The sequence below is a fragment of the Ambystoma mexicanum genome, chromosome 3p (assembly GCF_040938575.1).
Source record: "Ambystoma mexicanum isolate Mex_15411 chromosome 3p, UKY_AmexF1_1, whole genome shotgun sequence".
NCBI classification, from domain to species: Eukaryota; Metazoa; Chordata; class Amphibia; order Caudata; family Ambystomatidae; genus Ambystoma; species Ambystoma mexicanum.
This window is the reverse complement of record NC_090925.1, coordinates 491,819,628-491,891,716: the sequence shown is the minus strand read 5'-3', so window position 1 is coordinate 491,891,716 and position 72,089 is coordinate 491,819,628.

Genomic DNA, 72,089 nt, shown 5'->3' with positions numbered 1-72,089 from the left:
TTTGGGTTATGGAGAGGGTTTGGGGATAATTGACTGGGATATGGCCCATGTGGCCTAGATATGTCAGCAAAAGAAAAAAGAGTGAGCCAGACATGTGATGTCATCAGTGATGTCATCAATGACATTTGTGATGTCATCTTTGATGTTGTGGGTGTTAGTCTTAGCAATGCACGGTGGTGGCGCGAGTTATGGTTGCCTAGCTTACCATAACTGGCGAATTTCAAGGGTTTTTCGGTTTTACTTGGAACCATAACGTCCCTTTAACAAAGTTTTTTCACTGAATATATACATGTATACATTGCACATTGCACATTGAATTTAAGAATGTAAGAAACTGTTTCATGGGCAGTGTGTTCTATTTTGATGACATGCTCTTTATGTCAATAACATAATTATTTGAACCCCAATAATGTACTGTGCATGAATTGCCTCTACACACAGTCATGTACCTGTTTGTTCATGGTTTAAGGGATCATGTCCATAGTGCTCCATTCACCATTTGGAAAAAGACACATGGAAGTATCACATTCACATTGTACGTTGACATGTTGTGGACTTATCAGTCCCTTTGCTGGCAGCCACCCACTTTGAACGTATGATCCAAACGCAGGACTTTGCCACAGTTTTGCCAGACCATGCTCGGGAGTGGTTGAAACAAGCGTGGGCATGGCTGACATTCAGAACATATGCGACTTCCCACCATGTGACTTGCTAATTCATTTGTTTTTTGCATTACTCATGTTGTATAGCGAACATCTGTTTGGGGTGACCTACACAGACATGTTCACATAGAAAGGGAATTCAGAAGTGCACGTGCCCAAATATGTGTGTTGTAACTTACATATTCCCGTTCATGTTCACATATGAGATCAATTTATAAGCGCAGTCGAATGATCAACACCATTTTGTGTGGATCCTGGGGGATTTCGAGATGTGTGTGGTTGCATCAATGTTTCTAAAGTATAAACAGGGATGAACTGTTGGAGTGGCATAAAGTGATGAGATATAGGTAATTTGTTGCTATAAACCTTTCCTATTTGTTTCATGCTGGCTCTCCCCCGATGTCATTGTTGTGTGCAATGAACTTGAATATGTTAAACGCGTTGAACTGATGACAAACATCAGAATGAACCTGGGAGAAGCACTTCACCACTCTCCAGCCCAGGGGTGTTGCTAGGTCTGGAAAAGATCCGTAGCTGTGCTAATTGTGGGGCTGTCGAGACTGGGGACTAGCTAGCCTTTTTGGTTGTAACCCCAGAGCTTCAATCCGGGGCTACAACCAAAAGACCCGGGGCTATAGCCCCTTAGCCCCCACCCCAGCAACGCCTCTGCTCCAGCCTCTGAAGCCATTGTCCACCGCATTGCTCTGTGTGTCACATTGGTGTGTGGCCTGGTACCACACCATAAGATTGACATGGGCAGATATAATATCAGCGCCTATTTGACGAAACATAGAATAGTTAGTATTCCCCATTTCAACATCTGTGGTTATGACACCGTAATGTTTCATAATGATGGAGTTCCTTTAGCGAATTACAGGAACTCAGTGTTCCCAGAGAACTTATCCAAAACTGAAAAATAAATGTTTAAATGGTTTCTTCCAACAAATACACATTTTGCTTTGCTTAAAAATGTCTTTGTGTGGTCTTCTTTTTCAACGTTTTGCACTTGGTCACTGTGCACTTCTGTACATTGTTCATATGTTTGCTCTGTATTCATTTATGCAAAGTGCATTGCAATGATGTCCCTGCTTAAGGATATGTGGTTGTTGTGCACGTGTTTATTAATGGCTTCGATCGTTGTAGGAAGGACTGCTCTGACTGTTCCGTGTTTGTTGTGCGTCATAGTGTGCACACGTGTATTAATAGCTTCGAATGTGCGTAGGAATTACGTTTGGAATATATATGATTGTATCGTTTTTGGGCATGCGTCAATAATCAAATTAATTATTAGTCATACTACACTGTGCACATGAACACATACGCAGGTAGCTTTTGGGAGATGAAAACGTATCGCTCGCAAAACACGAAGGTGAGATTAGGTGTGAGAGTAAAATATGGAAAGTCAGAGTGGCCAATATCGAGATGTGAGAGCCAAAAAATGTGTTTATTCAGGACTTTTGGAAATCACACTAAAATAAATAGCCGTTTTGAACAATATTTTTTGTACATGTAAAGTTTCAAATTAGGCAGGCGTATTTTGGAATGCGCCAGATAACTTACATGCCAACTTTGGTCAATTTTCATGAGCAATAACAAAAGGTACAGAGAAACATCTTTTTTTCCATTTTCCAATGTAAAGTGCCATGTAACCTTAAGTATATCATTACTACCATATGTACCGCAAGTCACTAAGCCGGTAAAGGAAGAAATAAAGCACAGAACATGAGGAAGTTAGGTGAAAACATATGTAAGTGGTTTATATTATTTTAATTTGACTAAAAGAGGGTCTTGACTTTGGCAGCCAAGAGAAGAATAAATGGAGGATACCATGAAGTGTCAGAACTAACATGAAGATATTGCACAAAGAGCAAAAGAGCAACAAGATGTGCATCACCAGCAATCGGTAAATCACAATCTAATCATCCTTTATTACACCTGACACAAGGACGCTGTCATGCACAGCACATTTCGCCCGCACACAAGTGTGTTTAACCAGTAACACACATTATAACTGCATATATTGTTCCTTTCTGTCCGGCTTAACAAGCTTAGTCAATTATTATTAAAACATTCTTATCATGGGCAGCACGACCATGGCCCTCAGTGCGCACATATAGACAAAACAAACAATACACAGACGTTGAGGAGAACAAGAGGCCTTAAAGGATAGCCTTGTCCTTCGAGTTAACGAGAAGGGTCTTAAAGGCCCTTTTAAAGCTAGAAAGGCATGAGGAATTTACAAGTCGGGCGGATAGGAATTCCAAGGACCAGGCGCGCAGGTATCAAAGCTAGTGCCTCCAAAGTTCATGAACTTGTGTTTGGGCGGAAGCAGTTTATTAAGTCCATTAGAAAAGAAAAGACATCTGGTCTGGCCCTTCTGTGGCCTCTGCATCAAATAAACACGTGCTTTCCCTGCAAGACATTAATGTGTAAGAGATAACATTTTGTGAGAGGTTCGGTGGTGGACAGGCAAGCAGTGCAAAGATCTCATAGCCTGGGTGACGTGAGCTGTTCTGGACAGTCCAAACACAGCTCTCAAGGCCCTTTGGAGCTGCCTGTAAAGTTGTTATATTGCCTTTGGTGGTGCCCACAAGGAGATTGTTGCAGTAGTTGATTTTTGAGTTTGTAAGTGCTGTGGCTAGCTGTTAGATTCCACGTGCTGCTTCAGTGGACGCGGTGCACTTGATGGCTGCATACCAGCCCATTCCAATATGGCCACCATGTCCAGACACAATGACGTCATCAGTGGAACCGAGGACCCAGAAACATAAGCAGATGCGGGTCTCTGTGTTCTCGTGTCTCAACGCTCCATTATCTTGAGTGGACACTTTCAGGTACTGTCTACTCTGTTCGTGAAGGTTTTCCAGCCTTCATTCTTCCTCCAGTGTTCCTGCCAAGTTGAATCTCAGTGCACCATATGTCGCTTGTGACCAGTACTTTTGTTTCCTTGAGCTCTCTGAGGATAGAGAACAAATCCCTTTGAATGGATTTGGCCTTGGATATTCTGCGTTAAAAATGGTCTCTTTTGGCTATGAGAATATCATGTTTATATTTAGCCGCAGCAGTGCAGTAAGTGCCAAGAGTTTCCTGACAAGGCTGTTTCCGCCACAACCTTTTACAGAGCCTTTTAGTTCTCCTACACTCTATTAGGTCCTCAGAGAACCAGGTTTTACCCAAGGATTGCGGCTTTACCTTTTTGATAGTGATGGGTGCCAGTGTGTTCATTGCTCAGGTAGTGATCTCAGAGTTGTTTCACAAGGACACACATCTCGTTGGACTGGACTGTTATTAATCATTGGGCAAGTCAATTCCACCAAGGTTACAGGAGAGACCATGCAGATGTTTTTTTTTTTTACTTTAGATTCTAATCTCAGCTGAAAATTGGCATTTTGCACACCATCAGGAGAAGGAGTGCAAAGGAAATAAAACAATAAAACAATGGTCATTCCAGGGACCAGCAGAAATGACGGGAGGTATAGTTAGAAGGTTGTAAGATAACCAATATAAGATGTGTCCCTCTATGTGTGTGGTGTCCTTAACTAGTTGGGCGAACCCAATCACTTGAAGGGCCGTGAGAAAAGACTCTGACTCAAAATCATTGTTCTTATATGCCCAAAGGTAAAGTCACCAAGAATAACCGTGAGAATAACCGTGTATGTGGAGGCCTTAATAAAGTCACCTATTATAGTGAGGAGTTTTTCTTTGAATAAAGGGGTGGCAATAGGTGGTCAGTAAACAACAAGAATACACATGGTGGTATTGTAGTCAACACTTATATTTTCACAGTTGTCTAGTGCAGAAAGGGTGTGCATATGTACATTAAAAGTATCTCTAAGGTTGATGGAAATACCGCCACCTCTACCCTGTAGATGATCAGTACTGAAAATCTGTAACCTGATGGAGTAGCCAGGAGGGCAGCATGGTTTGTAGTGTCAGTAAGCCGGTTTCTGTCAAGCAAATGATGTCAAAATCTTGATTGACGATCAGATCTGCCACCTCTGTGGGATGCTTAATAATGGAACAAGTATTTAATATGGCTATTTTTAATCCATCACTAATAGCTGTGTCCATAATGCCAACGTGGACCGTTTTATTAACTTCAAGACCCAGGTCCTTAAGAAGGTTAATGGTAATCGGAGTGACATGCTCCAGAATTTCTTTATCACCGCTGTCTACATCCTGCGTTGGTGGTAAAGTTTCAAATATAGATGGGTAAATAGTTTGACAGTGTTCTAACAAATCAACTGCTGAGGCCTCTATAATACTATTGTTTTTAGTTTTAATATGAGCTGGGATGTCATTTCACCAAAGTGCGAGGGGTAGCGGAAGTGACATCACATGACCCTTGACCTCTGATGACATCACTGGAACTGAAGTCATTTGACCCCACCCCAAAGTGACATCACGGGAAGCGATGGAGCACAACCTTTCATCCCTTGACAAAACTGGAAGTGGCATCGCATAGCATTGTTCCTAAGTACACTACGAAAAATATGGTTACGATATCACTGTAATGTGATATACATTAAATACAAGAATAGATCACCATATGTAGAGTTATTATCAGTGTGTATAGGCCCATATTAGCACATTACTGTGAATGAAAGGCTGAGTTGGCCTCGCCGGGATACAAATCTGCAATCTGCAGATCACACACACATCGCAGCAATGAGCACTCAACCCATTGAGCTATTTTACCGGCAATAGCTATTTTAGCAGCTATAGTAAAATGAGCAATTACATGTCTGAATGTTCTCAAAGTCAGAATGCAAATTACACTCTGTAGTGGATACCATTCAACTGGTAACAGAAATGTAACAGCAGGCCAGTTCATCTGCAGGTCTGGTGCAAAGTTGGCGACATGTTAAGGCTGCATGGATCTATTTTACAGGCTTTAGAGGTTGGCAAAATACATACCATTGGGAGCGTTCATAACTGTGTATTAAAGAATTTAGAGTAGCACAGGAAAAGCAGCACACTCACAAGACACCCCATACTCAGGGCACTCGTTACCTCACATGCAAACAAACATCCTGAATAGCACGCCAGGGACATAGGAAAGATAGACACATTACAACAAAGCATGAATTGTGGCACAATGAAATTAAGGGCCACTTTATGTGCTATGGTCAAACATGTCTACACTGTACACAAGATTTGAGGCACATGGATTTTGTCAAGTGACCGATGACGCCGCGATAGAATGTCTTGTGGGGATCGTAATAGACACAGAAAAAAAAAATGCTAAAATTGCAACTTGAGAAAAGCAAAATACATAGTTCGAAATGGATGCTTATTCTACTCTAAATGCTTTTAGGAAGTTTTTGTCTGCATTGTGAATTTGAGGTGTTTAGGAACAGACTCACCCCCTGAAGTGTGCCTGAAATAAACCTGTAATGAGTATAGCAATTATTGTATAGAATTCCAGAAAGACAAATTATGTGTTATCCCAATTCTTTCTTATTTAGGGTCACTGCTCAGTGTTACCCTTGCGAAGCCCCCAGTTTTTTTTGTTTTTGTTTTTTTTTAAAGAGAACTGAACATGAAAGCCAGCCACTCCACTATGTGTGTAAAATACATATTAGCGTTTAAAGAGCCTTTAGCCAGGTGGTTGCTCTTAGCGACCTGAATGGCTTCTAACGGATGCATGTTTATGTCAATAGAAAATGTACACAGTAAATTGGAATAGATAATGCCAACGTCACAGGAAGTACATTATTAGTGAGGCTGCTCTCCTGCACGGACACCACGGACCAGCACATACTGGCTTGTCCCTAACGAGCCTGTGGAAACGCGCCTGAGGACTAACAAGGTGTCACTCAAATGTACTGTGTCACCCATTCATGTGTCAACACGTTATTCGGCACATAGACAATATCAAAATCTAAATTCCTCTACGCACTTCATTTCAGTACAACTCACACTGGGAGGACAGTCTTGTGCCAGCGAGATGGCTGTCTTCTTCATAAGACTTGTCTACCGACAGGTACATTGTAAGTCCAGGGTGATCTTAAGCAGCGAAACATTGTCTAGTACAATTCTGACGAAGTAAACCGAACAATAGTTTCAAAACAAGTTTTTGCCCGTCATGCAGTCGAACCACTGAAAGTAAAGAAAAAAGCGTTAAACCACACATGATCTGCTATTCTTAAAAGAAAACAGAAATCTTACCCCTCATGCAAGTGCAGCAAGCTAACAATGGGGCACGTGTAGGAGGACTGATTACAACTTTAATTAGCAAATGTACACCCATTTTAGGCGAAAACATGAAGATTGTTTTAATTTTCGATCTGCTTTACCAAACAATTTTCGGCTATTACTAAATACCACGAACGCGTGCTTAAGTCCGTTGCTGTCTGCCAGGCTTTTGACAGATATGGCCTGATTTGCAAAGCGTTTTTCAGTGGGATGTTCCAATTGAAGGACGCTTTTGTAAATCAGGCCCGTACTCACATGGAGTTAGAAGAAAGGGAGGGAGAGGAAGATGTAAACACGGCTGTGCTTTTAGCACAGATGAAGGATATCCTTAGGGCAGGGACCTTGGATGTTCTCGGATGGGGATTTTGCCATTCATCAACCACACATTCTCGGACATAATTACATGATTAACATTCATTGCTAAGTGACTGGTTGGCATTCTGCATGCTGACAAGCTTGTTCAGATGACTTGCCGGCTGCACGATGCCAATCCATTTTAGAAACTATTAAACAAGATCATAATGCAGACCAGATCAATTTTAGAGAGCCAGCTGCTTGGCAGAATGCCTCTAGGGCAGGGGTCACTCCTGACATGCTGGCTGGTAAATTCGTCTGGCATAGAAAAACATATGAATATTACTGTGGAGTGAAGCCATGAACGATGCAATCTTTTGAGCCATTTAGACTAAGGCACACCTTTATGATATGATATGATATGTCATTTATAACGGACCTGTACACAAGCCCCCGTGCGAGCCATGCTGAAGGCCGCCCGAGAGACATGCTGTGGCTTCCCCTGACCCATCCTCAAGTTCTTCGCCAAAGCATGGGACGTGCCACACTCAGGGCCGGCCAGGACCACCATTCATGCGCAATGTCTATGATGATCATGATCTGGCAGGGGCACGCATGCACTTTGTAGGTGACAGATGTCTGTTTATTAACCAAAGCTTTAATCTTTCACCTAGTGTAGAAACAAGAACAAGGGGGCGGTTCTTGGCCTCTGGCACCCAAATGTACTAGCCACCAGTGGTGGCTGGTGAATTTCTTTATTGGTGGTGCGTAAATATTTGTCACAAGTACGCGAGAGAGACAGGGGAAGACAGAACCACTGACGGAGTTCGGGAAGGTTTCCGCCGAGAAAATCTTTGGAATAATGGGTTAAAATGGTGCATTATGCAGCACACTTTTATTTGTTTATTTTTTGTCAAAAATTGGGTAAAAAGCCAGACAGTGTGCAATTGAATTTGTTAGGTAACTGATAAAAAAATACATTTTTTTTAAAAATCCAATAGATGCAAGTCACCAGCAATGCAGCAGAACATTTCTCAATGCAGTTTCATGCTTTTTTCACAGTATATGTCAGTATAAAAAACATTTTCATGCATTCTGTTCCCATACAAATCCATGTTGGCTGCACCAATATATCGCATTATTCTCGCATAAAAACATACACATGTTTTTGCTGTACGCAATCCCAGTAATAATACTACAAGAAGGGGGCGTGGACTGGCGGCGTGGAAGATGGCCACCTGATACCGTCGCTCCATCTCACCTGCTAATATTTAAGGCATTTAGATAATCCACCGGCTATTTTTCTGGCCATGTCCCTGCCTCTTCGTCACAGAGGAGCCTAATTTGTTTGGACCGTGAATCCTGATTCCAACCCGACATCTCTCGAGTTTGAGCGCAGAGCTGTTTGTTCGAGCGCCTGCAGTTCCTCACAGCGGCCGCTCTGCGTGAGGAGACCTTCGGTGTCTCTGCCTACTTCAGCATGCTGATTCGGGCCTGGTCAGCTCCTCCCCTAGAGAAACACCACCACCAGCTGACTCTGCATACTACGCGTCTGCACGTAGTTCAACTTAAATAAGCTAAGTTCTGTGCCGGATATACTGTTGCTGAACTTTGAACACTCTTGATTATAACTTTTAATATTCACATATACGTAGGAGCACGGAACGGAACACAAGCCTGCAACTGGTTTTGATTCTGCTGATAATTATGGCAACCTAATTGGTCTTTTGACATGCCGCTTTATAATCTGAACATAATTTAAGCAGGAGGAAGGAGCATAGCAAAAAGATTAATTAGAAAAGTGAGCAGTTAATCTGTTAAACAGAAAACAAGCTTTGCTCAAAGAAATACGTTGCTAATAGCATACTTTCTGAATGCTTTTAGTACGTGTATACACTTCAGGGTATATTATTTGTCCAATACCTTTTTTACCACAGTACCTGCATCTCTCGAAACCACCACATCTTCTTCTGGAGTCACCTTCTGGTCATTGTACAGCTCCCAAAGCCACCCTCCATCTCACCAAATTCACTGCTCAGTTTGGAATCCACTGCTTAGCTTTGTGGCCACGACATCTTTAAAATTGGTGGTTTTACTCTGAGTATTTCCTATTTGGAATTCTTAACCATAATGGCAACAAACAAAAACAATAAAAAAACAGAGCCTATCAACAATGATCCTAATCTTTCTTCAGCTAATTTGAAAAGGCCTAAACACGACTCACCACCTCCCTTAAAAGACCCAGCTTTTGATACCATACTACAAGAAATCAGAGCACTAAAACCCTTTATCGATACAACTAACCTCAAACTTCAGCAGTTAGATGACAGATGGAAGGGTTTTGAAGACAGAATAGAGGAAGTGGAGCGGAGGGTCGATCATGTGGAAGATAAATCTCCAAAGGTGGCACAGCTTGAAAAAACTGTCAGAGATCTCCAGAAACATAATGAGGATTTGGAAAATCGAAGCAGACGTAACAACCTATGTATTTCTGGATTACCCGAAGGATGTGAAAGTATTGACCTTATTGCTTTCATACAGAAACTCTTACCTACCTTACTTCATCTACCAATGGAAACCTCTTTCAACATACAGCGCGCTCATCACATTGGTCCATTAAAGAATTCTACATCCTCACATCTTCCTCCTCGAACTCTTATCTTTTACCTGCTTGAATATACCCAGCTCCAACTAGTGATTTCAGCATTTAGGGAGAGAAAATCTCTCATTTGGCATGGAAATAAGCTGCACATATCACAAGATGTGGCTCGAAACACAGCCCTGTGCAGGAAAGAATTTCTATCTTTTCATCCTGCATTAAAACAACTCAATATTAGATATGGGTTATATTATCCATGCTCCTTCAAAGTTACCCATGAGGGTTGTACTGCCATGTTTGATGATCCTTCTGACCTGAAAGCTTTCCTACACTCATCAAAACTGAAAGCATGGACGTTTCCTCACCAGCAAATTCTTCTAGCACCTCCAGAACATGAAGTTGTTGTCATCTTGCCTACTTTGGACATCACGTAATGCCTTTTTTGCCCTAATTTCATAACATTGGTGAGATGGGCACTGTTATGGCGTCCCTCTTCTGTTGAGAGTTGTCTTTTTCCTTTTGATGGCTCAGTAGGTGTCACCCACCTTTTTTTTACATTTTTCTTCCTATTTTTTTCCACTTCCCAGCCTGATCTTGTTTCTTTTTGTGTTTTCTTTTTGCACACATGCACCTGCTTTGGTTCTTTCTAAATTTTAATCTTTCTCATCATGTTTTATCTCTAAGCAGGCAGTTCTTGATCAGACTTCCCTTCCCTATCACCTTCTCCTTATATGGTCTCCATTTTTGTTCTCTCCCTGCTATTGGAGGTTTCATCTGTATCTTGATCATATTGATTTTTGTTACCCATGCATTGCATTTTTCTTTCAGGTTCACCCATATTTTCTACTCCCAACTGATATATATTATGTTCTTACAAATGGTTTTAATGTTATTTAAATGTGTCACTTGGAACATTATAGGCTGTAATAATCCTGTAAAAAGGTGCAAGTTTGTATCCCACCTCAACAAACTCACTGTCTTGCATACAGGAAATTCACTTATCTAGTATTGGAACAGGAAAGCTCAAATCCCTGTGGGTCAAGGAGGTCATTGCCAGCCCTGCTGTGGGCAAGAAAAAAGGAATTGCTATACTACTTAGCAAGAAACTATCTTTCAAGGTTTGAGGCCAAGATGCTGACGGCAATGGGTGTGGGTTAAGCTTCTAATTGGATCCGTTAATGTCTCCATTTTGAACATCTACAGACTCACCCTACCTGACCCTGGCTTCTGGATCTCCATCAAACAAATGATACTTAAGAAACGTTCACCAATCTCATTATGTGTGGAGATGTCAATCAGGTCCTTGACCCGTTCCTGGACCGGAAATCTAATTGTGTATTTAAAACTTCCAAATCTCACATGTGTTTTACTAGATGCCTGGCTGAGACGGGCCTAATTGTCTCTTGGAGGCTTTCTGGCCCGACACAACTAGACTAAACATTTCACTCCTCTCCACATAATACACTTTCCTGCCTACATTACATTTTCTCTTCCAAATCTCTCACTGGTGCTATCACTGATTCTTTTATTTCTAATATCATTATTTCTGATCATGCCCCCTCTGCACTTCCTTCAATTTCGATGACATCAAGAGGACTTCATCCCGATGGAAACTCAATAATTATCTGTTACAAGATCCGCAGTTTATTCAGTCTGTTCAGGTATTCATACATCAGTTCTTTGAAGTTAATCTCGATTGTTCCACATCTGTTGTGAACAATTGCGACACATTTAAAGCTGCACCCAGAGGCCATATTATGATTCAGGGGGAAAAAAAGCAGCGTTAAAAACATCTTGAAGATCTTTATGCCCTGTAAGAGGATTCAATTCAACACTACAGCTAAGTCAATGCCTAGTCTGGGATACTGAATGGAAACCCTTATTGATATATCTTTATGTCCAGTTCATGAGTTCTGGATGACTACCCCTATATAACACCCCTCTCTTAGAATCCCCCTGACCCCACTGAGCCAAGAAGTAGTTCCGTTTTGCAAGTTTAAAAGGTTTATTTGAGAATGTAAACAATATATATATATCACACTTTTATAATGAATTAATAATTAATATCACACTTAAAACATGAGCAGTGATCAACAGTGAATAATGTCCAACTAGTAAACTGATTTGGTTACCCAGGAGTAGTATAAGGAGTATAAGTAGTAGTAGTAGTAGTAGTAGTATAAGGATGAGGTAGCACACTTGTGAATAGGAACAGAAGAGTAAGGTGGTAGAGAATGCTTTATATAAGTTCAGATGGATGCAATGTTGAATGAAAATGCAGTACAGAAAATACTCAATGTGATTTCAATAAAACAATGTAATCACTTTTCTCTGGCAATCCACTCCCCCCCCTTATGCAATGTAAGGAAATGTAAGGAAATGAAGAGTAGCACACAGTTCTCAGACATGCAATCAAATGTAATTCAGTTCACCCCAGCAAGCTTAGACTACGGATAGAAGTTGAAACACAGGCCCAAAATGCTTTTATATGTGCTGGCACTGAAGTGAGGAATATGCTGAAAATGGTTTTAATTCCCTTTAGGAGGTTCAGGGTGAGTAAAAGATACTTGGGATGAGCTCAGGCTCCCTTTAACAATGCTCTAGGAGTAACTAGCAGGTTAAACGAATTTTTGGCAAAGGAAAGAAATGACTGCTGATGGTTACACGTGGCTGGATTTTTAACCAAATCGCAAATCGCGGTAAAATTTGCAAGTGCGTGAATCACGATTATGGCAAAAGTATGAGGAGTAGATTGAATTATATCACTGGAAACTAAGAGATTTGGTTTCACACCGTCCTAGCTGTACTCACAATGTATTTGGAAGGTCTAGGTCTCACGGATCAGGTCAAGATGGCTTCGGTTCTGGTTTCGCCCCAGACGGTCTCTGCGCACAGTGTCTGGTCTCTGCTCTGCTGGTCTGGTCTGACACTGCTCCTGGCCTGGCTCCTGGATCTCTGGGTACAGCATCTGTGCACAGCTCCTGGATCTTTCTGCACAGCTTTCTCTGGACACAGCGCTGATCTGCACGGCTCCTGGATGCTGCTACCGCTGTTAGGTTTGCTCGATGCTGAGGCCTTCTGAGAAGAGTTCTCAGTTTGTGGGTTTAGGCCCTTGCTTTGAGTTCTGAATCAAGTTCTTTGGAGTTTTAAAGTCTAAGTGTTGGATCTGGTATCTTCTGGATGTTGTGTGGTCCGGCAGAGCGCGTTGCAGCAACTGGATTTGAAGGTCTCTACCTGTCCCAGCAGTCTCTTTCTATGTGTTTTGAAAATGGGTGTGTGCCTGGGCCTAGCTAAGCCTGCCCCTCTCTACTTGTCATTGGCCCAATTCTCCCCTCTCCCATGATTGGGGGAAGGAAATGTGAGGCAGAGTGATGCTGTAGGTTTTATGGGTCAGAGGATCCTCCCCTGGTCAGTTTGCCCACAAACCTATATTTGATTCAAATACATATTGCACAGATACACAGTTGTTTAAAATTACATGCACCCATCACATATCACAGGAGGTATACTCTGTTCAAACTCTGCTCTTCCTGGGGGCTTGCATTCAGAAATGGCAACATTTTGCACTTTTTAACTGGTTTTGCAATATCGGACATTTACCCAAATTTACACACATGTGCGCAAGGAGTGTGGACATTAATTGATGAAGTGTCAGATTTTTAACATGCAGACATTTGGAGTGAAACCCTATTTTCCGCCAGCAACCCCCCAGATCATACCACCAGGTCCTAAAACCTCTTAAAATGTGGGCAGAAAAATCACAAGAATTATGGTATCATTTAGATAATTTTGACAAGTCCGCACCATGAGTTATACATCTTTCTTAAAATCATATTCTGGCCAACAGGGGTGTGTCTTCCCAGGTCACATGGTGGAGAAACCAGTCTATCCACTTTCTTTAAGCTCAGCCTGTCCTCAGAGGGGCTGCCCCTCCCCGTTTCTGCCAAGAGGAAGCCACTTTTATGACGCCCCCAATATAACTTCTGCCTGAGTCAAGGATGGGCTTTGTTCAAAAGGAAGCCATTTACGATCCCCCCAATAAACCATCTGCCTGGGCCCAGGACAGGACTTTGTTCAACTCCCTGTAGCTGCTCCACCCCTAATCTAATCAGAGAGGTGACAACTCCTTTTGGCAAGGGGAAGAGTGGCTGAGCAGGTTTTAACTCCTGTGGGGGTAGATGTCAGGCAGAATTCAGTTTCATTAAGCCAGGTTTCAGCTAAATGTCACTTTTTGTCCCCCAGTTTAAGTCTATTACGATTTTTACATACACATTAAATAATTACTTCCTTCAAGTCATTTCAGAGTATAGTTTTACATTGTATCCACCTCTTAGCAAGTCTTTCCTTGGTCTGGTTTTGTTTCATTTGTTCAGTTTTACACAAAAGTCTGGTGGTTTTAAAACGCCGGCTTTCTGATAGTGGTGAGTACTGGTAATGCAACCATTTTTGGGATTTAAGAAAATGAATTCCCCACAGTTCTAGGTTGCTTTTGGCAATCAGCATTGCCATTCCCAATGGTTTCAGGCTACTGTGTGAGTAGCCCAATGGTGGTTTTAGGCAGTGCCCTCCTGTGCTCACAACCTAGGCAAAAATGGGTGGCAGCCTATTCTTCATGCATTTCCCTGTGCATTTTCTGGGAAGTTCTGGCCATCATGATGTTTTCCATGCCAGTACTGCAGTTTTACTATTCTGGCGCACATGTGGGCTTTTTGGCCATCTTGAATTTTCTAAGCCCACAGCACCAAATGTTGCAGCTTGATAGCTCAAACGTGGGTCAGGACACCCAACAAAGCCCCCCCACGCAACTGCACTTTGAATTTGAGTCGATGGGGAGTCGGGTGCACAGAATGTTTTGACCCACGCACTGGTATGTCCACATGATCTTCTTCCAATCCTGCAAATGTCACAGTTCAGCATCTTTTCCTCCATCCGGTACTGATCGATCGGTTCTCCTCGCCGGTCCTGATGGGAATATTGGGCGGTACCCAGGGCCCCTTGGGTCTCTGCTCCGGGTCTCCGGATCGTCCTCCTTGGCCAGTCTCCAGGTTTTCTTTTTCCTAGGACAACAAAGGAAAAGCGGCAATACCTATTCATGGACATTTCTCCCCCACCATTGATATAGTGGGGTGACATATATATTTTAGAACTCAACAGATATGAACATGCACATTTTTTTAAATTAAGCGACAGGAACACATAAACTTGAGAAACACAGAATTTGATAGGCTATATGTAGGATATTTTAGGGTTGGAATTGAATTACTCTGGAGCGGTACCCTCTGGGATTACAGAGGACTCCTCCAGTTGCTGCAAAGTGTGCCTGGGATGGCAACACTTCAACTGGTTTATGTGGACCCACTTGTCTTCCCCCTCTGCCAAACCGTCTTTGGGGATGCGGATCTTGTAGGCCACAGGGGAGATCTTGTCTATAATCTCAAAGGGTCCCTTCCATGTAGGCAAGAATTTTCGCTGTTTTGCCTGGTTTCTTTGGAAGTTGTATAAATAGACCCGATCCACCACCTGATATTCCTTCCTGAATGTTTTCAGGTCATAGTGGGTCTTCATGCTCTCGGCTGATCTTTCTAGATTCCGCTGAGCATAGGCAAAAGCATGCTGAAGGTGTTTCCTTAAATTCTCCACATACTCATGAGTTGTGGAGGCATTTATCAACGTTTGCTCTTGGGTTCTGTAGAGCAAATGCTGGGGAAGCACCATCTTGCGTCCAGTCATCAACTCAAATGGTGACATTTTGGTTGCAGATGAAGGGGTAGATCTGATGCCCATTAGGACCAGAGGTAATCGGATATCCCAACTTGGCCCAGAATCTGCCACAAACTTCTTTAATATTCTCACAATGGTTCGGTTATATCTCTCTACTGCCGCAGAAGAAGCTGGCCGGTAAGCAATATGTAGCTTCCTTTTAACCCCTAGTATCTCCCACATCTTTGTCATTACTTCACTGGTGAAGTGGCTACCTCTGTCTGACTCAATCCTTTGAGGTAGACCAAAACGGGAAAAGATGTGGTTAATCATCAGGGCAGCTGCTGTTTCTGCCTTGCAGTTTGGGGCTGGGAGACATTCCACCTACTTGGTAAACAAGCATGTAACGGTCAACATGTACTTGTTTCCTCTAGACGAGCGAATCACAGGGCCTACAAAGTCGATTTGCAAATCTGACCATGGCAGTGTCATCCCCCTCTTTTTGAGGGGTGCACGGTGCGTGAGGGATGATGGCTGAAATTGTGCATACACAAGACACCCCTTCAAGTATTGGTCGAGGTCCTGCTCCATGTGTGGCCAGTATGCAACCTCTCTTAAGATTTCCAATGTTGTGTGAAACCCGCTATGACCGGCGGTGGCCGCATCATGGGCGTGACTTAACATCAGGCTTCAGAATGAGGTAGGAACCACCCACTGATCGTGGCCAGCTTTGGATTTCCTTACCAACAAACCGTCTTGGATCCGGAACATTTTTGGACATTTCATCAACACTCTTAGTTCCTCTTTCCCAATGTAATCGGTATCCGTCAGGAGAAAGTTCTCAGGGTCCTCAAGGTGTTGGTAAAACTTACCAATAATTGGATCCCCCTTCTGAGCTGTAATCAAATCAGCATCAGGGGTCTCCTTGCTCCATTGGGCAGTTGAAAGATCATTGTGAGCATTTGTCTGGGACCTAGTGATAGCAGTGACCAGGATTTCCCCCAACAGGGACTCTATTTCGGTTAGATCCCCTTGGATGGCCCCGGTTTTGGCCAGCTGATCAGCTAAGTAATTTCCAGTTTTGTCTGGTCCCTCTACTTTGGAATGACCCTTGATCTTTTTCCAGTAGATGGTCATCCCATTCGAGGTGACCAGATCATCAATGTTTTGGATTAACTTCCCATGTTTCAGGGGTTTGTTATTAGCGCATAACATGCCTCTGGTTTTCCAATTAACCAGGTGCTCCACGATCCCGTTCCGTACATAATCCGAATCTGTGATTATGACCAGTTCGTGGAGTTGATGCTGGACAGCAGTGAGGATGGCCTGATGCACAGCCATCAATTCTGCCACCTGACTACTTCGGGGACCAATTTTGTGTCCAGCAGAGGGTTCTGGGAACTCCTTCACCCATGCATTCCCTACGCCAGCCACCAGTTCTTTCCCCCCGTCATTGTCAACATGGTAAGAGCATCCATCCACATAGACAGTGGGCATTCCCTCACACTTGTCTTCTTCAAAGACTTTGTGTGGGGAATTAAGGTATGCCTCCATGTTGTCCTTGATTTTTAGACTTTCATCCTCGAGACAGTTTTCTCTGGCACAATCATGCAAGTCAGCCAGACCTTGCGTGAGGGGACTCTTCTTGTTTTGGCCATATCTGACCTCCACAGGAAAGCCTTGCAGTAACAGAATCCAGGAAGTAATTTGGGAATTACTCACATTTCCGGCCCGGATTCTGTCACTTTGGAGATATTGCAGAGGCTGGTGTGGAGTCTCCACGATGATGTGTTCCCCCTGGATAAACGGGCGGTAATTCTTCAATGCTCACACCGTTGCCAGGAGTGCCTTCTCACAATCGTTGAATTTTTCCTCCACAGAGGATAAAGTTTTGCTCGCATAGGAGATTACTTTATTGACCTTGTCATGCTTTTGGTATAATACTGCCGTCAAGCACGTATTAGAGAACCCCGTCTCCAGGAAGAACTCCTTGTTTCTGAAAGGGTAAGCTAGGCAAGGCGCTTGTGAGAGGCTTCTTTTGAGTTGTCTTACCGCCTCGGCTTGTTCTGGACCCCATTCCCACTTGACCCCCCCTTCAGGAGATGAATCAGGGGTCTGGTGATCTCTGCATAGCCCTCAATGAACTTTCTGCTGTAATTAGTCAGTCCAAGGAGGCTACTTAGTTCCCGCAGAGTTGTGGGGTCTTTCAGTTTCTGAAGTGCTTCCACTTTCTTTTCCTGGGGACAGAGACCCTGAGGAGTAATCTCATGCCCCAAGAAATTAACACTGGTTCTACACCACTGTGCTTTCTGAAAGGAAAGTTTTGCTCCGGTGGCCCTCAACTGGGTCAGAACATAACGGATCTCCGCTATGTGTTCCTCCACAGATGAACTTTTGATGAGGACATCATCTACATAAGCCAGGTTACCCCTTGCACCCAGGTTGGGCATGGCCTTGTGTAGGAAAATGTTGAATTCATTGCCGGAGTTGAGGTATCCGAGGGAGTACGGGTCCAGGTGTACTGCTGGCCCCCAAAGGTAAAAGCCAGTTTGTATTGGTCCTCCCTACTGACAGGCACGGTCCAGTATCCATTGGTCAGGTCTATTGCTGTGAATACCTGTGACCCCTGAATCTGGGCCAGCCCTTGGTCAATGTAGGGCAGAGGCCATCGGGAAGTATGGACCCGTTTGTTGAGCTCCCTAAGGTCGGCACAGAGTCTCCACTGGCCGTTTGGCTTCAATATTCCCAGCACCGGATTATTGAAAGTGCTGTGGACTGGACGGATTATTACCCGGGACTCAAGGTTCTTAATTATTTCAGTAAGGGACTCCATGGATGCGAGAGGCAAACGATATTGCTTCACAAACACTGGAGTCATTCCAGGGTCCGTGGGAATTGTTGTGTGGATGTCGGTGCAACCACAGTCATATGAGTCTACCGCAAAGAGATCTTGGAAATCCAAGAAAACTTGTTTCAACTTCTGATTCTGTTCCAGAGTCACACAGGCATCAGCTAGGTTGACTCTATCTTCCACCATCTGCCTGAAGCCTGGAAAGACTTCCGGTTTGGCTATCTCAGCGGCCTCCTCCAGCTGGGTGGAGAAGTCCCTGGTCAGAGTGCTGATTTGGACTGGAGGATTCAGGTGGGAAAGGCAGCCCTCATGGACCTGGAAAATCACCCCATCCCTCCTGAAGTCACAAGTCACATCTTCCTTACCATAAGGGCAAGAGGTGTACACCAAGAAGTTCCCCCCATGCCGGGTGAAAATCCTGTCTGGTGTTGTATTGTCCTCACTGTCACTGTCAAAACAGTCCTTGGGGATTGGTCCTAACAGTTCATTTCCTAAATCAATGGAGAAATGTCGATCATCAACCGCCATTCCAATAGTGGTGCCTGCGGCTAGAGTAATACTCTGTAAGTCGCTGTTATCCACCTCTATTGGAATGGTGTCATGTTCTATGTTGACTAATGGAGTTGGGTTTACCCCCAACCCTTGCTGTTGGAGAGAAGCATTTAGATGTATATAAGCATCAGGGTTTTGCAAATGTTGTCCTCTTTTAACTTTCACTTCCAGGGAGAATTGTCGGGTCCTTTCTGGGATGGTGACTTCCTCTTTGATCTGAATTTCAACTGTATATGGTAGCAATTGAGCTGACCTAAATGCTTTTTCTGGATCATCAAAGCCCATGGGATTATCCGCTAATCGGGACCAAGCTTTGAGGTTTATTAGGTCCAAACTAATGGCAAAGCGATTGAGAATGTCACTGCCTAAGTAAAAGGCGGCAGTGACGTCTCGCACGACCCAACAATTATGGACTATGCTCTTGTTGCCAATGGAGATTTTGAGCATACACCTGCTTGGCAGGAGATGTTTGGAATTAGGTGCTTCCAGGTCCATTTCCCTTTTGTCTATCAGTTTGAATGTGGGAATGGCTGGATCTTTTGGGAGTTGGCGGAACATGGCTTCGCTGATGAAGCTCTTACCGTTGTTCACGCACACTCGAGCGAGAACAGAGTCCTTCCCATCATTTAACTGAACAGGGATGAACAACTGCTCTCCAATTTGCTGAATATCAGCCAGGCTCTGAGCTGATTTCACATCTTTCTGGACTATAGGAGTGGGAGTTTCTGATTGTGGATTAGTGAAGAATTTCAGGGTGTTTCCTTCCAGTGTGGAATACCACCTTAAACTGGAAGGAAGGTTGATTTTCATAAATAGAGAGGACCCCCCATCACCAGTCTGTTGTCCTACTGCTATTACTGTCACGTCTGGAGTTTGGTTGTTCTGGAAGTGAAATTCTACTTGGTCAGATTTTTGTTCAACCATGTGGCAGGTGCCGTTTAAACTAACATGGTTGACACTCTGTTTTAATTTTATTGGTCGGCTAGTCTGGGTCCAGAGGACCTTGTTTACACTATCTATTAGGGGTGACAACCTTCTCAGGAGGTCATTCCCTAGTAAACAAGGGGTATCTTCTGGAGTCACTACTATGACCGGGTGTTTCACCTTGTGTCGCCCAATTTTAATGTCCAAGTCTGCAGTCCCCTCAACGGGAATCTCCTTCCCGTCAAAGTTCTGCAGTTGTCCAAGAAGAGAGGTGAGAGGAATACGGTAATTCACCCCCCTTCCTGCATTTAGTTCCTCAAAGGCCCTTTTGGACAGAAGGGTAGCTTGGGATCCAGTGTCCACCAGTGCCAGAATTGTACCCTGCCCCTGTACTTGTACCCGGGCATAGTATCTTCCCTCCTTCTCCTCAAGGGGGCACAGATAATGCACATTTTTGGACAACTGGTGGGCTAACTTTCTGGTTTTGGACATTGCTAGAGAAGAGATTTGGGCAGAATTCTGTGGAGAGTCTTGGGAATCTGAAAAAAAAAGTTGGCAACTGGAAATCAGAGCCATTGTGGGTTCCCCTGGTTCCGGTTCTGGGCCGCCCCCCCCCCTTTTTGGAGGCAGTCACCAGGATGGGTTTGAACCAGGGGATTTCGGTATTGTCGATTCTGGGATGAGATGATGGGCGGCGGTAGCTCAGTCTCCACATCTCCCCAGTCTGAATTGACATCCCTTGGGACCCATTTTTCCTTGGGAGGAGTTCCCCCATCTCTGAAGGAGAAGATCCTTTTCCCAGGATCTTCTGAGAATCCCTCTCCCTCAAATTGTAAGACATGAACCTCCTCCACAAAGTGGGTCTGTTTGGGTCCTTTGTTTCTCCTACCTCCTCTCTGCTCCTTGGGTGGCAGACTTTCAGGGGTAGGAGATTTTGTTTCCGGTTCCTGGTTTTCCAGGGTCTGTTTACAAGTTGGGAAGGAAGCTTCCTCCAAGGCTTTACACATACCTTCCCCTTGTGCCTCCTCCCTGGGAACCGGTGGGTTATCGGGGTGCTGCCCCCGTCATTGTTCTGGAGCACCAGGTCCAGAGTTTGGGGCATTCTGTGGTGGCATGCTCATCTGAGGGTTCTGTTGAGCCCTCAGTATGTGACCCAGATCCCGTGCCATATTTTGGACCTGGCGCTCAAGTTGTGAAACCCGCTCAGGCTGATACGGGGCTCTATTTTCTCCCCTGCGCTGATTCCTGGAAGGGTAGCTATCCCTTCTCTGGTAGTACCCCTGGTTGGGAAGATTTTGGTACCCCTCCACCCTTGGCCTCCCCTCTCCCGGATTAAGTTGTCTGGGCTCAGGGAATTGGGGAAAGAAGGATGGATGATTTTGGGGCGGGAAATTGGGTGGATACCTGGGGAAAAAGTTCTGCCCAGGATTTGGAGAATTTCTGCCCTCCTGTGGGAAGTTGGGAGGGAAGTTCCCTGGGTTAGGTGCTTGGCTGGATCCCCCCCTTGTGCTGGAGGAGTCCACACATAACCCAGGATTGGTCGGTTTCCCTTATAACGGGGACTTACATAGTCAGGGGAGCGGGGGACCCCATTTGTGGGACTACCTCCTCGACTCCTTGTCTGTGACTGGCCCGAGGGCCTTCTGGGCTGTGAATTATTTGGTGCAGGCAGGTTTTTAGGCCCCCCCATCTCCAAATCTAAAACGGGGGCAACCTTTACCTCTGCCACCTTGGCAGCAGCAGGGGTGCTGTTGGTTTTGGGGTTTTTCAGCGCGTTATTTTTATTTTCGATAGGCTTCTGCACCTCATAGATCCGGGTAGCCTGTTCAATGACCCAGTCTAAAGATCTTTTCTCATGAAAATCTCTCATGAGCTGGGTCATTATATATTTAGGGAGAGCATGGAAAAATGTATTGACAAACTCTTTGCTGTCTGTGCGCACCCTTCTGGTGGTCTGCGCAAAAGCACGCTTTAATTCTTGCACAAACTCTTGTGGGGCCTGATCCTCCCCACATTGCAAATTGTAGGCTGGCTTGCGAGCCTCTTGAGGATTTCTGTGAACAGAAAAATGTTTCAAGATGGCCGCCTTATAGGTGGACCATCTTAAATGATTTTGGTCCTCCAGCCCCGCAAAGAAACTGGAATATTCTGGGGAGAATGTCCATTTGACGTACTGGATGCAGCTACTGCTGTCCTTCAAATGGAAAGTCTCCATCATTTGCTCATAGAGCTCCAAGTGTTCCCAAACAGAATACTTGGCGTTCTTATGATAAGGCGTGATGACACTCCTTATTGCCTTTATTTGCTTCAATGGGTCCTTAAGCAAGGCCCTTTTTGCCTTATTGGCCTTTTTGGTTCGGGTAACCCTGGTCCATTCATCCTCTGACTCAGAGGCAATGCTCCCAGAGGTTCCTGTCTGATCTTCCAGGTTTTCCCGGATTCTGCGAGCCTGGGAATGGCAGGCAGAATGTGGAGACCTGGTCTCCTGTGTCCTGCGCCGTTCAGAGCAGTCTTCAGATTCCTCCTTGCTGCCAGGATTTGATGGATACCCCCCCCACTGACCTAACTGGGCAGGGGTTTTCAGGATGCCCTTAATGGGCCTACTCTCCTGGGGTTCCCCACTAAATTGCACTGTGCTTGGGTGCCCATACCCGGATGCCCGCCCCTCCATTCCTGGGAGGTGCTGGCCTATGAGCCCCATACTTCTGGTTGGATAGTAATCTGCCATCCCTGTGGCCCGGTGCTCATGTGCGCGAGGGGACATGGGGGTGGCAGAGTCCAGGGACTGAGAGATATGAAGGCCTCTGATACTAGGGCTCCTGAGGTTATGCTCAGGAGTCTCCCTCTCCCAGCGAACCTGGTCTCTATCCGCCCTTGCTCCCTGTGGCAATGCAAAAGCCTGCGCTTTCAGTTCCTCAGTTAAGGCCTTACTAGACTCTATCAGTCTCTCCTGCATCGCTACCTGTTGTTGGAGCCTATCATTGTGCTGACAGAGAGCCTCATTTTCTCTCTGTGCCTCCTGATTGGTCCTGGAGTACTGGGCCAGTCTTTGTTGCAGGAGGGTTACCTCCTGGGTCCCTTCCCTACTGGCCTGCTCCTTTCTTGCCAGAGCCTCCTCCACCCTCCCGGTGTGCTCTAACAAGTTCTGGTGTTCTTTTTGGAGGTCACCCAGACCCTGGAGGGCCAGGTGATTTTCTTCCATTTTCCTTTTTATGTGGCAGACTTCCTGGCCTAAGCTATCCCTTTCCTGACTAAGAGCCTGCATCTGTGCTGCCAGGTCGTCCCTTTGCCTTTGGAAGGCACCAGCTTTCTGGCGCTCCTGGTCAAACTCTGCCTGGGTATCCAGGTCTTTCAAAATCAGTTTATTGCTCTCTGCCTTCTCCCTATCTAGGTGGCTTTGCAGGGTGACTACCTGCTCAGCACATGCCCTATTGAAGTCTAACTGTTGATCCAGCTTTTTCTGGCCCTGCAGTAGGGAGTCCAAACATTCCTGGTACTCCTTCTGCAAGGCCAGAAATCTGGTATCCTCGTCAGCCTTTTCCTGTTGCAGCACATCCATGTCCTCCTTTATTTTAGTGATGTACCGTCTGCTGTCATTTTCTGACTCCTGGCTCCTGAGCAGCCTCTGCTCAGAAGAGTCCAGATCAGATTGGGCCTTCTGTAATGCCAGCAGTTGCCTATTTGCCAGATCCTGGCCTTCAGCACATTTGTCCTGCATGTCTCCCATATATAGGTACAAGTATGCCGCTATCCTTGCAATCTTACTATGTTCATCTTTGGCTTTAGGGGCCATATATAGTTCACTCAGGGCCACATGTAATGGACCCTGATCTCCCCATATATCTGACCCTGTTTCAGTGACCTGTTGTGCGATTGCCTGCAACCAGACCGTTTGGTCCTGATGAGTCCACTCACATCTCACAAATAGCTTATGTAAGAAGTGCTCTCTGGCTATTTTGATGTCTACCAGTGTCGTCATTCTGGAATTTGAGTTCCTTCCTGACTTACAGAAATTAGTATTTTATTTTTGCAAAACAGACCTTTTCCTTAGAGTGTCCCTTTGAAGAGTGCTTTACAGCGTAAAACAGCGTGGTGATCCGACCGGATGTATGTATCCCGTCAGTTAGCACACTGTATTAAGCTGCACAAGTGATAGATCTAACCCAGACATCCGGCTCGAGCCCCCAATTTGTAAGAGGATTCAATTCAACACTACAGCTAAGTCAATGCCTAGTCTGGGATACTGAATGGAAACCTTTATTGATATATCTTTATGTCCAGTTCATGAGTTCTGGATGACTACCCCTATATAACACCCCTCTCTTAGAATCCCCCTGACCCCACTGAGCCAAGAAGTAGTTCTGTTTTGCAAGTTTAAAAGGTTTATTTGAGAATGTAAACAATATATATATATCACACTTTTATAATGTATTAATCATTAATATCACACTTAAAACATGAGCAGTGATCAACAGTGAATAATGTCCTACTAGTAAACTGATTTGGTTACCCAGGAGTAGTATAAGGTTGAGGTGGCACACTTGTGAATAGGAACAGAAGAATAAGGTGGTAGAGAATGCTTTATATAAGTTCAGATGGATACAATGTTGAATGAAAATGCAGTACAGACAATACGATTTGAACAAAACAATGTAATCACTTTTCTCTGGCAATCCACTCCCCCCCCTTATGCAATGTAAGGAAATGAAGAGTAGCACACAGTTCTCAGACATGCAATTATATGTAATTCAGTTCACCCCAGCAAGCTTAGACTACGGATAGAAGTTGAAACCCAGGCCCAAAATGCTTTTATATGTGCTGGCACTGAAGTGAGAAATATGCTGAAAATGGTTTTAATTCCCTTTAGGAGGTTCAGGGTGAGTGAAAGATACTTTGGATGAGCTCAGGCTCCCTTTAACAATGCTCGAGGAGTAAATAGCAGGTTAAACGAATTTTTGGCAAAGGAAAGAACTGACTGCTGATGGTTCGTTGAAAAGCTAAGATTCTAAGCTTTCAGAGGAAAGTTAAACCAAGTTTCTAGCCCAAACGGTTCCAAAGATATGAACGATTTTGTAAAGGTCGTTTTTCGAATTTAAAGTAACTCAAATTGACAGGTGACAGCTTTTAAAAATGACAGGTGACAGCTATGCGGCTGCAGAATTGACAAGTGACAGTTAGGAGGCAGTTCTACTTAGATTAAATAGATTGAATTATATCACTGGAAACTAAGAGATTTGGTTTCACACCGTCCTAGCTGTACTCACAATGTATTTGGAAGGTCTAGGTCTCACGGATCGGGTCAAGATGGCTTCGGTTCTGGTTTCGCCCCGGACGGTCTCTGCGCACAGCGTCTGGTCTCTGCTCTGCTGGTCTGGTCTGACACTGCTCCTGGCCCGGCTCCTGGATCTCTGGGTACAGCGTCTGTGCACAGTTCCTGGATCTTTCTGCACAGCTTTCTCTGGACACAGCCCTGATCTGCATGGCTCCTGGATGCTGCTACCGCTGTTAGGTTTGCTGGATGCTGAGGCCTGCTGAGAAGAGTTCTCAGTTTGTGGGTTTAGGCCCTTAGTTCTTTGGAGTTTTAAAGTCTAAGTGTTGGATCTGGTATCTTCTGGATGTTGTGTGGTCCGGCAGAGCGCGTTGCAGCAACTGGATTTGAAGGTCTCTACCTGTCCCAGCAGTCTCTTTTTATGTGTTTTGAAAATGGGTGTGTGCCTGGGCCTAGCTAAGCCTGCCCCTCTCTACTTGTCATTGGCCCAATTCTCCCCTCTCCCATGATTGGGGGAAGGAAATGTGAGTCAGAGTGATGCTGTAGGTTTTATGGGTCAGAGGATCATCCCCTGGTCAGTTTGCCCACACATCTATATTTGATTCAAATACATATTGCACAGATACACAGTTGTTTAAAATTACATGCACCCATCACATATCACATGAGGCATTCAGAAATGGCAACATTTTTCACTTTTTAACTGGTTTTGCAATATCGGACATTTACCCAAATTTACACACATGTGCGCAAGGAGTGTGGACATTAATTGATGAAGTGTCAGATTTTTAACATGCAGACATTTGGAGTGAAACCCTATTTTCCGCTAGCAACCCCCCAGATCATACCACCAGGTCCTAAAACCTCTTAAAATGTGGGCAGAAAAATCACAAGAATTATGGTATCATTTAGATAATTTTGACAAGTCCGCACCATGAGTTATACATCTTTCTTAAAATCATATTGTGGCCAACAGGGGTGTGTCTTCCCAGGTCACATGGTGGAGAAACCAGTCTATCCACTTTCTTTAAGCTCAGCCTGTCCTCAGCGGGGCTGCCCCTCCCCGTTTCTGCCAAGAGGAAGCCACATTTACGACGCCCCCAATATAACTTCTGCCTGAGTCAAGGAAGGGCTTTGTTCAAAAGGAAGCCATTTACGATCCCCGCAATAAACCATCTGCCTGGGCCCAGGACAGGCCTTTGTTCAACTCCCTGTAGCTGCTCCACCCCTAATCTAATCAGAGAGGTGACAACTCCTTTTGGCAAGGGGAAGAGTGGCTGAGCAGGTTTTAACTCCAGTGGGGGTAGATGTCAGGCAGAATTCAGTTTCATTAAGCCAGGTTTCAGCTAAATGTCACTTTTTGTCCCCCAGTTTAAGTATATTACGATTTTTACATAAACATTAAATAATTACTTCCTTCAAGTCATTTCAGAGTATAGTTTTACATTGTATCCACCTCTTAGCAAGTCTTTCCTTGGTCTGGTTTTGTTTAATTTGTTCAGTTTTACACAAAAGTCTGGTGGTTTTAAAACGCCGGCTTTCTGATAGTGGTGAGTACTGGTAATGCAACCATTTTTGGGATTTAAGAAAATGAATTCCCCACAGTTCTAGGTTGCTTTTGGCAATCAGCATTGCCATTCCCAATGGTTTCAGGCTACTGTGTGGGTAGCCCAATGGTGGTTTTAGGCAGTGCCCTCCTGTGCTCACAACCTAGGCAAAAATGGGTGGCAGCCTATTCTTCATGCATTTCCCTGTGCATTTTCTGGGAAGTTCTGGCCATCATGATGTTTTCCATGCCAGTACTGCACAGTTTTCCTATTCTGGCGCACATGTGGGCTTTTTGGCCATCTTGAATTTTCTAAGCCCACAGCACCAAATGTTGCAGCATGATAGCTCAAACGTGGGTCAGGACACCCAACAGCCCAGCTGTCCTGTGCTGAAAAACATTATCACCAAGATTCCAATGCTACAGCCTTTGACTGGTTATGGCATTACGTTTTCAAATTAATAATGAGGTTACTATTTGGCTGCTGGAACTATACTAAAATATAATACCAAGATTTTCCAGACTTCTTATAAAGCCGGCAAGTCGCTCGCCTCCTATCTCAAGACCTGAAAAGAAAGAACATATATATTGCACAATAAGGACTTGTCAGGCACTTCCGTTAATAATCCAGATGCTATTTTGAACTGTTTTAAAAAATACTATACAGACTTATATGCCCCTGATAACATTATTTATTCTGAAAGTATCAACTCCTTCCTCAACAACATTGATAGATCTTCCTATCCCTAAACTGACCTTTCCAACTTGAGTGGCGAAATTGCGCTTCCCGAAATCACTCATGTCATTAAGGGCTTGGATAGGGGAAAGGCAAGAAGCAGAGTCCCTGCTATATAGCAAATTGGATTTGAATTATATCTTAATTACTGTTTTATTTTTCCATGAAATCTCTGCATTGTTCCAATGGTTGTACTGTTTTTGTTTCATATATTCTCAATAAAAACTATTAAACTCGAATAATACTACAAGAAAGCTTGTCCAAGCTGGCTCTGCAGTATATGCCACTAACCCTTGTAAACACATACTCCTGTTGGCATTGCCATTAGAAAATGCCATGCCATAATAATAAAACATGTCCAACCTGGGCCCAATGTAGGCCAGTATAGACATGTAATAGCACATATCATGCTTGCTTTATCATAGATGCTCAGTCAAAAATGAAATGCCACAGTAAGAAATAGCTAGGCTGGCTGGATTAAAATGCTAGTATAGCCATGTAATAAAACATATCATGCTTGATTTATAATAAATGCCCAGAAATAATGTCATCCACATAAAAAAATGGCTAGATTGGCTGCACCAAAATGCCAGTTAGTCAGGTAATAGCACATCAAGTTGTCTTTGCGAAAAATGGCAGGAAAAAAATGCCATGTAACTTAAGGAATGTCAGATAATGGCCCAAAATGTCGCCCTCACAATTACGACGACTGAAAATGCTGCCTTTTTTTTAGACCCCCCTTACACCACATATATATGTGGGGGATATATGATATAATATTAATATGGGGGACTGCAGGGGTCTCCCCAGAGCATATATGTGTTGTAAAGGGGGTTTAAAAAAATAATAATAAAATCTGAATTTTTCGCCGTCGTAATTATGACAGTCGCAGTGATCACATAGATCCCGAATGTCATTGCTCCATTGCTCCCCGGGCCTCGCAGCGACTCGCATACACACATAATCACATTCAGACCCATTCACTCACCAGTCACTCAGCCATACCCTTTCTCTCACATTCAATCTCACATGCACCCAGAACATTCACAGTGCATTCGCCAAACATGCTCCAACAATCACATTCGTAACCATTCACATACCAGTCACATATCAATACATCTTCTCTCACATTCACTTACACGGCATTCTCCACACATGCACTAACCCATAACATTCAGTAACATTCATACCCATTCACTCATCGGTCACTCACCAGTACACCTTCTCTCATAGTCGCTCACAGTTCATTCTCCACACAGCACCAACCAACCCAGAACAATCACACTCACATTCATACCCATTCACTTAAATATCATTCGTCCATACACATTTTAGTCACTAGCACTGCATTCTACACACAGGCACCCACCCATAACATGGGCACACAGATGCACACCCATACATAATCTCTTACATAATCTCTCTCACCTTCACTCTCAATGCAATGCCCACACAAGCACAAACCAAGAACATTTACACACACACAATCACATTCATGCCCATGCACATACCAGTAACTCAACCATACATCTTTCACATTCACTTTCACCTTTTCTATCGTCTGCACCTGTCCTCACCTGTGGAGTTCCTGAGGGCTATGCCTTGCCACCCATGCATTTTAATATCTATGTTCAGTCGCTAGTTTGCCTCATCCACTCCCACAGGTTCAAGTATTACTCTTACGCCGATGACACCCAGGTATGGGTCGAATTGGACTGGGCTGGGTGGTCCTCGGGGCTGTGCGAATGCCTTTCTGCAGTGGGAGAGTGGATGAGTGCGAACTGGCTGAAACTGAACAGGGACAAGACAGAAGTCCTGGTGGTGGGCTCCTTCTGGATCTCTCCTTTGGACTCCCTCACTTTGGCCCTCTGTGCTCGGTGAACTTCCTGTCCCTGTGACGACTGTCAGAAATCTCTGTTTGTTGCTTTCATCCTCACTTTCTATGTCTCTGCAGGTGGGTGCAGTATGCAAGGCGGGTCACTTTTTGTTGTGAGTCCAGCGGAAGGTGCTCCCCTTCCTTCCTCCCCGTCTGCTGCAGATGGTAGTGGCTTCTTTAATGACTAGCCGTATAGCCTACGGTAATGCTCTGTATATGGCTCAACCTTTGGGCACTATTCATGGATTACAGCTAAAGCAAAATTTGGCAGCCATAGTAGCCACTAGTTCTCTGTACAGAGCCCACATCAGCCCTGTGCTACGGGCCTTGCACTGGATCCTGATAGCTCAAAGAATTAAATTCAAGTAACTTTGCTTGGTTCATCAGACCCTGCATGGACAAGGGGCAGAATACCTTAGGGAAAAATGCCATTGTTACATCCCAGGTAGGTCGAATTGCTCCAGTGAGGTTAATCTTTTAGTCATTCCCAAAATTCGACTGTTCCGAGTGGGAGTCCCTGCTTTTGCATTTGCGGCGGCTAAATTGTGGAATGAATTGCCTGCGGCCTTGAGAGGGATGGAAAATCATCTCCTCTTCTGGCGGGCCTTGAAAACATTTCTGTTTTAGTTTACTACTGTGGGCTGTGATTTAGGATTTCTCGCGCCAAGATGCCCTTGGGTGAACGTGCGTGTTACAAATGGCAATAATGTAACATAACATAACTCACATTGCATTCTCCACAAGAGGACACAGAATATTCGTAACCACACACTGCATTCTACATCCAATGATAGGCACACTCACATGCACCACTCACATGCACATACTCATACACATGTGCATCCATACTTTACATACTCAATCACAACAGACACACACTCACAGAAACACATTTACAAATAAATAAAAGGTTCCTTCCTTACCTGTTCTGCACAAGTCATGCTCCTTCTTCCTTCCAGGTCCCCAGCTCAGGTGTGGCATGCAGACAGGAAGCAGGGACTCTGCTTCTTGTCTGATATGTGCAACGAGTTACCTGGAGGCGGTGCGCCTCTTTCCCATGCCAGCTGCAGTCAGACCCCTGAACCTGGGGTGACTAGGACCCACGTTACGCCAGTGATGACACCTTGCATATCATGACCCATCCCTGGCATTTTATTTCTCAATCAATAGCGTTCTAGGAGTTGTAGTCTTGGATAAGTTCAATTGACTACTGGCGGATGTCATTCTATAAGCCTTAATTTCAAGTTACTGCATTCATTTTGGTCATCACTTCCCTAGGAAGGAACATTGGAAGGTATCGATTGTATCCATAATTTGTATCATTTGTCATCCCATTGACACATAATTACAGGTGGTGCTGTTTTGCAATTGCATGAGTGACTCCTTTTCAAAACTCTGACAAGGCCACCTCAGTTAACTGAGTCTTTATCATTTTATCAGCCCAATGATGGATGTCTTCTCCCACTGTAATTATGAAAAAAAGCATTTTGGGTGGTATTATAAAAGGCTTTGTGATTGGCGCAAAGCAATTCTGCATGCCTCCAGGTGCAAATCATTTGTTTTGCAGAGCCTGACTTAAAAATAGTTTTTGTAATGGGATTTTTACATTGAAATAGCCTTTGTAAAAAGGGCTTCGCTACAGGGCCATGCAGTAGGAGGGACTCCGGGAGCTCCTGCTGATCCTAAACGATCCTGTGTAATATCAGAGGATACATGTTGCATTTGCGCACATAATAAACATGTCACCGGGCCCATGAAGTGGCGGAGCAGTGGCTTTTCATGGAGAAATCATATAATGAGAGCGGAAGGAATTTTGGGAGCTGATACCAACGGAAGAAGCAGGATAGCGGACGATCTGGGGCAAAGAGCCGGGTGAGGATTGGACATTGCAACACAGGGGCACGGTGTGTGGAGCCACTATTGGGCAGAACTGACCGAACCCCGGACAGTAGCGAGGGCTGGATCGGACCATGCCTCGGCCAGTGATTGCAGCATAAATCAAAGAAACAGCCCATATGAGCCCTCCCTGAAGGCGAGGGCTCCGCCAGCTACCCTGGAGCCGGATGAGATGTGCAAGAGGAACTGCTGAAGCACCAGATGTGTTCGCAATCAATGAGGGACGGGATACGCACACGCCGCGTGTGAAGAAACAGCACAAAAGGAAATGAAAGCCCAGAAGTTCCCTCAGACGAACGTGAGGAAGTGGCAGGACCCCGGAGTATAACAATTCCAGCTAACGGCAATGAAGACCTCGCAGACAGCTGATGCACAGCAGCAGCCAGTGATGTAAGGAACTGTTGAAGATGTGCAGATATGGAGAGAGGGTCAAAGTAACGCAGCACGGATTGATGGAGCACATGTCATTAAAGGGCAAAGAATGAATACATTGTCAAGGACACATCCTGCACGGGATAACAGTTGCAGTAGCAGGCGCTGCGCAGCATTCAGATGCGAATTAGCAAGACGGTCTGGTGAGAGACGCCAAAAGGGTTCACAAGGCTAGGTTACCAGAGAAGCATGAGAGCAGCATAATGGAGGACACACAGACTCACACTTGCACAGTCAGTGGGAAAGCCGCTGTAGGAACCAGTGAAACAGCAGGAACGGGGGCTTCCAGAAGTAGTGCCACCCCTATGTTCAGGAGGCACATCAGAGGGAGAACGTACCCGGATGCGACAGGTTGCCTCCCACAACAGTGTTGTAAAACCCCCTCTGAGGACAAGATGGGGCTTATTGGGCAGGTTGGATGCAACAGACGAAATGACTAGTAGAGTTGGAAGACATTCCAATGATGGTAGTCCCTCCCATTGATAATGTAGACGCAAGATAAAGGAAGAAGGCTGCCAAATACCAGGAAATCCACTGGGACCTTTGCTCAGGAGCTGTAGTTCCGAACAATCCAGCAGAAGAGGTATGAGCTGCACAGCGAACTGACTATTGGCAACTGGCTAGCCACGCTAAAGGGGAGGATCGAACAGAATGGGGACATGTCGTAACATGGCAGTCAAGTGAACAAACTTCCCCAGTTCCCACAAGACTATCCGATCCAGTTCATACCATAACCCAGAACTGCAGGGGAACAGGAAGAGTGGAAGAAAGGTACTTACGACCTAGCAGTTGGGCATTGATTGGGGTAGTGGTCAGAGGCACTAACCATAAACAATAAGAGCAATATAAATTTAGAGGCCCACATCTCCCCTGTCCCAGTGATCCCGGGAAGCAACATCTTTGGTTCCCGATAGAGGACGGGCTGCCCCATGGCCAGGAGCATGCATACTGTATACCTGTAAGAGTCCTGTGCAGGATACATGGGACACCTAAGAAACTGAAAGAGTCATTGGACGATAAGTCCATCAACAGTGTACAGAGCGGACAGCAGAAAGCTTGTAGTATAACCCTGGAAACAAGCAATATCCCCTGACGGTTGCCTGCTAAACTGAAACGAGTCAGAGCAAAATGGTGTGGGCCCACTCAGCAAGGTCCAAGCCCCTACGGCAGAAGCATAGGGCAGGATTAGGGCTTGATAGACACGATTACACCAGTATGGAATGGAGTAACCGTACCTATCAGATACGCTGGAACACTCCAGTGCACAAACGGTGGGATTGCCACAACAACCGCCTGTAAGAACTGACTGGTAACAGCAGAATCGATACTTCCTGGTAACACAACCATTGGCAGGGGTGCTGAGGGACGAGACGGCAATGGGCCATTTCCTCTAAAACCCAAAGAAGCAAAGGGAAGCAGCTCACGTCGGAGGTGTGCACGAAAACTGTGCTACCAGCCGAGAGTCCTGCCCAGGCACCTCCAACACCTCAAAGAGAGCAGTTGCTCGAGAAAGGAGATCAACAGATACTAGAAGCCATAGCATCTCTAAACGAGTCTCTTGAGTCCAAAATAGATGCCATCAGCATAGATGTGAACTTGTTACGACAAGATATGAGGGCACTTGCTAAACGCAAAGGAACACTTGAAAAGACAATGAAGGAGAATGCAAGTGGCCTAAAGGACACCTTTGAAGAAGTCAGGGTACTGCAACAACAGGTGCCTAATCTGGAAGACACAGCCGAGGAGGCGTAAGGCAGAGCTTGATGTAAACATTATTGGGCTCCCGGAAGGTGAAGAAGGAACAAACCTGATGGACTACTTAGAGAACCTGCTGCAGCAAGAATTCGGTCCAGGAGCTCTCACTCAAAGCTTCACGGTTGAAAGGGTGTATAGGTGGCTGATGAGGAAACCCCAGCCAGGAGCCCCGCTGAGGCAAATAATAGCCCAGATATTGAACTACCGGGATAGGGAAAAGATCCTTGAATACTTCTACAAAGGAGGAACGATCCAACAAGCATCTGCCACAATAACTGCATAGCCGGATTAAATCCTACAGGTGCAGAAGCAGCGGATGAACTACATATCGGTTAAAAAAAGACTACTTTTGGCCAACCTGACGTACTTGTTGCTGTATCCAGCTAGACTGAAAGTGATTCACAAAGGTCGTGCAATTTTCTTTGATAACCCTGAAGATGCATACAAATGGATGGACACACAGAACTTGCTGACCGGAATGGAGGTTGGTCCAAGTAGCTACGAGTATACGCACAAAAAACACCATGGCCACAACAAGGCAGCAGAGGACTATAAGTACATTACGTGGTGGTGTTAAGACCCACCAGATGGAAGCGTCAGGAAAACGAGAGTTGCCAAAATGCAGGAGCCAATAACTTGGTTCCTATCTAAAATTGTACTACGCAAAAGCGTCCTACACCTAAGATTGGATTTGTTTGTTTGTATCCTAGCAGTTACGTATCTGCCTACTGTGCCCTACGCAACAGGACAAGACCGTGGAGCTGAGACGAGAAGTGGGGATGACTGAGCACAAATAATTGTGCTGGGCAATTGTTGGGAAGAGGGAAGGCAGGGGAGTTGGTGGAGTTAGTTGGGAATTAGCCTATGAGTCCACGCTGTATATTCTGTATTTGAACGTTGGACTGTTGATGCATTTTATAATGTTTAAGTGTGATGGGGGAACTTAGAATAGTATCCTGGAATGTCAGGAACCTCTAAACAAAACAAAGGGACTATTTGTGGGAATTCCAACTGTGTGTTGCCCAGAATCGTTGTCACACTAAAGAAAACACAGTTTTGTCGAATGGGACGGGTTTCAAGAAGCCAGTTGGTCTGACTTTGCTTTCCAAATCGTCTCTGGTGCACTGTGTTGTGCTAAAAAACACATGCTCAACCACCTTGGTTTTTGCATGTGCTTGCTGCCATCCAGATGAAGGTTTAGTTAATTTTAATGGGTTTTCTCTGTGTTGGCAGGTGCAGGTTTTGTCTAAAAACAAGGAAGAGATTTCTTCAGTGGATTTCTCTCTGGAGGTTATTCACCTAAAACAGAAAGGACCCCTAGGTGCTTAGTCTAGAGATCCTTTTTCAGAACGATGTGGACCTGTGCGGATAGCACTGTGCACTAGATCTAGTCGTTCTATAGCCGACCGGTTTCTGTGGAATAAGGTGGATGAACCACATTCATCAGGGCTAGGAAAGGCATCAAAGTATATGCCCGCTGTTATTTAGTTGCAGCAGCGGTGTCTGCTTAACTTCTGTACCTCTCCCTGTAGGGATGACAGGAGGGAGGGGTGAGAGATGGAGCAGGGATAAATATCCAATTTAAAAACCTCAATTGTAGGTCTGTTCCAAAACACTGCATTGCATTATCAGTAAGGCAAAGGCTTACCCTCTCCGTGTGGTATGGATGCTCTCCACGGGGGGTGAGACGGCCCGGAACCTGGGGGCCAAATCACAATTATTACTGTCAAGTGTGATGCACACCGTGCATCTAGGATAGGAAAGCGACAATACTCTTTGTATAACTATCAATTTTTAACCAAATTGCGTGAGTTACACTGTCAAGCTGCACGCGCTATGCGTTGCAGCTTCAAATTCAGCAAGTGCACAACAAAAACACCCTGTGTACACACGCAGGTCCGCGTGCCTGCCTCTCGACCCCTGATCTCGGGGGAGTGGCTGGCCGCGGATAGCGTCTAAGAGAGGCCGCTTACCTGGAGCGAACGTCTCTGGTGGTCCTACGAGCCGCGCGCGAGAGGTTTCTTTGCCGCGGCCCGCGCTACCCTTCTGCTTATGTTGCCATGGCACTGCGAGTCGTGTGGTCACGTGAGCCTGACTCCAGCATGGCCGTCCCACTAGGAGGAGGCAGCGGCCATCACAAAGACAGGTGCCGCGGGCAGCGAATCAGAGGCCCTGTTGCGGGGGCTTTCCCATGTGTGGAAAATACATAATTACAGCATTGCATACAATGACCCACATGTACCAAATAGAGCCAATACGTTGCAAGAAATACACATTGGCAAGTGATAAGTATAGATTACAGAGTAGCCAGCGATTGCCAGCTGGTTGCTTCGTTGAGCCCAGATTTGTCTGTCTGGAGACGAAAAATCCTAAGTTGTTCACGTCTGAAGAGCACGTTGTGTATATTCCCTCCTCTCGTGGCGGTGGCCATTTTCTCAATTATTGTCCATGTGAAGTCTGTAGGGGTGTGTTTTTGTGCCAGGAAATGTTCCACCATGGGTGCTGTGATCTTCTTGGTGCGTATGCAAGATCTATGTTCCGCAAGGCGTGTTTTAATCGGACGTGTTGTCATGTCTACATAGCGCTTTTTGCAAGGGCATGTGATGATGTAAATCACGTTGCTACTATTGCAGTTAGTAAGAGTTTTTTGAATCCACGGAAAATGCCACCCTATGTTGATAGAGGTGGTTCTCTTGGTACTTGAGCATGCATTACATGTGCCACATGGGGTGTGGCCTGTTGCTTGATTGTGTCCCCACAGTGTGTTAAGTTTGGGTTCTTTCTCTTTGTAAGAGTGCACAAGAGAATCTCATAGGTTCTTCCTTCTTTTCAAAGCAAACCTCGGGGTCTCTAGGCTATGAGAGCCGACATTCAGGATCGGCCATAGCTTCAGAACCTCTTTCTTAATCTTGTTGGTCAATGGAGAGAAGCTCAGTACTGCTGTAATCTTATCGTGGGATTCATTCTGTTAGACATGGTGTTCCAAAGTGACTTCTCGTGGGATGTTCCTGGCTCGTTTTCGTGCCTGTTTGACTATTCGTTTGGGGTACCCCCTGTTGGTGAGTTTTTTGGAAAGCCATGTCGACTGCAGGTTATAGTCTGGCAATGTGGTACAGTTTCTCTGATATCTGAGGAATTGTCCGAAAGGAAGATTTCTTCTCAGGCTTGTGGGGTGGAAGCTCTCATAGGTAAGCAGTGAGTTTCTGTCTGTCGGTTTGTTAAAAACTGTACTGACAATTGTTTCATTCCGTATATCAAGAGTGAGATCTAAAACGTCAGCCACTCCATAAACAATACGAGGTCAGGTTCATCGCCTCTAAAGATTAGAAGCACGTCGTCAATGTATCTTGACCACAATTCTATTTTAGGTAGCCATGGGTTGTCTGGACTATAGATCTTCTCTTCTTCAAAGTGGGCAACGTATAGGTTGGCGAGACTCGGGGCAAACGTAGCTCCCATTGCCGTCCCGGACACTTGTTCATAGAAAGTATTGTCATAGATGAAGAAGTTCTTGGTCAAAGCAATTTCAGCCAGTTGCATTACCAGGGTGACTGGGGTTTGCATGGGTGGGTCTCTTTCTCGTAGTATCTTCTCGATGACTCTAAGTGTAGCCATTTGGGGGATCTTGGTATAGAGTGACTCGATATTTAATGTCACCTGAACGTTCTGGGTGGAATTGAATCAACGGTCCTTGATGAGTTCTAGGACTGCTGTGGTATCTTTGAGATAGGATCGCATCTTCACAACTTCTGGTTTAAGGAAGAAATCTACGAACTGTGACAGTGGTTCCAGAACTGAGCCTATTCCCGACACTATAGGTCTGCCTGGAGGAGGGTTTCTCCCTTTATGGACTTTAGGGAGTGCGTAAAATGCCGGCTTCTTTGGGGTCTTTGGGTTGAGGAACTCATATTCCTTATTATTGATTAAATCATCAGCGCTGGCTTCTTCTAGAATCGGTACTATTAACTGTCTGATGGATTCAGTGGGGTCCGTGCCAAATTGTCTATAACTGGAATGATATTGTAGGAGCTCCATGACCATCTGGTGGTATGCCGTGGTTTCCATTATCACAGTTCCTCCCCCTTTGTCAGCAGGCTTGATGGTAATTGCTTCATTGCTGGCTAAGGATTGGAGTGCCTCTCTGTTTTTCTTAGAGAAGTTCTTGTATCCCAGAATTGTCTCAGATTCTAGTTCTTCGAGTCTCTTCAGGAGTGCTTTTTCGAAGGTGATGGACTCAGGTGAGATGGCATTGGGTGGAGGGTAGAATGTGGATTTACCCCTCAGAGTGGTGGCACTCTTCTCTCCTGTACATATGGCTTGCCCAAAATATTGTTTGAGTCTGATTTTTCTGATTAGCTGAGCTATTTCTATCCAGGTTTTGAATGGATCATGCTCCGCCGAGGGTACAAATGAGAGTCCCTTTTCAAGTAGATCCCCTTCTTCTGGGGATAAAATGTATTGTGAGAGGTTAATCACTAAGCTCTCTGTGCGGGGTCCTATCAAGTTGTCCTAGGTTGTGACGTTTCATACGGCCAGTGGTGCTGTCTGGCCTTGGCCGCGGCCTTTGCTGCGGGTGAATCGGGTTGACTGATTCTGCCAGTGCACTTGCGGTTGCCAGTTGCCTCTGCCTTTGTTCTTTGCTTTTCCTTGACCACTTGGAAAAAAAGGTCGTGATGGACCATTGTTGCCGGATGGGGCCGCGTTGCTGATGGAGTTACTAGAACCTGAGGTGTTTGATCCGCTGCCAGAGCTACCACTCAAGAAGGTCCACTCAGGTCTTCATAATATGCGTCTGTAATATAAGGGTAGATTCTTTCTTGTGTATAGGCCGCCAGGTCTTTCTTTAGTTTAGTGACTTTTTTGTTGAGATTGAAGTCTCTAAATTCTTTCATTGCAGCCTCTAAATCCTCCAGACTTTTTTTGTATTGGGCAAGGACGTTGGAAGATTTCAAGCTCTCTTGCTTTTCTTCTATCTCCTTCATTAATTTCTCTGAGACGGATTTAGCTGTACTGATGATTAGTACAAGCCAATCCCTGGTGCACTTATTGGAAATATAACTCCAGTCTTTTCTGAACTCTATGTGTTCTAAGAATATTCTGGGTTCTATTTGTATGATGAGACCCAGGGGGGCTGCATGGGCTCGCAGGTACTCCGTCATGATGGCTCCATGTAATTCTCTCCTTATCAGTTGCTTTTTCAGGACCTCCAACTCATTCCATTCATTATTCGTCGTCCCTGCCATGGGTATGGTTATCTCGTCTCCTAAAATTGAGGGAATTGCCAAGATGGTGTCTACCAGATCCTCAGCAAAGGCTAGGCATCTCGCTTTGGCCATCTCGCTTCGGCCAAAATGTCAGGAACCTCAACAGCTATATTAAACGTGATAGAATTATGACTTACTTAAGTGTCAGAAAATGGACATTGCGCTCCTGCAAGAAACTCATCTTACAAAAGAGAAACAGAGAGCACTTGCTAAAAAATTGGGAGGTACAATGCTGGGCTCATCACACTCTGATTTTGCTAGGGGCGTAATAATATGGGTATCACCATTGATACATTTGATGGTGCTTGAGACCTTACAAGATTAAGAGGGCAGGATGTTTGTATTGCGAGGGCGGGTTCAACACAGAGAATTTTGTATTATCAACACGTATACACCAAACCAAGATACTTCGGCTTACTTCCGCACGTTAAACCCACTAATAAGTCCACACAGAGATAGTACATTGATATGGGTGGAGACTTTAATTGCACGCTCAACCCTACACTAGACAGATCAGATGACAAATGTACGCACCCCACCCCCTTTGCCAAAGCCCTTTGCACTTTATAGCAAGGATTTAAACTCACAGACATATGGCCGATCCTACATCTGCAGGACAGAGGATACTCACATTACAACGCACCTCAAGACCTGTACACTAGATTGGATTATATATTTAAGGGAGAGGACACGATGGGTGAGTTCGAGGAGGTGGAATATAAAGCATGAGTGCTGTCAGATCACATCCCGCTGATGGTAACATGGCAACCCCCCCCCCCCCCGAGTGTATGTATCCTGACATGGAGACTTAGGAGTGAGTCTCTGAGGGACAAAACATTACAGGAACCTTTAAGAGAAGGGGTGCAGGATTATTTCAAGCATAATAATGGATGTGTGGAGTCAGCGGGCACGTTATGGCAGGCCTTCAAAGTGGTGATCAGGGAGATTGCAATCGCCAAGGCGAATGTGGTTCAAGCCGCAATAGAGAATGACTTATGTAAGGTGGACATAAAATTAGAAGCCATGAATGGTCAGAGAGATCTACCCAGCGGGAGCGCCCAAGAGGCTGTTGCCCTGCACCATGAGTGCTTATTACACTGGGACAGATTAGACAAACTGAGTTATAGGAAATATGTGGAAAGGAAACACGCAGAAAGGGACAAACCGGGATGCTTGCTAGACTTGTTGTACAAAAGCGAAACGCAGCGGAGCCTGATCCATGCAGTCACAGCGAGGAATGAAGAGACCTGTGTGACACAACATGACATAAACAAATGTTTTTTATGATTTTTATAAGACGTTATACGAGAAGACATCAGAAACCCATGGGTCAGCAATAGATGAAGCCTCATCGCTGATCGATCTTCCAAAGCTAGATGTAGAAGAGGGGGACAAGCTTGAAGCCCCCATAACTATAGAGGAGTTGGAACACACCATAAGAGGGTTGCCGTCAGGTAAGGCTCCAGGTGCGGACGGACTACCAAGTGAGTTCTATCAAGAATTTATGGCAGCGATCACGCCCTCATTATTGCCAATGCTGAACGAATCACTAGCATTTTACCGCTGTCATTAAGAGACTCAATTTTAGTCCCATTACTGAAGCCTAACCAACCTGATACTGAATTCGGCTCTTACAGACCTCTCTCACTATTCAACCAAGAAGGAAAGATACTGATGGCTCTGATGGCTAACAGGTTGAAGCAGTAATTCACAAAATCAAACATCCAGATCAGTCAATGTATGTCCCAAATAAGAATATCACATGTAATCTAAGACATTTGCACCATGTCATCAACCATACCGAAGACAGCACCCAGCTTGTGGGAGTAACCTCACTGGATGCAGTCAAGACATTTAACTCGGTCAGGTGATCTTGGCTACTAGCGGTGTTGAAGGGTTTCGGTATAGGCCCTACATATATCAAATGGGTAAAGCTACTATACAGCAACCCAGTGGCGAGAGTCAAGACAGGCACCACTATATCAGAGCAATGCAGGTTAAGCAAACACACTAGGCAGGGCTGTACCTGGTCTCCTATGTCATTTATACTGGCCTTGGAGCCAATGGCAGTCTATCTATGGAAAGAATACCATGAGGCTGGCAACAGAACACGGGGCAGCACACACCTGATCTCCCTGTATGCAAATGATATGCTTCTTTACCTACAACAACCAGAGACCAATTTACAATACATAGTAGATGTGTTTGAGTGCTATGCAGACCTTTCTGGGATTACAATAAATGCACAGAAGTCACGTTTGTTCCCCTTCGCAGAGTACATGGGGAGAACCGGGAGGGAGTTACCAGAGTTACCGATTAAATGGGAAATTGACACATTTAGATACCTCAGAGTAGACATCTTCAAAAACATGTGCAGAACATGTTAAAGGCAGTGAATAAAATAGAGAACTCCATGAAATTTTGGGCCAAGCTGCCACTTTCATTAATTGGAAGGGCTGCGTTGTTGAGAATGCTAGTGCTTCCGAAGCTGCTTCATTATTTTACAAATGTTCCATTCAATATACCCACAGCCTTCTTTAGGACACTGAACACTACTTGCCGGAGCTTGCTATGGCACAACTCGAGGTGGTGGAGAAATTACAGAGACCATATGAATAGGGAGGGATAGAAGTGCCAGACTTTCATGGGTACTTTTTGGCATGCCAGCTACAGTTTGCCACATACCGGCTGTCAGACAAGCAGACCCAAGACACTGAGCTATTACAGCCGGCATGCACCCCATTCTTTCTTAAAGAGATGGTTTGGACCACAGTACCATGCGATCCCAAGCCCCCCTGTTACTGAAGCTAGGCATGATGATCTGGCAAAAAGCCTGCCACTTTCTTGGCAAAGAGAAATACTACTCATCCCAGATCCCACTGGTGATGCTAAAAAGTGAAGATGCACAACTAAGGCTGAATGTTAGGAAAACTGGGAGACTAGAGGGGTGGTTACAGTGGGAGATATACTGAAATAGGGACGACCGATGACCTTTACTGAAGTAATTTTAAAATCAGGAAGATGGTAAGAGCAACACATAACCTGCTCCTCACTTCTACATAGAACAAACTGCAAACACTACACAACAATGCCCTTAGAGCAGCTCTGGAGCATACTGAACAACGCTGCACCACCACACATTTCGGCTAGACTAACCAGAAAATCTTTTACTTACCACACTAGAGCATCTAACCACCTCTTACTCGAAATTCCCAAATTTAAACTAAAAAAAACTTGTGGAGCCAGTTTCCCTGTGAAAGCTGCCTGCGCATGGAACGCCCTTCCCTCTGCATTGAGAGCTAATCTACCATACGTGAGCTTTAGACGCCACGTGAAAAACTGCCTCTGGTCGAATGACAACTAACCACTAATTCTCCTTCCCTGAACCTACCACTGACTAACCACTGTGAATAACTGATATGATATTCCTGATCCCTGATCCGACTCATTCACTGCATAAGAGTGCCTCTCGGCCTGTACCTTCTTACCTGCTTGTTAATCGTTAACAACACTTGTACTATACTTTCTTTATGTATTATTGTATTATTGTATGTAACCAAGCTCAAGTATACTTGTAACTGCTGCGCCCGGCTACCCCTGGGTTTGGAACGCATTATCAAATAATAAACTAAACTAAACTAAATAAATAACATGGAAATGGCCAGTATCAGAGGGAGTATAGGTAGAAGATGAAATGATCGAAACACTCTATGATATCTCCGAAGGGGGAAGCTCAATATCAAGACTATATGCGATACTGATGGTGAGTCCGGATAGCAATCTAATACAGATTAGGCAATGTTGGGAAGCAGATTTGCAAGAGCAGCTGTTGGATGCAGCTTGGAGTAGGACCATGGGGTATCACAAGAAAGTGTCCATGAATGTAAAACTACAGCTGATCCAATTATATGACACTCAAAGAGCATATTTAACTGCAGAAAATTGCCAAATTTGGTAACACAACAGAACAAGCTTGTCCAAAATGTGGCCTGGTCAATGCAGACATGATACATATGTTCTAGACCCACGTGAAAATATGCCAATATTGGGTGGAAGTGGCCTGGAACCTACCTAAGGTTGGCTTGTCGCCAGTCTCAGTCTCCCCCAAGGTGTGCTTGCTAGTAATTTTTCAGAGACCAAAGCATGCGAGACATGTCAGTAAACTGAGAGATCTAGCATACATCCTGGTGAAGTGCAGGATAGCAATGGGGTGGAAAGCACGGCATGGCCCAGTGATAAGTGTGTGGTTGAGGGACCTCCAGAAATTCACACTAGTAGAAACTGCTGTGTGTCAAGAAGCATCCCATTGGGGCCAAGAGGAGCAAAACATGGATTTAGTGGCCTGGAGACATATGATACAGGAACTGACTACCCCTGCACGAGCTGACACACAAACTCAGATGCACGCACCGTCACAATCCAAGGAATAGAGATATGGTGAGAAGTTCAAGGCAATTTAATACACCCCATAGGTAGACATTGCAAGTGGAATAGTCTGGGGGGCAGGAGGGGAGGAGGGTGGTGGGGAGTTTTGAACAGACGAACAATATGATGTATCATTGGAAGTGATTTACAAAGTCTGTATGTGATTTTGTTGAAAAACTAATACAAATTAAAAAAAAGAATAGCCTTTCTAAATTAAACTATAGGGGTAAAATGTTTGATGCTGGTGGTGATGTTCTGAAACATTTTGTGGTAGTACTTTGGCTAAACACGATTCATAATGCTGTCCAAAGTTGTTTTAAAAAGAATGTATAAAGAACTTTTCCCTGGTCAAGCACTGGGAGGCCCTTCTGATTTCTAACATAATGGGGTTAATTACATACAATCATAGGGGGTAATTCATAGAATTTAGTGCACAAGTGGCGCACGCCGCTGGCGCACAGAGTGTGCGTGCGACAGTCTGTGCCAGCCGCATGCGCCAAAACCCATTTTAGCACACAGCATATTCATGGATACTAACATCTATAACCAGCCGTGGTGCAGAGTAGGGCATCGGCATTGCAGCAGCGCCAGATATGCCCCCAACCCCGCCCGTGCACCAAAAACATCGCACAAATCCCCTATATTGCGCAAAGGCCAGTGGACCAGCATACAGACCCCCAACCATGAAAATGCATGTAAAACCCCTGCGCACCCCTCGGAATACGTGTACCCCGCACGCGCAAGCAAAAACGCATGTAAAAGTCCATGTGCACCCCTCGGAATACGCGTACCCCACACACGCTAGCGAAAATGTGTGTAAAAGTCCATGCGCACCACTCGGAATATGCGTACCCCGCTCGTGCTATCGAAAACGCGTGTAAAAGATCCATGGCCTGAATGCCAACCCAAATCCCCCTTAGCCCCCAGTACAAGCATGCAACCATCCGCTGCACCCACTCCCAAGTTACCCATGCCATGACAGTCTCAAAAGAACCACCATGCCCATGTATAAATGCACAACAGAGCCAAACAGTGGCAACACATGACAGAGGCAATGTTCATTGAGACATGTACAAAACCAATGATAGTACACAACACCAATCATGAAGTTAGAACAAATGTATTAATAACATAATAAAAAAACATAAAGAAAATCAAACTTGCAAATTAATAAATAATGAAAGCTATTACCAAAAAAATAGAAAATCCAATGATGAACAAAAATCCCCGGCATGAAAAAAGATAAGTGGTCCATCGCCAATGTCACTATGATTTAAATAACCAAAACAAAAAGAAAACAGTTAATCCATGGGAAATGTTAAAAAATGAAGTATGTACAAGTCTTCAACTATATACATTCCAAGTCCAAAGGGTCCATGATCCCAAAACAAAAGGAAACCTACAAAAACGTCCTATGGAGCAAAGTCCATTAACTTCACATAAAAAGAAAAAAAACCTAAGCCTAAAGAACTATCTACAAAGGCTGAGAGCAAGTCCAACGGCTCACTTGTTGATGTTCCAGGCAAGGCCAGGGCATCATCGAACTCCACGTCGATGTTCCGGAAGCAGGCCTGTTCCGTGGCCTCGAGGTCTCGCAGTGATGCATCCATGGCCTCCTCCAACTCCCTGCGAGTTGCCTCGAGGCAGTCAGCCCGCCTCAATTCCCTGCGCATGGAGTTCTCCGCCCTGACCATAGTGAGCCGTGCCCTCTCCACCCGTCGCCTCTCTGCATCTATTTGCTGGCCATATCGCTGCCACACGGAAGACACTCCCAGTCCGGGGTCCTCCTACCGCTCATTCGATGCCTGCCACTGGGGTGTTGATGGCCCAGAGCCATGATGCCTCCCACGCTGAGCCTGCTGCTGCCTCCGACGCAACTGCTCTGCCACCATGACGGCCTCCGGGCTGATGGAATCCACCGGCGCCGTTGTGCACGTGCCCTGACCAATGATGCTGGCACATCCTCCATCTGCTGGGGTCCAGTTGGTGGGGTGGCCACCCCTGCTGGACCTCCGACTCCTGACTGTGGCAGGGATGGGATCGCCACCAGGCTGGCTTCTTTGGTTGGGGCAGATCCACAGGGGGCCCTGGTGGCATCTGGGCCGGAAGATGGCACGGAGAATGACTGGCGTATAGTGTGCACAGAGGAGTGGAGGGCCACAATACTGGGCGACACATGGAAGAAACCCCCGACCATGGTCCCTCCCAACTGGTAATCAAAAAAAGAAGGCACAGTCCCAAAATTTTTTGTTCACGGGGAAGAAATTCTCAAACGGGACCCAATAATAGGGAAAACAAAAGTGCCGAAAGGCACAGAGAATTAATTACCCCTCACTACTCTAACTCTAGAGATACAAAGAGATCCAAATATTATAGTCACGTAGACCTAAACCAGACAAACATCACTACCATTAAACATGTGGGACTAGACAAAGAGAGGAATTCACCCAGAGAAAATACTAGAAAAAACTTTTAATCATGTAAATATTAAAAAACAGAATCAATTCCTACATCAAGGTATCAAAGAGATACCAAGGAGCTAAAAAGACATAAAATACACATATGAATACAAAAATGTGTCAAACAATGACCCTATTTTAGAACAAATTCATAAGCTATATTGTCAGTCTTTAGACATTAGCTGAGGCATAGGTTGTCGACATGTTTCGGCCTACACAGAAATTGGACATTTCCTCAAATGTCCATTCCGAAATAAGTATTGTGGCCATCTTCAGGACATATGATTTCTTCACACTTGGTCTTTTATATGATGTGGATGGAGCGTCGTGGATTTGTTTGCTCTAGAGAGAGTGTAATTCGTTCGATGATACAAATTCATCCGAGTTATACATAGATATTTAATCCACAGCTTCACTGGCAAGGATCACCTTGTCCTTATTTTAGTTAGGATCCTCACGGAAAAAGTTTTCAGGGGACAAAGTGCTTTGTTATGAAAAGACTGCCCACACTTGAAGCACTCGTGGGGAGATGTCTCAGTTCTTAGATTTTAACATTCACCATGTACGAGGAAGTAATTGTATCGTATTCGCAAGCGAGCCGCTCGTCGAGATCGATTCGTTCCCAGACGTGTCCCCTGACAACCTATGCCTCAGCTAATGTCTAAAGACTGACAATATAGCTTATGAATTTGTTCTAAAATAGGGTCATTGTTTGACACATTTTTGTATTCATATGTGTATTTTATGTCTTTTTAGCTCCTTGGTATCTCTTTGATACCTTGATGTAGGAATTGATTCTGTTTTTTAATATTTACATGATTAAAAGTTTTTTCTAGTATTTTCTCTGGGTGAATGCCTCTCTTTGTCTAGTCCCACATGTTTAATGGTAGTGATGTTTGTCTGGTTTAGGTCTACGTGACTATAATATTTGGATCTCTTTGTATCTCTAGAGTTAGAGTAGTGAGGGGTAATTAATTCTCTGTGCCTTTCGGCACTTGTGTTTCCCCTCCCAACTGGGCCACATTGGCACACAGCTCTTCGTGATGACGTGCATGGTTCCCCCAGGAAGCACGCACGTCATCACGAATGTCACGTGTGCGCAACATGACACCAATCAGGATGGACTCAATCCGGTCACGGGTCCCCATGTCCACAGGTAGAGGAGTGCCAGATGACGTGGACCTCCCTCCTACCTGCAGACGGGCCTGGGACGGGGCATCCCTGCTGGTGCATGGTGATGCAGTCACAGTGTCAGGGACAGGGACATGCACAGGCACCTCCGCGGTGACCTGTGTTGCCTCCTGCCCCTGGACTGCACCAGTGGTACCACCCCCACCAGACCCCATGTGCGGCTCTGTAGCGGCCTCCTCCTCCTCTATACACACCACCAACCTGGATGGCTCTGCACTGTCTTCCGCCGTTGCAAGCCCCTGTGGGGGCTCCTCAGCCCCTTCCGCTGCAGCCGTAGTGGCAGACGTGGCACCAGTCCCCTCACTCCCGGATGATGGAATGTCCTGGGAGTGTGACTGAGCCTTGCGTCGCCTGCCGGTGCAGGCATCCCTGCCTCTTTCCTCCACAGCGCCGTCTCCACCCTCTTCTTCACTCGCCGCTGTGTAAAGGGAGGCATTGAACACAAGCATCAGGGTACTGAACAATAGTCCCCGAGACACAAAGCAATGGCTCATGAGTGGCACTGTCAAACGTCACTTCCATCATGTCCCTCCACAACACATGGGTCAGTGCAGGCAACACACATGCAGGAACAGGCATGACACATGCAACAAACATTGGCATCCATGTCCAAGGCACCATAGATTCATCCAGTGGTGGGCTGATACTCACATGCATCATGGGACATGCTGGTCACATGCACACACATCATCAGAGGGTCATGCATCTGGCCCTGTATACCCCCAGACACAGTGGATACAAGGATGACTAGGCTGTATCAGTGAATCAACACATTGTCACGGACATGTGTCATGCATCCATGGCACACACACTACTCAGACACACGAACATGTACATCATGCATGACCTTGACAGCAGCACACATCTCTCACACCCCAAACATATCAAAGTACAGACACAGGCATGCATACATGTGTGCATTCCGCATGCTCCTCTGCATGATGCATTGTAACACATACACCATCCATGTGGGTCATGCCTTACTGGACTCACATGCAGCACCATCATGTCCCTGCACACACATCCAAACATGACCCATGTCACACATGCAGCCAAGTAGCTAACTACCAGCACACAGCAACATTCCCTTTTTTAGATGTGAATGCATGACCACTTACCGCTCGACTCCAGACGGGCCTGCATCCTGAGGATCTGGTGGTGAAGCACTGGGCGAATGCGCTCCAGGGTCCTCATCTGCTGGGTGGTAAGCTGGACCTGGCGCCCCACTGCATCTGCTGCTTCAAAGAGGCGCCAGGCCTTCTTGAGGATCCTGGACTTGTAGTCTTCCCAACGCTTCTGGACGTGTTTGGTGTCACGGGGTGCCACCCCCTCCGTGTTGATGGCACCCACTATGTCCTTCCAGATCCTCTTCCGTCCTTCCTTGTCAGTGCGCGATGGTTTGAAGAGGGCATCATAATGCCTCAGAACTTCCTCCACCAGGATACCAAATTACTTTTCACTGAAGCTGGTAGCCCTCTGCCTCCCTACTGGGGGGTTGTCATTGGTGTCAGAAGGTGTTGTGTTGGACATGGCAACCCCCGAGGCAGGTGTGGGTGGGCAACTGGGTCCTGGAGCTGGGCTGTGGAGTGATGGAACACCAGTTCCAGCAGGGGTGCTCGCAGCAACTGGACCCCTGCAGATGGCAGATGTGCAGGCACCAAATGGCAGGGCACGGTGGCAGCAGGCAGGCAGGCAGCAGCAGATGGCTCGTGGGAGGCTGCTCAGGGCTCTGGGGGGCAGTAATTTGGCCTTCTGGGCAGGATTGTGTTCTTCCGTGTGTTTTCGCGTGGCCAACTTGATATGGAGTGATTTGGCATGTGAAAAACAGCACATGTGCATGAATTCCGAGGAAAGGCCCTTAGCGCGTAAGCGCGTAGGTGACGTAAAGTGCGCATAGGCATTTCCCTCGGCACGGGTTGAAGGGCCCACATGGGTTTCCATCGCTCTGTACGTGCTTTTCTTGGAAAGCGGTGCATGTGTTTGGAGTTCACAGCGGCTACAGTGCGTACTTCTTCTTTTGGTGTGGGTGTTGGCTATGCGTTCTTCTTCTACACGCGCGGCATATGGTGAGTCGCACATGCTATTGTTCCTACTGCGGGTGTCCCTGTTAGTCGCGTACCCCTTTTTTTCCGGCATGCTGGCCTGCGTGTTGATCATGTACACATTTTTTGTGTTTCTGTCTGCCACAGTGTACTGCGTGCATTTTTTCACACGCACCTGGGCTACAGGGGTCGTGTATCTATTTTTCTTGCTTTTTTGGAATGCCTGAGCATTGCGTGACACCTCATTTCTCCTGAGGGGCGACAGAATGGCACATTCATCGTAGCTGTATATACGTCTTTGTTGTTTGTGCGCACTTTTATACTGCGCATGGGTGCTTCCGCCTGCCTTCGTGGGGCGGACGTGTTTAGGCCTGTGCGTTTCTTTTGGCGTGCATGTGTTTTCCCTATTCCATTCCATGAATACGTGTAGTTTGCGTGCGTGTGGGCATTCAGTGTATTTTCCAGAAGTACTTCCCCGGTTACACCCTTATTTTCACGCGTTGTGCCCCATTCTGCATGCTACGCCTTGTGTTACGCCCCCTTTTTGGTGTGTGCGCTAACGTTGTGTGCTTTCGCTGTGCGCGTTGCGCATGGCGTTCCGGTTGTTGCAGTGACTTGTGTGAATTGGATGAAGAGACAGTTTGCCTGGTTATATACACCAAATTGGCGGCCATCTCTATTGCGTGCTCCGTTTAACCATACTAACATTGCCCCTTAAGTGGACCTGCTTCCATTATACTGCTTACACATTGATCTGATAAGTTATATTTTTGAGCAATTTAAAAGATACTTTTTGTATCACATCTGTGTGATTTACACAGTAGTACGTCTTCTATGGTAACCTCGGCAACCATGTTTACATGGTCCTAGGAAGTACACCTCAGTTAGTGTCCGTCCTCTAGTTTTACAACTATCACCACAACAACACTATAAACAATATGCGTATGTAAGGCACTCTGCCTGGGCACGATGACAAGCTCCACTTTATACTGATCACACAGTAGCGGGAACGTTTTTGAGTCAAGTTTTAAATATACTTTTCCAGGTTCTCTGTAAACATGCATTGCAATGTGATTGTGATGGGAAGAGCCCATCTTCTTACTCCTTCATAAACATTTCTTCTTTAGATTACCAGTGAGTTAGTGGCTTCCTACACATGGTCCAGTGATCTTTCTTTTCTAAAAAGGTAATGTGTCTGCCATGTGATTCCTCATGGGTATATTTTATATCTTACGACTCAATAGTTTGTGGGACTCATGGTGCCTACTCACCTTTATCTCTAGATAACCTCTTAAGATTATTAAACCACGTGAGTCTTTTCACTTACAAAATAGTGCGTCCTGCCATTTCAGGTATTCTTTTTGTCACATTGATATCTTTCAACCTACATTCTTGCTATAGCTGGTGACACCACCATGTATTCCATTACTTGTCAGGCACACCACGAGACATACAATACTGGTGCTAAAACTATATTTTCATCCTTTTTTTGGTTGGGCTTTTATCCCTTTTCCTTCCTGAACTGGGAGTGGCTTCCACTCTGGATCCTTTAATACCAGTTATCTAGAAATTACTATAGACATTATAAGACATGTTTATTGGTTTTCTGGAATTTAATGAATTGAGTAGTATACTCACTATTGTACAGAATTATATTTAGCATGGTATATATTATGGTTTTGTGATATTTATGAATGTATCCACCTATGCTATTGATGGATTGTTACCATCCTCTGCTACCAACATGTTGGGGGGAACTACCAGGTATACCAGATCGATGATGGGAGTCTGCAGACTTGGAGGGCCCAATACCCTCCCCAGGACAAACAGAGGACTCAGTCAATGGCAAATACAAACTGTGGTTTATTGCTAATAATACCCAACAAGGATCAGCACATGAACAGAGGGAGATTCAGGTACAGTTCGAGAGTCACCGGTGTGCAGGCTGGTTTTCTAGCACTGTTGCATAATCCCTCGGGTCCTTCCCATAAAAACCTACCACCACGAGGGATTGGCTACTGAGAGTGTCTACCACCTATATTTGACCAGATAGGTGTTTTTCTACTTGTCCTCACATGTCAGGTGTCTAGCCTGTCCCATCCCAGAAGAACTATCTATTACATTGTTGCAGTGTAGTGGGTTTACCATTGGTTCCTGCCCTTTGCCACCCATCCCTGGAAGACTAAACTTTATTGGTTAGAGCTGATGCCCCCAGGCCTGGGTCTTGAACGAGTTCTCAGCTCGCTGTGCACCTCTACAAGGTGATGTGAAGGAGCATGTGTCTGTTTTGTAACTTGTGTACACCACCTTCGCCTACAGGAATATTCTCCTACGGTTGCAACACCTGTTACAGCTTGCGCCTGGTTTGCAGGGACCAGCTCCTCGTTCTCACCGTGAATGACTGTCCATTGTCTTGCTTGGCTGCTCCATGTGTTTAGAGAGCACAAATTTGAGCTCTGCAGCTCCCATTTATGAGGATTTATTCTGTTTCTCTGCAGCTGGACCCTTTGTCGTTTGGAATGTGTCTTATTATCTCTGACCTTGGCTGTGGGCCTGTCTCACATGTTTTGCTCTCTGTGAAGCCTGAATCAGCTAAACTCGTCTCCTTGCTCAGTGGCTTGAGGCCTGCTGTGATATACCTAAATCTTATAATGCGGTTTCTACATTGTCCATGTTATACTACGTTCCCTATGGGTTAGCTATATGTGGTTCGATCAGGTTCCATATGCACTCCTGTATATCCAGACGACTATTAGCTTTAAGCATCAGCAAACTTGCTCAGGATCTCTAGTGCCTTGCGTTTCTGCGTTACTGCATTTGGCAAATGACAAAATAATAAAAGGATCAACAGTATGTATATGTATCTGTCCTCTAGCTATAGAAATGTGTGCTCATGTTCTTCATGTAAATGAGTCTGTGTTTATGTGGTGAAGTGCAGACTTCAAATGTGCTTCATGTCTAACGCTGCTATGTCATGGTGTCACTAATGACATCAGTACCATAGTTTCTTGATGTTTAGTCGAGGCTGTCCATAAAGGCTTCCCTGTCCACTATCACAGGTTCTTCTCCCACACATGGAAATATTTGCATTGTATTCGATCTGTATGACTGGTTGAGAGGATACCATTCAGTGTATTTGTCACTCATTGGTGTACTCGGGATCTGTCCAAAAGGAGATGGGTGGCTGCAGCCATTTCTGGCCTTTCGTCTCATCATGAACCTCGGAGGGTAGAGGGGTGGTCTTGGGACCCCTGGGACTCGCATTTCAGTTAATCACTTTGGAGAACTGTGAACCTGATGAAGGGATTGTAATCCCAAAATACATTTTGCTGATACCAAGGAACATAAGCACACATCTTTTAATCAAACTGTATTGTTATTGAATTAAATTATTGGAATCACATCAATGTAATGTAGTTGTTCAAGAAACTATATACTTACTATTGAATATCTGGCTGATGTTTTCAGCAATAAGGTGTGCATGGGATGGGAGTATCCGACACTATGGATACTTTTGTTCTGTTACTTGTTTTTGCAACCTCATGTCAAGGTTGCTTTACCTCCTCTGCAACCAAATCATCTTAACATTCACAACTAATTGACCACATTTGTCCAAAATAAATGCTACATGCCTGGTTATATCAGTCTAGATGGACATAATTTTAGAGATTTAGAGATTTTGAAACTTAAAGATACAGGTGCCCTATGTTTTTTCTAAATGATAAGGAGGAGCATCAAGCCAATCTGCAGACCAATCATATCGAGAATCTGAATGAAGGAATGATATGGCTATCCTGTATGACAGGGGGGAGACTGGTGTAGGTAGCCATTCCTCTGAGAGATTGGAGAATTTAGTTATTTCTTTTGTAAAGGAATTTATTGTAGATCGGATTGGTCAAGCTATGCCATCGAGGGTGGCGGAACCCAACAGTGTTCTGCTTGCTGTTATAAAGGAGGATATGGACCTATGGGAAAATATACTCAGCCTTTTATTTGAGGGTGTTTTAAGAAACAGGGTGATTCCTGGGTCTTGGTGGAAGGCTATTGTGGTTCCAATCTACAAGAAGGGTGATAGGTCATAACCTTCAAACTACCGACAAATCACCCTTCTTGACTCCAGTAGTAAGATATTTGGATCTATTGTCTTAGTGGACCTGATTGAATGAATCGAGAGGGCAAATCACCTGGACTGTAATCAGTCTGGTTTTTGCAGAGGTCTGGGCACCCTTGTGAAAGGATTAATTATTTCATGCTGCTTAGTCATAGTAGTTTAAATCATATACCTCTTTATATTTGGTTTGCAGACCTGACTGCAGCATTCGATAATGAGGACAGAGGAATTTTCTTGAGGAAACTTAAAGCAAGGGGTATTCCTAGTAATTTGATGCACAATCTTGTATTCCTTAATACTGACACAAGTTTTGTGGTTTGTTTGACTACTGGGGGGGTTTGTCTGAGCCGATGCGCACATGTCTAGAAGTTAGACAGGGGTGTGTGTTGCCTCCAACGCTCTTTAATTTGTGTCTCTCACACTTGGATTCTTGGGTGACTGGGGGGGGGATCTTTTCCACGGAGGATAGGGCTACAGTCCTTATTGTATTTACTTTACGCGCATGATCTAATTAACCTGGACCAGACTCCTTTGGGATTACAGTGTTCACTGTGTAAATTATCTTCATCTATCGATGTACATGGTCTTGAGATTAACATCTCCAAATCAAAGATCATGGTGTGTGAAAGTAGGAGGAAGGACAACTCCTCTTTTGTGTGGAGGGTAAACGGAATTCCTTTGGGTAGGGTTCATAGGTTTGTCTATCTGGGTTTCACTGTGTATAGTGGGAGATTTAAAACTGTCTATTTTGATCTTTTGAAGAGGAAGTGTAGGGTCTTCTCACCTCAGTTGAGGCATGTAATCTTTAAGTTGGGTACATTTTCTAGCTACTGGCCATTACTAATGACAAGGTTAAGCATTTGCCAGCTTTGCTATATGATATTAACTTGTATTTGCTATCTTCTCCTCCAAACTGTAGTTCTCTAGAGGGCATGATCTGGCCCAATGCCCTGGGCTTGTGGAATGGTGTCCTAAATGCTGTGATTAGCTATGAGCTTGGTCTCGTATCCATGAGGGCAGTAGTGGAAAGATTAAAGTCCCGCAAGCACACTCGTTATTCTGTAAATTCAATGTAGTGGATAAGAGCAATAAAACAACTGGTCTGTCGGAGTGGATTGATGAAATTCAGGCTAAGCTGTTGAATCTTGATTGTTCAATTGAACTATTGATTGCAATTGGTGTCTAACTCTATTATCGGATTTTATAAGGTCTCCAAAACCCATGTTTGCTTTTGTGTAAGAATTTATCAGGAATTGGAAAGGCCTTTCCTAGGCACAGCCATCCTAATCACACTGTTTGCCGTCTAATGCTACATTACGGCCGGAATGTACTATTTATTGCTATGATATTCCCAAGTATTCACATCAAATGGCACATTTTATGGCAGACATAGCTATCATACGCTCAGATAGTAACACCGCTCTCGGTATCACCATTAAATTAAAACTGAGGTAATCATACCCTAAAATAGCCCTTGGACTGATCTCGAGCCTCGCCATATATGACTGGTGCAGCAGAATGGCAGTATAGCTATATCTGTAATAGTTGCTTTGTAGCCACAACAGTGTTACCCTAGCGGATTGCAACAAGAGTCCACTTTGTGTACTCAAGATGCACCTTTTACTTCTGGGTTCATTATTATGAAATCCTTATAGATGTGGACTTGAATGCACTTTTTATTGAACTAGAACAAATTATGGATGGAATATATAGGGCCTCATTCCGAGTATGGCGGTAAGGGATAGCGGCCACCGCTAACGAGACCGGTGGCGGTAATCCCTTACCGCCATACTCCGAGTTCCCTTTGCGCCATGGAGGTTTTAACACCTGCTTTTAGCAGGTGTTAAAATCCATGGCGCTAAGGGACCTTGATGTTAATTACGCCACCGTAATTTACGGTGGCGTAATTAACGCCTTCCCCACTCCCATTATGCCCTATGGGGCAAAAATGGGAATGGGGAAGGGTAAATGGGGATTGGGGAATTACCGCCCCGCCAACCTTGGAATGGGGCGGTAATTCCGCCATCCACCAAGGCGCTGCCGGTCCGGGTACGGCGTCAACCAAGGCGTTAATAGCGCCATTGGTTAGCGCCGTACTCGGAATGAGGCCCTATTAGACACCTTGATACAGTGTGTTTAGGTTCTGTGGCACAGGTAGCTGACCCCTTGTCTTTGCACAATAAAAACAGTGGGCACAAGCGTTCTTGGAAAATGCCCCATTTCAAACTTTGGCCCTGTGTGTGTTTAGGTTGCACACTGTACAGGCACGCGATTCCTTCATTATTGGAGCTATCTTGTTTGTTTTCTTATAGTGTAAACATGCCCACCTTACTCATTTACAGATCTTTGAAGCAAAACAGTACTAAATAGGTACTTAGATTGAAAAAAGGTTTGCTGAGTTACAGGAACTGCCCATATTGTTGTGTGAGGGGGCGAGTCACAATGGACTGGGTTGGTCCGGCTGCTACCAGATGTGCCTCCCAGGGAGAGTGTAACATAAGTGTGATCTTGCAGGCTGATCACCTCCACCGAGGTGCAGAATTACACCCACGAGTGTCCAGAGGTCCCTGCTACCCAAAACCTTTTGGAAATGTTGGTAAGTGTTATCACCCCAGAAATACCTCTCAACACTCATGCAACACTTCGTAAGAATGTTATACATTGTGTCACCACATTAGATGATATCACTGGCTCCTTATCCCTGTTTTTCCGACACCGGAATTGAAAGGTAAATAATTTGCATATGTTACCAACAGTACCTACCCAGGAACCACTGTCTTGAAAAGCCACGCATTGCTTTCTTTGTTTGCCTGCCTATCCCTTTGGTGCCAGTCTGACCCGATCGGAGAACCAGTACGAGCAAGAAGGGAATTTGGATGCAAATGATAGGTGGGGACATTCGGGAATGCATTTGAAAGGAGAGATCAGTGGTTATACATGACAGCAGAATATCACTGGGGACACAGACTCTGAGGAACGATGTCAATTGGTACATGTGTTGTGTTTGTGTGATGGAAGATATTGGGCCTAAGAGTGAGGTAGGGGGTTGCTGGGGCAAAGCGTGAGAGGGGACATCTTTACATCTTTGCAAAAAAAGAGGGTGAGAGGTGGCCTCATAGGGAGGAAGCAAATCAGAGAGGTAGATTGGGTAATTGTTGAGGCAAAAGGTGAGAAAGTGGCGATCATTGGGGAAGAAAGTCATGATGGAGTCCACTAGATCCCTGTGGCTAAACAAGTGAGATTTAAGTCACTCTGTCTAGTTCATCAGGCTTTCTATGGCTGAAGCTTTCTATGGCTGCAGTGCAGCTTTTCTGCAGGATAAATTCCACCCTGATGTCGCTGCAAGGGCTCCCCACTCGGCCAACGGCTGCCTGATCTCTGTTCCTCGTTTTAGGTGCTACTGCACTAGCGGTCGCTCTTACTCAGTAGCTGCTGCTCAGCTGTGGAATTCTATCCACCCTACACTGAGAGCTACTACGGAGCATCTTAATCTTTTAGTCCTATCTCTTTTAGTGGCTCCTTTTGCCACCTTCCTTTCTCAGACAGCGCTATGGTGCCTTCATTGGCGACTGTGCGCTCTACAAATAAACTGTAACATAACATAACATGAGTGTGTGAAAGGGGAGATCCTTAAGGATGAATTTTAGAGGGCGATAATAAGGGAAACAAAGTGGGGAGCGAGATTCAATATAAGAGGGAGGACACCGTGGACAGTGAAATGGGGATATACTTATTATGGCCGGCATGTAGGTACAACCCCGCGGATGCTCCAGACCTTAGATGAGATCATTTACTTATCTCTTGAATTTCCAAATCTCTTGGCCTTTTGCAATCACCATCCATACTATATGTCTGCATGCATTTTTAAGGGATGCAATTGCCTTGTTCATTTGAGTTTCTATTTGAATGTATGTTCTGCGGTGCCTTTCTATGTTCATCTGCTGTTGTATGTTCAGTTTTTCAATGGAAGCAGGTTTTAAATAATGGTCTTGAGCCCTTGGGAGGGGATAATTTCAGTTAGGGTCCGTCTTTTGGGTGGTCTGGGAGTAATCAGGAGGGATAGGGGAAAGTGATTTTGGAAATAAGGTTCTCAGTTTGGTAGCATGTCTCTGTGAATGGGGCGAGTGCAGTGAGAGGGCGAGGCTGGTGGAGGATTTCTATTGGAGAAGCATGGGAGGATTAGCCCTGGAAAATAGAATAGGTTTTGTTATGGTGGTTGAGGGTTCTGATCATTTTGGGGATCCACATGTACTGTTGCTTGGCGGCCCACTCACTAGAGGACAACACCTGGAGGCTATTGCATCATCGGTGGGTTTATTTACCCTTATGCCCATTCTACAGTCATGCAATAGGTATGCCAGTTTATTAAATATTTTGATATACCATATTGGAGGTAGGAGAGCCAGGTGAGTGATCATGCTAATACTGACCAGCATACTATCGCTGGGAATTAGCATGGCATGGCATAGCATGATGGTCTAGACCTCAGTTTTTCCTGTGAGGGAGCAATGTTTTGCTATGTGCCTGTTTAGCGGCTGCTGCTGCCATTTCCTTGGCTCTCCTTTGGATGGAATGGAGGCTATCGTCTGCATTTTGTTGGACAAGGTTTTCTGGTATCCTGGCTGGGTGGCGGGGAGGGGTGAGATGGACCTGATGAGCCTGCTTTTTACAAGCTTCGATCAGCTGCCTTATTATGGTGACACATTCTTTTTCTAGAGTTTTATTGGGATCCATTTGATGTATTTGTTGAATGATCGTTTCTTATGGGACGTGAGTGGCTCTTTGGCTGCAAGGCTGACTGTAGCTAATGCACTGGCTAATTCTGCCAGGGGAACTCCTGCTTGTTGATTTTTTATCTATTCATACCAATGCTTTATAGTTACACATACATCAGCATCTACAATCTTTCGGTCGCAGATGTCATATTGTACCCAGGGCTCACCCCTGCAGGGACTCTACTATACTAGCCTATGTAATGGCCACAGGCAGTGTCACAGAGTTGATAGAGTGCTGTGCTCTTCCCTTCGCTTTCATGGGTTGCTGACTTGCAGCATGTCATTGACTGCTTCAGTAGATCCACGTCAGACCTTCCTATCCTTCTGTTCCCCGACTACAGTCAGCTCCTGCACGATCTTTTCTGATTCTGAGAGTGCCTTGAGAGGCTATACCTTAGGGTACCTAAAGAAGCTGCAAAACAGGGATCAGGTGTGGCGGTATTACATTTGCATTTGTGCTTTTGTGTGCTATCCCATAGGGTACACATAGACCCAGGGGGGCTGCATGGGCTCGCAGGTACTCCGTCATGATGGCTCCATGTAATTCTCTCCTTATCAGTTGCTTTTTCAGGACCTCCAACTCATTCCATTCATTATTCGTCGTCCCTGCCATGGGTATGGTTATCTCGTCTCCTAAAATTGAGGGAATTGCCAAGATGGCATCTACCAGATCCTCAGCAAAGGCTAGGCATCTCGCTTCGGCCATCTCGCTTCGGCCAAAATGTCAGGAACCTCAACAGCGATATTAAACGTGATAGAATTATGACTTACTTAAGTGTCAGAAAATGGACATTGCGCTCCTGCAAGAAACTCATTTTACAAAAGAGAAACAGAGAGCACTTGCTAAAAAATTGGGAGGTACAGTGCTGGGCTCATCACACTCTGATTTTGCTAGGGGCGTAATAATATGGGTATCACCATTGATACATTTGAGGGTGCTTGAGACCTTACAAGATTAAGAGGGCAGGATGTTTGTATTGCGAGGGCGGGTTCAACACAGAGAATTTTGTATTATCAACACCTATGCACCAAACCAAGATACGTCGGCTTACTTCCGCACGTTATACCCACTAATAAGTCCACACAGAGATAGTACATTGATATGGGTGGAGACTTTAATTGCACGCTCAACCCTACACTTGGCAGATCAGATGAGAAATGTACACACCCCACCCCCTTTGCCAAAGCCCTTTGGACTTTATTGCAAGGATTTAAACTCACAGACATATGGCCGACCCTACATCTGCAGGACAGAGGATACTCACATTACAACGCACCTCAAGACCTGTACACTAGATTGGATTATATATTTAAGAGAGAGGACACGATGGGTGAATTCGAGGAGGTGGAATATAAAGCATGAGTGCTGTCAGATCACATCCCGCTGATGGTAACATGGCAACCCCCCCCCCCCGAGTGTATGTATCCTGACATGGAGACTTAGGAGTGAGTCTCTGAGGGACAAAACATTACAGGAACCTTTAAGAGAAGGGGTGCAGGATTATTTCAAGCATAATAATGGATGTGTGGAGTCAGCGGGCACGTTATGGGAGGCCTTCAAAGTGGTGATCAGGGAGATTGCAATCGCCAAGGCGAATGGGGTTCAAGCCGCAATAGAGAATGACTTATGTAAGGTGGAAATAAAATTAGAAGCCATGAATGGTCAGAGAGATCTACCCAGCGGGAGCGCCCAAGAGGCTGTTGCCCTGCAGCATGAGTGCTTAGTACACTGGGACAGATTAGACAAACTGAGTTATAGGAAATATGTGGAAAGGCAACACGCAGAAAGGGACAAACCGGGATGCTTGCTAGACTTGTTGTACAAAAGCGAAACGCAGCGGAGCATGATCCATGCAGTCACAGCGAGGAATGAAGAGACCTGTGTGACACAACATGACATAAACAAATGTTTTTTATGATTTTTATAAGACGTTATACGAGAAGACATCAGAAACCCATGGGTCAGCAATAGATGAAGCCACATCGCTGATCGATCTTCCAAAGCTAGATGTAGAAGAGGGGGACAAGCTTGAAGCCCCCATAACTATAGAGGAGTTGGAACACACCATAAGAGGGTTGCCGTCAGGTAAGGCTCCAGGTGCGGACGGAATACCAAGTGAGTTCTATCAAGAATTTATGGCGGCGATCACGTCCTCATTATTGCCAATGCTGAAAGAATCACTAGCATTTTACCGCTGTCATTAAGAGACTCAATTTTAGTCCCATTCCTGAAGCCTAACCAACCTGTTACTGAATTCGGCTCTTACAGACCTCTCTCGCTATTCAACCAAGAAGGAAAGATACTGATGGCTCTGATGGCTAACAGGTTGAAGCAGTAATTCACAAAATCAAACATCCAGATCAGTCAATTTATGTCCCAAATAAGAATATCACATGTAATCTAAGACATTTGCACCATGTCATCAACCATACCCAAGACAGCACCCAGTTTGTGGGAGTAACCTCACTGGATGCAGTCAAGACATTTAACTCGGTCAGGTGATCTTGGCTACTAGCGGTGTTGAAGGGTTTCCGTATAGGCCCTACATATATATCAAATGGGTAAAGCTACTATACAGCAACCCAGTGGTGAGAGTCAAGACAGGCACCACTATATCAGAGCAATGGAGGTTAAGCAAACACACTAGCCAGGGCTGTACCTGGTCTCCTATGTCATTTATACTGGCCTTGGAGCCACTGGCAGTCTATCTATGGAAAAATACCATGAGGCCGGTAACAGAACACGGGGCAGCACACACCTGATCTCCCTGTATGCAAATGATATGCTTCTTTACCTACAACAACCGGAGACCAATTTACAATACATAGTAGATGTGTTTGAGTGCTATGCAGACGTTTCTGGGATTACAATAAATGCACAGAGGTCACTTTTGTTCCCCTTCGCAGGGTACATGGGGAGAACCGGGAGGGAGTTACCAGAGTTACCGATTAAATGGGAAATTGACACATTTAGATACCTCGGAGTAGACATCTTCAAAAACATGTGCAGAACATGTTAAAGGCAGTGAATAAAATAGAGAACTCCATGAAATTTTGGGCCAAGCTGCCACTTTCATTAATTGCAAGGGCTGTGTTGTTGAGAATGGTAGTGCTTCCGAAGCTGCTTCATTATTTTACAAATGTTCCATTCAATATACCCACAGCCTTCTTTAGGACACTGAACACTACTTGCTGGAGCTTGCTATGGCACAACTCGAGGTGGTGGAGAAATTACAGAGACCATATGAATAGGGAGGGATAGAAGTGCCAGACTTTCATGGGTACTTTTTGGCATGCCAACTACAGTTTGCCACATACCGGCTGTCAGACAAGCAGACCCAAGACACTGAGCTATTACAGCCGGCATGCACCCCATTCTTTCTTAAAGAGATGGTTTGGACCACAGTACCATGCGATCCCAAGCCCACCCTGTTACTGAAGCTAGGCATGATGATCTGGCAAAAAGCCTGCCACTTTCTTGGCAAAGAGAAATACTACTCATCCCAGATCCCACTGGTGATGCTAAAAAGTGAAGATGCACAACTTAGGCTGAATGTTAGGAAAACTGGGAGACTAGAGGGGTGGTTACAGTGGGAGATATACTGAAATAGGGACGACCGATGACCTTTACTGAAGTAATTTTGTAATCAGGAAGATGGGAAGAGCAACACATAACCTACTCCTCACTTTTACATAGAACAAACTGCAAACCCTACAAAACAATGCCCTTAGAGCAGCTCTGGAGCATACTGAACAATGCTGCACCACCACACATTTCGGCTAGACTAACCAGAAAATCTTTTAGTTACCACACTAGAGCATCTAACCACCTCTTACTCGAAATTCCCAAATTTAAACTAAAAAAAACGAGTGGAGCCAGTTTCCCTGTGAAAGCTGCCTGCGCATGGAACGCCCTTCCCTCTGCATTGAGAGCTAATCTACCATACGCGAGCTTTAGACGCCACATGAAAAACTGGCTCTGGTCGAATGACAACTAACCACTAATTCTCCTTCCCTGAACCTACCACTGACTAACCACTGTGAATAACTGATATGATATTCCTGATCTCTGATCCGACTCCTTCGCTGCATAAGAGTGCCTCTCGGCCTGTACCTTCTTACCTGCTTGTTAATCGTTAACAACACTTGTACTATACTTTCTTTGTGTATTATTGTATTATTGTATGTAACCAAGCACAAGTATACTTGTAACTGCTGCGCCCGGCTACCCCTGGGTTTGGAGCGCATTATCAAATAATAAACTAAACTAAACTAAACTAAACTAATAACATGGAAATGGCCAGTATCAGAGGGAGTATAGGTAGAAGATGAAATGATCGAAACACTCTATGATATCTCTGAAGGGGGAAGCTCAATATCAAGACTATATGCGATACTGATGGTGAGTCCGGATAGCAATCTAATACAGATTAGGCAATGTTGGGAAGCAGATTTGCAAGAGCAGCTGTTGGATGCAGCTTGGAGTAGGACCATGGGGTATCACAAGAAAGTGTCCATGAATGTAAAACTACAGCTGATCCAATTATATGACACTCACAGAGCATATTTAACTGCAGAAAATTGCAAAATTTGGTAACACAACAGAACAAGCTTGTCCAAAATGTGGCCTGGTTAATGCAGACATGATACATATGTTCTAGACCCACGTGAAAATATGCCAATATTGGGTGGAAGTGGCTCGGAACCTACCTAAGGTTGGCTTGTCGCCAGTCTCAGTCTCCCCCAAGGTGTGCTTGCTAGTAATTTTTCAGAGACCAAAGCATGCGAGACATGTCAGTAAACTGAGAGATCTAGCATACATCCTGGTGAAGTGCAGGATAGCAATGGGGTGGAAAGCACGCCATGGCCCAGTGATAAGTGTGTGGTTGAAGGACCTCCAGAAATTCACACTAGTAGAAACTGCTGTGTGTCAAGAAGCATCCCATTGGGGCCAAGAGGAGCAAAACATGGATTTAGTGGCCTGGAGACATATGATACAGGAACTGACTCCCCCTGCACGAGCTGACACACAAACTCAGATGCACGCACCGTCACAATCCAAGGAATAGAGATATGGTGAGAAGTTCAAGGCGATTTAATACACCCCATAGGTAGACATTGCAAGTGGAATAGTCTGGGGGGCAGGAGGGGAGGAGGGTGGTGGGGAGTTTTGAACAGATGAACAATATGATGTATCATTGGAAGTGATTTACAAAGTCTGTATGTGATTTTGTTGAAAAACTAATACAAATTAAAAAAAAGAATAGCCTTTCTAAATTAAACTATAGGGGTAAAATGTTTGATGCTGGTGGTGATGTTCTGAAACTTTTTGTGGTAGTACTTTGGCTAAACACGATTCATAATGCTGTCCAAAGTTGTTTTAAAAAGAATGTATAAAGAACTTTTCCCTGGTCAAGCACTGGGAGGCCCTTCTGATTTCTAACATAATGGGGTTAATTACATACAATCATAGGGGGTAATTCATAGAATTTAGTGCACAAGTGGCGCACGCCGCTGGCGCACAGAGTGTGCGTGCGACAGTCTGTGCCAGCTGCATGCGCCAAAACTCATTTTAGCGCACAGCATATTCATGGATACTAACATCTATAACCAGCTGTGGTGCAGAGTAGGGCATCGGCCTTGCAGCAGCGCCAGATATGCCCCCAACCCCGCCCGTGCACCAAAAACATCGCACAAATCTCCTATATTGCGCAAAGGCCAGTGGACCAGCATACAGACCCCCAACCATGAAAATGCATGTAAAACCCCTGCGCACCCCTCGGAATACGTGTACCCCGCACGCGCAAGCAAAAACGCATGTAAAAGTCCATGTGCACCCCTCGGAATACGCGTACCCCACACACGCTAGCGAAAATGTGTGTAACAGTCCATGCGCACCCCTCGGAATATGCGTACCCCGCTCGTGCTATCGAAAACGCGTGTAAAAGATCCATGGCATGAATTCCAACCCAAATCCCCCTTAACCCCCAGTACAAGCATGCAACCATCTGCTGCACCCACTCCCAAGTTACCCATGCCATGACAGTCTCAAAAGAACCACCATGCCCATGCATAAATGCACAACAGAGCCAAACAGTGGCAACACATGACAGAGGCAATGTTCATTGGGACATGTACAAAACCAATGATAGTACACAACACCAATCATGAAGTTAGAACAAATGTATTAATAACATAATAAAAAAACATAAAGAAAATCAAACTTGCAAATTAATAAATAATGAAAGCTATTACCAAAAAAATAGAAAATCCAATGATGAACAAAAATCCCCGGCATGAAAAAAGATAAGTGGTCCATCGCCAATGTCACTATGATTTAAATAACCAAAACAAAAAGAAAACAGTTAATCCATGGGAAATGTTAAAAAATGAAGTATGTACAAGTCTTCAACTATATACATTCCAAGTCCAAAGGGTCCATAATCCAAAAACTAAAGGAAACCTACAAAAAAGTCCTATGGAGCAAAGTCCATTAACTCCACATAAAAAGAAAAAAAAACCTAACCCTAAAGAACTATGTACAAAGGCTGAGAGCAAGTCCAACGGCTCACTTGTTGATGTTCCAGGCAAGGCCAGGGCATCATCGAACTCCACGTCGATGTTCCGGAAGCAGGCCTGTTCCGTGGCCTCGAGGTCTCGCAGCGATGCATCCATGGCCTCCTCCAACTCCCTGCGAGTTGCCTCGAGGCAGTCAGCCCGCCTCAATTCCCTGTGCATGGAGTTCTCCGCCCTGACCATAGTGAGCCGTGCCCTCTCCGCCAGTCGCCTCTCTGCATCTATTTGCTGGCCACATTGCTGCCACACGGAAGACACTCCCAGTCCGGGGTCCTCCTACCCCTCGTTCGATGCCTGCCACTGGGGTGTTGATGGCCCAGAGCCATGATGCCTCCCACGCTGAGCCTGCTGCTGCCTCCGACGCAACTGCTCTGCCACCATGACTGCCTCCGGGCTGATGGAATCCACCGGCGCCGTTGTGCACGTGCCCTGACCAATGATGCTGGCACATCCTCCATCTGCTGGGGTCCAGTTGGTGGGGTGGCCACCCCTGCTGGGACTCCGACTCCCGACTGTGGCAGGGATGGGATCTCCACCAGGCTGGCTTCTTTGGTTGGGGCAGATCCACAGGGGGCCCTGGTGGCATCTGGGCCGGAAGATGGCACGGAAAATGACTGGCGTATAGTGTGCACAGAGGAGTAGAGGGCCACAATACTGGGCGACACATGGAAGAAACCCCCGACCATGGTCCCTCCCAACTGGGCCACATTGGCACACAGCTCTTCGTGATGACGTGCATGGTTCCCCCAGGAAGCACGCACGTCATCACGAATGTCACGTGTGCGCAACACGAGAACAATCAGGATGGACTCAATCCGGTCACGTGTACCCATGTCGACAGGTAGAGGAGTGCCAGATGACGTGGACCTCCCTCCTACCTGCAGACGGGCCTGGGACGGGGCATCCCTGCTGGTGCATGGTAATGCAGTCACAGTGTCAGGGACAGGGACATGCACAGGCACCTCCGCGGTGACCTGTGTTGCCTCCTGCCCCTGGACTGCACCACTTGCACCAGTGGTACCACTCCCACCAGACCCCATGTGCGGCTCTGTAGCGGCCTCCTCCTCCTCCTCTATACACACCACCAACCTGGATGGCTCTGCACTGTCTTCCGCCATTGCAAGCCCCTGTGGGGGCTCCTCCGCCCCTTCCGCTGCAGCCGTAGTGGCAGACGTGGCACCAGTCCCCTCACTCCCGGATGATGGAATGTCCTTGGAGGGTGACTGGGCCTTGCGTCGCCGGCCGGTGCAGGCATCCCTGCCTCTTTCCTCCACAGCGCCGTCTCCGCCCTCTTCTTCACTCGCCGCTGTGTAAAGGGAGGCATTGAACACAAGCATCAGGGTACTGAACAATAGTCCCCGAGACACAAAGCAATGCTCATGAGTGGCACTGTCAAACGTCACTTCCATCATGTCGCTCCACAACACATGGGTCAGTGCAGGCAACACACATGCAGGAACAGGCATGGCACATGCAACAAACATTGGCATCCATGTCCAAGGCACCATAGATTCATCCAGTGGTGGGCTGATACTCACATACATCATGGGACATGCTGGTCACATGCACACACATCATCAGAGGGTCATGCATCTGGCCCTGTATACCCCCAGACACAGTGGATACAAGGATGACTAGGCTGTATCAGTGAATCAACACATTGTCACGGACATGTGTCATGCATCCATGGCACACACACTACTCAGACACACGAACATGTACATGATGCATGTCCTTGACAGCAGCACACATCTCTCACACCCCAAACATATCAAAGTACAGACACAGGCATGCATACATGTGTGCATTCCGCATGCTCCTCTGCATGATGCATTGTAACACATACACCATCCATGTGGGTCATGCCTTACTGGACTCACATGCAGCACCATCATGTCCCTGCACACACATCCAAACATGACCCATGTCACACATGCAGCCAACTAGCTAACTACCAGCACACAGCAACATTCCCTTTTTTAGATGTGAATGCATGGCCACTTACCGCTCGACTCCAGACGGGCCTGCATCCTGAGGATCTGGTGGTGAAGCACTGGGCGAATGCGCTCCAGGGCCCTCATCTGCTGGGTGGTAAGCTGGACCTGGCGCCCCACTGCATCCGCTGCTTCCAAGAGGCGCCAGGCCTTCTTGAGGATCCTGGACTTGTAGTCTTCCCAACGCTTCTGGACGTGTTTGGTGTCACAGGGTGCCACCCCCTCCGTGTTGATGGCACCCACTATGTCCTTTCAGATCCTCTTCCGTCCTTCCTTGTCAGTGCGCGATGGTTTGAAGAGGGCATCATAATGCCCCAGAACTTGCTCCACCAGGATACCAACTTACTTTTCACTGAAGCTGGTAGCCCTCTGCCTCCCTACTGGGGGGTTGCCATTGGTGTCAGAAGGTGTTGTGTTGGACATGGCAACCCCTGAGGCAGGTGTGGGTGGGCAACTGGGTCCTGGAGCTGGGCTGTGGAGTGATGGAACACCAGTTGGGAGTCTTATGTTCCAGCAGGAGTGCTCACAGCAACTGGACTCCTGCAGATGGCAGATGTGCAGGCACCAAATGGCAGGGCACGGTGGCAGCAGGCAGGCAGGCAGCAGCAGATGGCTCGTGGGAGGCTGCACAGGGCTCTGGGGGGGAAGTAATTTTCGCCTTCTGGGCAGGATCGTGTTCTTCTGTGTGTTGTCGCGTGGCCAGCTTGATATGGAGTGATTTGGCATGTGAAAAACTGCACATTTGCATGAATTCCGAGGAAAGGCCCTTAGCGCGTAAGTGCGTAGGTGACGTAAAGTGCGCACAGGCGTTTCCCTCGGCACGGGTTGAAGGGCCCACATGGGTTTCCATCGCTCTGTACGTGCTTTTCTTGGAAGTGTTTGGAGTTCACAGCGGCTACAGTGCGTACTTCTTCTTTTGGCGTGGGTGTTGGCTATGCTTTCTTCGTCTACACGCGAGGCATATGGTGAGTCACACATGCTATTGTTCCTACTGCGGGTGTCCCTGTTTGTCGCGTACCCCTTTTTTTCGGGCATGCTGGCCTGCCTGTTGATCATGTACACATTTTTTGTGTTTCTGGCTGCCACAGTGTACTGCATGCATTTTTTCACACGCACCTGGGCTACAGGGGTCGTGTATCTATTTTTCTTGCTTTTTTGGAATGCCTGAGCATTGCGTGACACCTCATTTCTCCTGAGGGGCAACAGAATGGCACATTCATCATAGCTGTATATACGTGTTTGTGCGCACTTTTATACTGCGCATGGCTGCTTCCGCCTGCCTTCGTGTGGCGGACGTGTTTAGGCCTGTGCGTTTCTTTTGGTGTGCGTGTGTTTTCCCTATTCCATTCCATGAATACCTGTAGTTTGCGTGCGTGTGGGCATTCAGTGTATTTTCCAGAAGTACTTCCCCAGTTACACCCTTATTTTCACGCGTTGTGCCCCATTCTGCATGTTACGCCCTGTGTTACGCCTCCTTTTTGGTGTGTGCGCTAACGTTGTGTGCTTTCGCTGTGCGCGTTGCGCATGGCGTTCCGGTTGTTGCAGTGACTTGTGCGCCCATTTGGAATCCTTTAGGAATTGGATGAAGAGACAGTGTGCCTGGTTATATACACCAAATTGGCGGCCATCTCTATTGCGTGCTCCGTTTAACTATACTAACATTGCCCCTTAAATGGACCCGCTTGCATTATACTGCTTACACATTGATCTGATAAGTTATATTTTTGAGCAATTTAAAAGATACTTTTTCTATCACATCTGTGTGATTTACACAGTAGTACGTCTTCTATGGTAACCTCTGCAACCAAGTTTACATTGTCCTAGGAAGTACACTTCAGTTAGTGTCCGTCCTCTAGTTTTACAACTATCACCACAACAACACTATAAACAATATGCGTATGTAAGGCACTCAGCCTGGCCACGATGACAAGCTCCACTTTATATTGATCACACAGTAGCGGGAACGTTTTTGAGTCAAGTTTTAAATATACTTTTCCAGGTTCTCTGTAAACATGCATTGCAATGCGATTGTGATGGGAAGAGCCCATCTTCTTACTCCTTCATATACATTTCTTCTTTAGATTACCAGTGAGTTAGTGGCTTCCTACACATGGTCCAGCGATCTTTCTTTTCTAAAAAGGTAATGTGTCTGCCATGTGATTCCTCATGGGTATATTTTATATCTTACAACTCAATAGTTTGTGGGACTCATGGTGCCTACTCACCTTTATCTCTAGATAACCTCTTAACATTATTAAACCACGTGAGTCTTTTCACTTACAAAATAGTGCGTCCTGCCATTTCAGGTATTCTTTTTGTCACATTGATATCTTTCAACCTACATTCTTGCTATAGCTGGTAACACCACCATGTATTCCATTACTTGTCAGGCACACCACGAGACATACAATACTGGTGCTAAAACTATATTTTCATCCTTTTTTTGGTTGGGCTTTTATCCCTATTCCTTCCTGAACTGGGAGTGGCTTCCACTCTGGATCCTTTAATACTAGTTATCTAGAAATTACTATAGACATTATAAGACATGTTTATTGGTTTTCTGGAATTTAATGAATTGAGTAGTATACTCACTATTGTACAGAATTATATTTACCATGGTATATATTATGGTATTGTGATATTTATGAATGTATCCACCTATGGTATTGATGGATTGTTACCATCCTCTACTACCAACTTGTTGGGGGGAACTACCAGGTATACCAGATTGATGATGGGAGTCTGCAGACTTAGAGGGCCCAATACCCTCCCCAGGACAAACAGAGGACTCAGTCAATGGCAAATACAAACTGTGGTTTATTGCTAATAATACCCAACAAGGATCAGCACATGAACAGAGGGAGATTCATGTACAGTTCGAGGGTCACCGGTGTGCAGGCTGGTTTTCTAGCACTCTTGCATCACCCCTCGGGTCCTTCGCATAAAAACCTACCACCACGAGGGATTGGCTACTGAGAGTGTTTACCACCTATAGTTGACCAGATAGGTGTTTTTCTACTTGTCCTCACATGTCAGGTGTCTAGCCTGTCCCATCCCAGAAGAACTCTCTATTACATTGTTGCAGTGTAGTGGGTTTACCATTGGTTCCTGCCCTTTGCCATCCATCCCTGGAAGACTAAACTTTATTGGTTAGAGCTGATGCCCCCAGGCCTGGGTCTTGAACGAGTTCTCAGCTCGCTGTGCACCTCTACAAGGTGATGTGAAGGAGCATGTGTCTGTTTTGTAACTTGTGTACACCACCTTCGCCTATAGGAATATTCTCCTACGGTTGCAACACCTGTTACAGCTTGCGCCTGGTTTGCTAGGACCAGCTCCTTGTTCTCACCGTGAATGACTGTCCATTGTCTTGCTTGGCTGCTCCATGTGTTTAGAGACCATAAATTTGAGCTCTGCAGCTCCCATTCATGAGGATTTATTCTGTTTCTCTGCAGCTGGAACCTTTGTCATTTGGAATGTGTCTTATTATCTCTGACCTTGGCTGTGGGCCTGTCTCACATGTTTTGCTCTCTGTGAAGCCTGAATCAGCTTAACTCGTCTCCTTGCTCAGTGGATTGAGGCCTGCTGTGATATACCTAAATCTTATAATGCCGTTTCTACATTGTCCATGTTATACTACGTTCCCTATGGGTTAGCTACATTTGGTTCGATCAGGTTCCATATGCACTCCTGTATATCCAGACGACTATTAGCTTTAAGCATCAGCAAACTTGCTCAGGATCTCTAGTGCCTTGCGTTTCTGCGTTACTGCATTTGGCAAATGACAAAATAATAAAAGCATCAACAGTATGTATATGTATCTGTCCTCTAGCTATAGAAATGTGTGCTCATGTTCTTCATGTAAATGAGTCTGTGTTTATGTGGTGCAGTTCAGACTTCAAATGTGCTTCCTTCATGTCTAACGCTGCTATGTCATGGTATCACTAATGACATCAGTACCATGGTTTCTTGATGTTTAGTCGAGGCTGTCCATATAGGCTTCCCTGTTCACTATCACAGGTTCTTCTCCCACACATGGAAATATTTGCATTGTAATCGATCTGTATGGCTGTATTAAATTATTGGAATCACATCAATGTAATTGCTGTGTAATATGTTGTTCAAGAAACTATATACTTACTATTGAATATCTGGCTTATGTTTTCAGCAATAAGGTGTGCATGGGATGGGAGTCTCCGACACTATGGACACTTTTTTTCTGTTACTTGTTTTGCAACCTCATGTCAAGGTTGCTTTACCTCCTCTGCAACCAAATCATCTTAACATTCACAACTAATTAACCACATTTGTCCAAAAGAAATGCTACATGCCTGGTTATATCAGTCTAGATGGACATAATTTTAGAGATTTTGAAACTTAAAGATACAGGTGCCCTATGTTTTTTCTAAATGATAAGGAGGAGCATCAAGCCAATCTGCAGACCAATCATATCGAGAATCTGAATGGAGGAATGATATGACTATCCTGTATGACAGGGGGGAAACTGTTGTGGGTAGCCATTTCTCTGAGAGGTTGGAGAATTTAGTTATTTCTTTTGGAAAGGAATTTATTGTAGATCGGATTGGTGAATCTATGCCATCGAGGGTGGCGTGACCCGGCAGTGTTCTGATTGCTGTCATAAAGCAGAATATGGACCTATGGGAAAATATACTCAGCCTTTTATTTGAGGGTGTTTTGAGAAACAGGGTGATTCCTGGGTTTTGGTGGAAGGCTATCGCGGTTCCAATCTACAAGAAGGGTGATGGGTCATAACCTTCAAACTACCGACAAATCACCCTTCTTGACTCCAGTAGTAAGATATTTGCATCTATTGTCTTAGTGGACCTGATTGAATGAATCGAGAGGGCAAATCACCTGGACTGTAATCAGTCTGGTTTTTGCAGAGGTCTGGGCACCCTTGTGAAAGGATTCATTCTTTCATGCTGCTTAGTCATAGTAGTTTAAATCATAAACCTCTTTATATTTGGTTTGTAGACCTGACTGCAGCATTCGATAATGAGGACAGAGGAATTTTCTTGAGGAAACTTAAAGCAAGGGGTATTCCTAGTAATTTGTTGGACAATCTTGTATCCCTTAATACTGACACAAGTTTTGTGGTTTGTTTGACTACTGGGGGGGTTTGTCGGAGCCGATGCGCACATGTCTAGGATAGGGCTACAGTCCTTATTGTATTTACTTTACGCGCATGATCTAATTTTCTTGGACCAGACTCCTGTGGGATTACAGTGTTCACTGTGTAAATTATCTTCATCTATCGATGTACATGGTCTTGAGATTAACATCTCCAAATCAAAGATCATGGTGTGTGACACTAGGAGGAAGGACTACTCCTCTTTTGTGTGGAGGGTAAACAGAATTCCCTTGGGTAGGGTTCATAGGTTTGTCTATCTGGGTTTCACTGTGTATAGTGGGAGATTTAAAACTGTATTTTGATCTTTTGAAGAGGAAGTGTAGGGTCTTCTCACCTCAGTTGAGGCATGTAATCTTTAAATTGGGTACATTTTCTAGCTACTGGCCATTACTAATTACAAGGTTAAGCATTTGCCGGCTTTGCTATATGATATTAACTTGTATTTGCTATCTTCTCCTCCAAACTGCAGTTCTCTAGAGGGCATGATCTGGCCCAATGCCCTGGGCTTGTGGAATGGTGTCCTAAATGCTGTGATTAGCTATGAGCTTGGTCTCGTATCCATGAGGGCAGCAGTGGAAAGATTAAAGTCCCGCAAGCACACTCGTTATTCTGTAAATTCAATGTAGTGGATAAGAGCAATAAAACAACTGGTCTGTCAGAGTGGATTGATGAAATTCAGGCTAAGCTGTTGAATCTTGATCATTCAATTGAACTATTAATTGCAATTGGTGTCTAACTCTATTATAGGATATTATAAGGACTCCAAAACGCCTTTCTGTTCCTGAGTGCTATGTGCTAAGGTTTCTTGCAGAT